Raw genomic sequence first — 72,089 nt, 5'->3', positions numbered from 1 at the left:
ACTATTCTCTCCATGATGGGTGGCTTGTTTGTCGGCGATCACTTGGCTTGGAGACATAGGGCGAAGTACGTACTCCTTTCCTTTCATCTTGAAGATGTAGTGGTTCGTTCGGCCATTGTGGATGACACCACTATCAAATTTCCATGGTCGACCAAGAAAAAGGTGGAAAACAGTCATTGGAACGACATCACACTCCAAAGTGTCTTCGTAAGATCCGATTTTGAAGGAGACTTGCACTCTATGCTCGACTTGAATAGTGCCGGAGTCGCTTAGCCATTGAACTTTCTAGGGATGTGGGTGCTTCATCTTGAGCAATTGGAGCTTGGAGCAAAGTTCTTCACTTGCTAGGTTATGAAAACTCCCTCCATCAATGATGACCTTGATGGACCTTCCATTGATGCCGGCCTTGGTATGGAATATGTGGCATCTTTGGTCTTTTCTTGGTGATGTTGAAATGTTAAGACCTTGGAGACAACAAGAGTGAGACTTGAATCTTCATCAAAAAAGACTTGTTCCTCTTCATCATTCACTTGCCGGTGCATGGTGACATGCTCAAGTGCTTCTGTTTCTCCTTCACTCATGGAGTCGTATGTACCATCGTCGTTGAGGATCATGGTTCGCTTGTTGGTACACTCAAAGGACTTGTGACCTCGGCCTCCGCATGTGAAGCATTTGAAGGAACTTGTCTTGACGGTCTCATCAGTTGGGGTAGATGATGATGAAGCTCTCGGCTTGAAGTTGCTCATTGTAGGAGGATGACTTGGAGTTGTCGAAGTTTTCTTGTAACTTGACTTGTCGACATTGCTTGTAGAAGGCTTGGTTGATGTAGAAGGTCTTGGAGTCATTGAAGCTTGGGTGTTGGAGAAGCCATATGACTTGGATGAGAACTTGGCATACTTGAAGTCATCTTGCACTTGACGTTCCGCTTTTGTAGCTTGATGCACTAGCTCGATGATGTTCGAGTATGGTTGGAAGTCGGCGATCTTCTTGATAGGGTGATTGAGTCCATTCAAGAAACGTGCCATAGTTTGCTCATCATCTTCCGTGACATTGGCTCATATCATTGCAATTTCCATTTCCTTGTAGTACTCTTCAACACTCTTGGTTCCTTGCTTGAGTAGTTGGAGTTTCTTGAAGAGGTCGCGGTTGTAGTAGGTAGGCACGAAGCGTGCTCTCATGACACCCTTCATTTGCGCCCAAGTAGTGATGGGTGGTTCACCTTTTGCCTCTCGGCTCTCAATGATGTGTTCCCACCAAATGAGGACATAGTCTTGGAACTCAAGGGATGCCATCGCGATCTTCTTCTCTTCTTCATAGTTGTGCAAATGGAAGATTTTGTCGACCTTCAATGCCCATGAAAGGTAATCTTCGGGATCATTGCTTACATTGAACTTGGGCATGGTGAACATTAGCTTGCCGTAGTGTTGCTCTTCATTGTGTTCGGGTCGGGGATGATGACGTCCTTGACGAGGAGGATCGTCTCTCACGACTTTCTCTTGCCGTGGAGGATTTCCATTGTCTTCTTGCTCTTGTTGAACTTGATATTCTTGGCGAGCTTGTGGAGGAACTTTTCGAGCTTGACGATGCATGCGAGCTTCGTATATTTGTTCTTGAACTTCTTCGCAAAGTGCTTCTTGATGCTCACAAGCTTGTCGGCCTCGGTTGGCTACATCTCAACTTGATTCTCAGAGGCCTTGTTGCGCCTCAAGTGCTTGAGCTTCTCGCAATTGTTGCTCTTGACGTTGTGCCTCAGCATCTTGTCCTTCTTGGTGTAGTCACGCTCGCTCTTCCTCTTCGTGTTGGCGTTGCCGTTGCCATTCTCGTGCTTGCACAAAGGTAGCTTGGTTTTGACGATGTCGTTGTTGTTGAGAGTTTTTTTCGTGTAGAGGGTTGCGGTTGGCTTGAGGATCTTGGCGCGCGGCACGACGAAGAGTGTTCGATGTCGGTGTACTTGAGCCGGAGATGGTGTAGTCGGAGTGTCGACTTGAGCGGCTCCGTCTTGATGAGGACGAAGTGGAAGAAGAGCGGTTGAGAAACAAAGCACGAATCTCGTCCATTCTTGCATCATTCTCTTGATTGTGGTCATCGAGCTTATTGCTCGGAGAGTCGCAAGTGGGTGGCGAGGTTGTCAATGCATTCGCTCATTGCTTGTTGCTCTTCATGCAAAGCACGTTGTGCACCAAAGAGGTGGTTCTTTGTGACCTAGGAGTTCATGTCGTCATCTTGCCCGATGAAGAGTGGGTTGGTAGAAGTACTTGGCCTATCCATCATTCCAAGGGAAATATGTGAGTGGTAGAAAGAGAAGAACGTATACCAAATGTACCTTCACTGATGTTGAAGATGGATCAAAGATCACTCCAATGTGGAACAAGGAAATAGCACAATTCGTACCAATTCTTGTCAGTTTCTCACACCTACACAAGTAAAAGCTTATGGTGGAGCTTGGTTAGGATGGTGGCACAAAATTTGATGCAATTGTTAGTGAGCTTCAATAATGTTGGAAAATATTCGCAAGTTTGCAATGCAACAAGTAGACCAAGAAAAATATGGTACACGGAAACACACACGCAAAGAGATGAATGGGGTCGTGCAACCAAGGATGAGCCAAAATGTGGAATCCACGAAAATGCTCTTGTTGCACAATGATACGTCTCCAACGTATCTATAATTTTTGATTGTTCCATGCTATTATATTATCTGTTTTGGATGTTTAATTGGCTTTACTATGCACTTTTATATTATTTTTGGGACTAACCTATTAACCGAAGGCCCAGTGCAAATTGTTGTTTTTTTGCCTATTTCAATGTTTCGCAGAAAAGGAATATCAAACGGAACGAAACCTTCGCGATGATCTTTTTTGGAACAAATGCAATCCAGGAGACTTGGAGTGGACGTCAAGAAAGCAGCGAGGAAGCCACGAGGCAGGAGGGCGCGCCCAAGGGGGCCAGGCGCTGCCCCCACCCTCGTGGGCCCCTTGCAGCTCCACCGACCTACTTATTTCTCCTATATATACTCTTATACCTTGAAACCATCGGGGAGAGCCACGAAACACCTTTTCCACCGACGCAACCTTCTGTACCCGTGAGATCCCATCTTGGGGCCTTTTCCGGCGCTCCGCCGGAGGGGGATTCGATCATGGAGGGCTTCTACATCAACACCATAGCCTATCCGATGATGTGTGAGTAGGTTACCACATACCTTCGGGTCCATAGTTATTAGCTAGATGTCTTCTTCTCTCTCTTTGGATCTCAATACAAAGTTCTCCTCGATCTTCTTGGAGATCTATTCGATGTAATTCTTTTTGCGGTGTGTTTGTTGAGATACGATGAATTGTGGATTTATGATCAAGATTATCTATGAACAATATTTGATTCTTCTCTGAATTCTTATATGCATGATTTAATATCTTTGCAAGTCTCTTTGAATTATCAGTTTGGTTTGGCCTACTAGATTGATCTTTCTTGCAATGGGAGAAGTGCTTAGCTTTGGGTTCAATCTTGTGCTGTCCTTTCCCAGTGACAATAGGGGCGGTAAGGCACGTATTGTATTGTTGCCATCGAGGGTAAAAGATGGGGTTTATATCATATTGCTTGAGTTTATCCCTCTACATCATGCCATCTTGCATAATGCGTTACTCTGTTCTTATGAACTTAATACTCTAGATGCATGCTGGATAGCGGTCGATGTGTGGAGTAATAGTAGTAGATGCAGAATCGTTTCGGTCTACTTATCACGGACGTGATGCCTATGTTTATGATCATGCCTAGATACTCTCATAACTATGCACTTTTCTATCAATTGCTCGACAGTAATTTGTTCACCCACCGTAATATTTTCTATCTTGAGAGAAGCCACTAGTGAAACCTATGGCCCCGGGTCTATTTTACATCATATTAGTCTCCCGTCAACTAGCTATCTCTGTCGCCGTTTACTTTGCAATCTTTACTTTCCAATCTATACAACAAAAATACCAAAAATATTTATCTTATTATCTTTATCAGATCTCACTTTTGCAAGTGGTCATGAAGGGATTGACAACCCCTTTATCGTGTTGGTTGCAAGGTTCTTGATTGTTTGTGCAGGTACTAGGCGACTTGCGTGTAGTCTCCTACTGGATCGATACCTTGGTTCTCAAAAACTGAGGGAAATACTTACGCTACTTTGTTGCATCACCCTTTCCTCTTCAAGGGAAAACCAACGCATGCTCAAGAGGTAGCACACAACACTAGAGAGACGCTAGCACGATTGCACAATAGGTGGATACGAAGTCCTGTGCACAACCTACTAAGCAAAAATGCAACGACTTCTATCCCAAGTATGCTCTATGTATGGTATTCCGATGATATGATCCATGATGATCTAGTATTACAATCTTAATGTTGTATGATGCTATGGTTCTTGCTTAAAAGCTCTTTGCTTATCTTTCCCTTTTGCTTAAAAGCTTATTTGGCTCTTTGTGTTTGAGCTCTTTTCTCATGCAATGCTTCACGAACCAATATAGCAATTGAGTATGCTATGACACTTTGTGACACAAGAGATGATATGCACCAATAATATGTATGTATGCCATTGGAAGTATGATCACTAATGTGCACAAGTCACGTTGTCAGAAATACTCAAAGGCTAGTCTCGATGGGTAAGTGACGCAAAAGGTAAGGCTATGATGGTTATCAATGTAATGGCAAGAATGATGTATCATGATACCAAGATGAGGTTACCGTTCTTTGGTTCCTTGTCCGTAAGCAAGAACGGATGACGGTGACCAAATGGAGAAGTGGTCGTTGTTGATGACGCGTCTGTGGCGAAGATGAGCAGCGGTGATGTTGATGTTGAACCGTACCGAAATAGTCGAAACACAATAGGACACGGAACCGCAACTCAAATTCTCAAAGCACAAAGTGGCAAAAACGTCTTGGTGTGTGAACCGAGTAAGCGATGGTGGTCGCGGAAAGTGGTGGTGGTATGGGGATGTGTATGCGGAAGTGGGGGCAGTTGCTGAAATTTTGGTGGGGGGAAATTCAGTTTCGTCAGGGTGTTACGGATGTCCGGTCACCGGTCGTCCGATAGCTGATGGACATCCGGTGCCTGGGCGAAAATCAGGCACGAGATGAACAACTAGGGTTCTTGAAGGAGAGGTCCAAATCCGTCGAATCCGGGCTATTTAGCGGATGGAAAAGGTGGAGATGAAAGGGAAAGCTAGATCCACTCAAGGCAGAGCAAATCCACGGATCAAATCCAACAAAATTTCATCACACCAACAAATCACAAAAAAAATTTGGGCTATTTTGTGGGGAATTTTCGAATTAGGGGCAAAATCAACAAAAACTAGGCTAGAAACACAACGGGGAGGCTCCGAAATCGTGATCAACGTGGCTCTAGATACCAAGATGATGTAGGGTGGAACCCTAGATGGTTGATCTTTCACGAAAGGAGCGGATCCCGCGATGAACACGAAGAACAAGAGGGGAAACACAAGGGGAAAATCACAAGGGGAACACAAGAGAACACTCAAACCAACAAGTATGATCACACATGTGCTAGATCCACGAACACAAAGGGAGATACACGATCCACGATCGACAAGGGACATTACACGGTAACCGGTTCTTCTCCAAAGGTGGTCTTGATGGGGCCACCCAAAAGGGGGTCTTGAATCCAAGGGGATCTTCTCTGGAGAGGGGCCGTAGTCTCTCTCGAGTAGTAGATCCGATGTGGATGAGCGAGGCTCTATCTCTAATATGAGCTATCACAACGCTAACCCTAGCTAGGAGGAGTAGGAGGTCTATTTATAGTCTTAGTGCAAATGGGGACGAAGTGAGGGGGTACATGGGCCTCGGGCCCAACTCCTGTGCGCACACAGGTACCGGACGTCTGATGTGTCGCGGTCGTCTAGTGGCTCAGGGAAGGCCGGAAGTCCGGTGGTCGCCAGTCTTCCGCTATTTCCATTCTGTGAGGGCGACGCCGGACGTCCGGTCACTTCGGACTTCCGCTAATTTTGGCTCGGGTGCTGTGACACTGGTCATCCGGTCTGGGTCGGAAGTCCGCTCGCTGGGGCTCGGCTGAGGCTTCAGGCTCCGGACGTCCGGTCCCGACCGGTCGTCCCGTGGCTGTAGCTTCGTTGGCCTTCCTTCTTCATGACCTTGGCGCTTGGTGTCCTCGTTGCCTTGTCCGATGGGTGTAGCTGCTCTGTGGTGCTCCTCCAAGTACATGATCATGCATAGTGTTTCCTCTTGAGGTAGTAGCCATGTCTCAAGTATAGAAAGTGTTAGTTCGGAGAGGAGTGAGTTCACCTTATCTTCGATAGCCTTTGCTCGGTCCCTTGTCATTGGTCCAAGTGGTGTCATGGGAGACGTAGGTAGGTCCATGGGGATGATCTTGGGATGCTCCACATCAACATCTCTATGTTTATCATATCTACTATATGATTCACGTTCGACCTTTTAGTCTCAGTGTTCCGAGGCCATATCTGCATATGCTAGGATCGTCAAGTTTAACCCGAGTATTTTGCATGTGCAAAACTGTCTTGCACCCGTTGTATGTGAACATAGAGCTTATCACACCCGATCATCACGTGGTGTCTCGGCACGATGAACTGTCGCAACGGTGCATACTCGGGGAGAACACTTATACCTTGAAATTTAGTGAGGGATCATCTTATCACTGGTGCGTGTCGGTCCTAAACAAACGGTTTTTAACCCTTTCCGCGATGGCATTTGGAACCGTCGTCAAGTGAGTGTGGGTGATAGAGGGGTCCTTCCTACATGACCTAGAAACCATCGGGGATAGGGAGCCTTGATGCATACAGTTGTCCCTATATAACCGTTTCCGATATCTCGAATATCCCAAACGCTTCATCCTTGCTACTCATTTGTGCTCACATTGCCATCGCAGTCGGAGTTTTGCGGTTCTGCCTAAAACTAGGCAGATTCCAGGCACGGGAGTTTTCCAGGCAGATTCTACGCACGGGAGTTTTACGATGCCTGGCACATCACAAATAGTTCATGATTATAAACCGTGTACGATAGGTAGACAATCACACACATTTAGTTTTCCCGCACCATATGTGATAGTGTCTGACATCACACACACTTTGCAAATGGCTACTGTGTGCATGCTTGCACACATTTCCTCTCTTTGAACCATCTCGGATTATGGTGTATATCGCAAACATTTGTGTTTTACCAATAGTGTGTGTCGTAATGACCTGCACAATGTAATTTCGCCCTAATTTAATTGCCGCTATTTAAAATTGTACCTAATTTAAATTTTAAGTAGGCTATAGCTTTATTCATATCCATCAGGTTCAAACAACCAATGCATTATTCGATTCACAGGTACGGTACATATATTTAAGAATTACAAAAGCACCAAATAAAGAATGATGTACCAGGGTTCTATATTTGTACTATTACAAATGGTAAAGAAAGAGGCGACAGACATTCTAGTTGCTGAACAAGGTGAAGTGGAATGGCCCTATTGTGACGTCCTGGATGCAGAAGGCATGCAGGACTCTAGTCGAACCCCTTGTGATGGCTGGCCGCCAATCATGTAGTTTGAGAGGTAATCTTGAAAAACTGCTTCAGGATCCACTACAAAAGAAAAAAGATTCGGATATTTTCATCTAACACAACTCATTACGGGCAGTAAAAAGAAGGCTACAGGGTTCTTACTTACCATCCTGCAGTTCACTGTTGTCTTGCATAAAGTGTAAACAAATAGTTTGATTGACATCTTTTGACCCATTTTAATAACAATATTTATCAGTTTCCTCACTTGATGCTGGTTCATGAATATCTCATTGCCCCATATGCAGAAAGGGTCGAAGTGTGGATCTTTGGCAATGATATATGTACCTAAAAGCACCAAGTTAATATTAGAAGCTAAACAACAATTGAAAAATGATGTAGTACAACACTCCATCCATCCCATTATATAAGATTTTATTACATTTATATCTAGACATCATCAAAACATTAAGGTAACACTCTTCCTTGTTGCTATGTAGCCTGGGATTGCATATTTAGTCATTCAGTACAATGCATGTTGCTAAACAACAATTGAAAAACGAAAAGGCATGTTAACTGCAATATCCTTAACAGCAACCAAATATCGTAATTCATAGTGGTATTATTGAAACTATTATTGATGAAATTGAACTGCACAACAAATAGTTGCACATATAGAGCATCATATTGTGAAGAAATGAAATAAACAAGTGATAAGGACATCTCTAGGCGATCCTTAAAAAGTTAGAGGACTAAAACCCTTAGTGGATATATATACTCCAGCAATTTTTGGCCATTTCTAGTTGATCCCCTAAACTTAAGGTTGTAAACTACAATTTGATCAAGTTCAAAGCAGGTTCAACCGAAAGTAGCATGCATTCAAACATAAACATAAATTTAAACTAAGCTAAACTAATTTCCGTCGAAGTAGAGGTCGAGGCAATCCTTCCTCGTCATGTACGGTGTGCCGCTAGTCGGGTCCAGGCCAGTACCATCGTCGGGGTCGTTGGGGAAGGCACTCCTCCACTCATCGACGTCGATCTCCTCGTCCTCCGGGCCAACACGACTCCCTCCGCGCCGCCGTCATCGCCGCCTTTGACCTCGTCATCAGAAGAGAGCGCCATAACCTCATCGCCCCCCGCGCTACCGTCCTCACCTCCTTCGACCTCGTCATCGGAGGAGAGCACTATAACCTTCCCACCCTCCGCGCCGGCAAAGATCGCCCGCTCCGCCTCTACGAGCTCCGGGTGCTGCCGGCGGAGCTCTTGCATGTAGGCCTCGTTGGCGGCCACGGCCTTGAGGTGCTCCCACGCCTCGTGGTCCTCCCACGCCATAGTCGAGCTCACCACTCTGGCTCCGGTGGAACGAGGTGGACCGGACGTGTGCCGAAGGGGAAATTGAGCCTAGCCGTCGCGCCGTGGTAGCGGACCTGCTAGCGGTCGTACTCCATGGCCGCGAGCTCGGCTGTGTGGAAGCTATCGAGCCACCGGCGGGTGTGGGTCTCTCGATCTGTCATCTCGGCGACCCACGTCCCCCACCGCCGCTACCGGACCCCGAGGTAGGACTTCATTGGTTGTCGGGTCCAGGGGAGGATGGGGAAGTCCTTGAACCGGCGTAGGGGCGTGGCGGCGGGCGGATCGGGGGACCGGTGATGGCGGATGGGGAGGACGATGGGGACACCTCGGCGGCCACCTCGCCGGCGTCGGGCGAAAAGACCGCGATAAACCTCTTTTTGGCCATTGGCTACTCAAGCTCCCCGACACATAGGTACAGGTTGAGGATGGAGGTGCCGGCGATGGCGGCGACCTACCAATGGTTTCGAGGGTTGTGTGTGTCTATGTGAGCGGAGGTTGTGTTTGAGGAAATACTGCGGCAACTGAAAATTTTACTAGGCGGGAGTAACAAGGCGGGGCTACTGAAAATTTGGATCAAGGGCGAGTAGATATTTTTGAGATTGCGAGGGATGCAGAGGCGGGAGTAAAATGCCGGGGCTACTGAAAATTTGGATCAAGGGACTGAAGCAGAGCAGGAGTGACAGACATCGCACACGGTCCGCACATACTAATCGTGTGCTATCAAACAGTAAAACCTTCCAGGCGGTAGATATTTTCAATATTGTGAGGGATGAAGAAGCGGGAGTTTTGGGGAGCGATCTGGTGTCTTTGAGACGCCAGCTGTGGAATGTAGCCGACGCACCTTCTCGCGTAAGCCATATGCGTACCATACACCGACGGTGCTCCAAAATATTTTGTACTTCATCTCACACGGTTGGTGATAATAAACTATGTGGGATCTACTTGATTTGAATTACAAAATGGGGTCACAGTGGCAATGGACGTTGTTTGAATTGCTAGACCTTTTATCTGCAGGGAACATGCAACTATATGTGTGTCGTAAAAGAATTGGAATTATTCAAGGTTCGTTTGGACATTTCATACATTAAACTGGTTTTCAAGCCATTTCAGGTGCACAATTCAAAATTAAACTACATGCACATGCTCTGGTGCATACAAATTGGTTGAAAAATCAAATCTGTGCCCTTCAGTGCATGCTTAGGTCCCATGCAAGAAATGGGAACGAAATTTTCGGGGTTCGTTTGGCCTTTTTTATACATTAACTGGGTTTTCTAGGCATTTTATGTGCATAATTCAAATTTGAACTACAAGCACATGCTCCAATGCACTAAAGTTGGTTGAAAAATCACATGCGTGTCCTTGGGTGAATTTCTAGGTCCCATGCAAGAGATGGGAATGAATTTCAAACACCAGGGCACTGTTGATTGCCGGCAAAACATTGAGATACCTGGTTTTTAAATTCTACTAAATCCAAAATGCGTTTGAAATACATGAAACTTGACATGCTATCATGGAGCGACATCAACATGTCATGGTGAAAATTTTGTCCCATTTGGGGCAGGTTTGGGTATAAGCTTCTCACAAACCAGAGCTTCTCACAACAAGCATGATGGTTTCGATAGGGAACGTACCACCTTTGGGGACGGGATGATATCCGTTGCCTCTTATTGCGTTCAGAAATTTTCTAGTGTCAACATAGAGCAACAGGAGTGTTGTGTTCAATCTTGGAATTTTTTGGGGTTCGTTTGGCCTTTTTTATACGTTAACTGGGTTTTCTAGGCATTTTATGTGCATAATTCAAATTTGAACTACAAGCACATGCTCCAATGCACTAAAGTTGGTTGAAAAATCACATGTGTGTCCTTGGGTGAATTTCTAGGTCACATGCAAGAGATGGGAATGAAATACAAACACTAGGGCACTGTTGATTGCCGGGAAAATAGTGAGATACCTGGTTTTTAAATTCTAGTAAATCCAAAACTCATATGAAATTCATGAAACTTGGCATGCTATCATGGAAAGGCATTAACATGCCGTGGTAAAAAAATTGTCCCATTTGGGGCAAGTTCGGGTATAAGCTTCTCACAAACCAGAGCTTCTCACAACAAGCATGATGGTTTCGATAGGGAACATCCCACCTTTGGGGACGAAATGATATCCATTGCCTCTTATTGCTTTCAAAAACTTTCTAGTGTCAACATAGAACAACTGGAGTGTTGTGTCAATTTTTGTGATTTTTCGGGGTTCGTTTGGACATTTTTATGCATTAACTGGGTTTTCTAGGCATTTTATGTGCATAATTCAAATTTGAACTACAAGCACATGCTGCAATGCACTAAGGTTGGTTGAAAATCTAATATGTGTCCTTGGGTGAATTTCTAGGTCCCATGTAAGAGATAGAAATGAAATTCAAACACCAGGGCACTGTTGATTGGCGGCAAAACGTTGAGATGCCTGCTTTTTAAATTCTAGTAAATCCAAAACTCGTCTGAAATTCATGAAACTTGGCATGCTATGATGGAGCGGCATCAAAATGTCATGTAAAAAAATTTGTCCCATTTGGGGCAGGTTCGGGTATATGCTTCTCACAAACCAGAGCTTCTGACAACAAGGATGATGGTTTCGGTAGGGAACGTCCCACCTTTGGGGACGAAACGATATCCATTGCCTCTTATTGCTTTCGAAAAATTTCTCATGTCAACATAGAACAACAGTAGTGTAGTGTCAATTTTTGGGATTTTTCGGGGTTCGTTTGGACATTTCTATGCATTAACTGAGTTTTCAATGCATTTCTATGCATAATTTGTCGGCGTTCTGGGAACGGGGGTCCCCAGACTTGCCTGCCTATGGCTTGTGGCGTGGCTCATACGGGGGCCCAGCGCGGCCCATCTTCATCAGTTCAAGCTCAAGACCCTCGCGAGGGGCCAAGCCTCGCGGGGCGGACAACAGGAAGCTTCCTCAGAGGCAGCCTCATCAGGCAGGCTCGGGAGGAGGCGGAGAGATCAAGGCAGGGGTATGTAACGCCCTCGATGCGGCTATAGCTCCCACGTGTCGAGGCACGACTTAGAGACATAACTGCATTGAAAGCAATGTCGCAAGTTAGGCAATCTTCACAACATCCCATGTAATATAAATAATAAAGGGGAGATAACATAGTTGGCTTACACTCGCCACGTCAATCAAGGTACATAAATAACATTACATCATCCAAACACTCATGGCCCGACTACGGCGCCAAAATAAAAGATAACCCAACATGCGACACGGTCCCGATCACCCCCAACTGGGCACCACTACTGATCATCAGGGAAAGACACATAGTATCATTGAGAGTCCTCGTCGAACTCCCACTTGAGCTCAAGCGCGTCACCTGGAGCGGAAACATCGGGCCCTGCATCTGGTTTGGAAGTAATCTGTGAGCCACAGGGACTCAGCAATCTCGCCCCCTCGTGATCAAGACTATTTAAGCTTAATAGGAAAGGCAAGGTATATATGTGGAGCTGCAGCAAGCGACTAGCACATATGGTGGCTAACCTGTTCGCAAAAGAGAGCAAGAAGAGGAGGCAAAGCGCGAGCGAGAAACTAGAGAGCAACCTGCGCAAACATTACTCCAACACCGTGTCCACTTCCCGGACTCCGCCGAGAAGAGGCCATCACGGTAACTCACACTGTTGATTCATTTTAATTAAGTTAAGGTTCAACTTATCTACAACCGGACATTAACAAATTCCCATCTGCCCATAACCGCGGGCACGGCTTTCGAAAGTTCAAATCCCTGCAGGGGTGTCCCAACTTAGCCCATGACAAGCTCTCACGGTCAACGAAGGAATAGACCTCCTCCCGAGATGTTCCGATCAGACTCGGTATCTCGGTTCTTCAAGACACTTCAACAGGTTAAAACAAGACCAGCAACACCGCCCGAATGTGCTGACAAATCCCGATAGGAGCTGCACATATCTCGTTCTTAGGGCACACTCAGATGATCTCTCCATACAGCTAAAACCAAACCTCTAGTTTCCCCGAGGGGGCGCTACACAGGACTCTAGTTTGGACCAACACTCAGAGGAGCACTGGCCCAGGGGGGCTAAAATAAGATGACCCTCGGGCTCCGGAAACCCAAGGGAAAAGAGGCTAGGTGGCAAATGGTAAAACCAAGGTTGGGCATTGCTTGAAAAGCTTTAATCAAGGCGAACTATCAAGGGGTTCCCATTATAACCCAACCGCGTAAGGAACGCAAAATCCGGGAACATAACACCGATATGACGGAAACTAGGGCAGCAAGAGTGGAACAAAACACCAGGCGAGAGGCTGAGCCTTCCACCCTTTACCAATTATATAGATGCATTAAGATAACATGGCAATATAATGATATCCCAACAAGTAAATAGTGTTCCAACAAGGAACGGTCTCCAATCTTCACCTGCAACTAGCAATGCTATAAGAGGGGCTGAGCAAAGCGGTAACATAGCCAATCAACAGTTTGCTAGGACATAGTGGGTTAGAGGTTTGACATGGCAATTTGGGAGGCTTGAAAGCAAGTGGTAGGCATCATAGCATTGGCATAGCAAAAGAGCGAGCATCTAGCATAGCAAAGATAGTAGTGATTTCGAGGGTATGATCATCTTGCCTGCAAAGTTGTCAGAGTTGACTGGATCCTCGAAAGCAAACTCAACGGGCTCCTCGTTAACGAACTCGTCTCCCGGCTCTACCCAAACAAGACAAACAAGCAAACGGAACACAATCAACCACGTGCAAGACTCAAACAATATGATGCAATGATGGTATGCTATGCGGGATGCGATGCGGGATGCATATGCAAGATTTGACAAGGGATGCAAGAACCTGGCCTCAACATGGAAATCCAAGTGTGCCACTGGAAAGATGAGATGAAATCTCTTGAAAACGATATAAAGCACACTGGAATCGGAGTTACGGTTTGGAAATGGCAAGCAATTCAAATATGACCACGTTCTGCGATTTACAGCAAGTAGCCATCTAAATGCAATAAGATGAACATGCTACAGCACCCAAACATGGCATAAAAATACATGGCAGGGATGCATTCATGATGATTAACAAAAGTCTAGCACTGGGCTACAACCAATTCATCCATTAACAGGTTTAAACAAGCATGGCAAAAATGCATATGGTAAACAGATTTCAGACTTAGTGAAATTAACACTTGTCTGGAATTTCAGATCAGATAGCACTCTTCGGAGCAACAAAACTATATACTACAGGACCTGAACATGACAAAGTAAAGCATGGCATGGAGCTACTCAAAGAGATTAACAAAAGTCCCTTAGTGACCTTGAGCCAAAAGGGATCAGAAAATACAATTGCAAGCATGTGAACATGGCAAAAACATAATCAGATCATAGACTTAGTGAAAACTGGAGCATGCTGAAACAGATATCAAGTAGGCATGTTTACGAGCTCGATGCACTCACTACAGAGCATGTCATGATAATCTATGCATACACCCGTCAAGAATACACAAAATACAAGCTAGACATGGAGAGAACAATAGCATAGCATGCACGGATCAAATACAACATCCTCGGCAAAATCGCTAATAAGTAGACAATCTGCCCAGATTCACGAAGTAGCAAAAGTAGAGCTCGATTGACTCAAACTAGGGTGCTCCATAATTGCAAACAAAGACATGGATGGATAGATCACTACAAGATTAACAAAACATTCTTACTGATCATCCTCAAAAGAGGCACGAATCACTAGGAAACAACATGAACATATGGCCATATGAGATAAACAGCTCAAGGACTTAGTGGAAATGGTAAGTCCCTGAAATCAGCTTTACCAAGTGCCTCACTTTGCAAGCTTGTGCTAGACACCACACACATCACAAAAATACATGGGTTGCACCTCTAGAAAGATGGAAAAACCCTTAACAAAACATATGTAGAGCTCATAGGCATATCATGCACACAATAATCATGGCAAAAATGACAAATATCTAAATGGAGTAGCAGATCTGACAATTATCTCAAGTAGCACTCTTCGAATAGCATTTCAGGCATCAAGATGAACTCAAATGAAAATAATGCAATGAGATTAAATGATGTACTCTCTGAGGCGAACATTTTGATATGTTATATGCCCAAAACGGAGCTACGGATGCAAAGTTACGACACAATGAACATGGCAATATGAACTAGGGTTTCGGGCAAAAAGTCAACCATCCCAATTTCCAGATCTGGATCTGGCACGGATTTCGAAGCAGCCCGCCGGAGTTACTGTTCACTGACGGAGATGAAGCTCGCCGGAGGTCGACGGGGAGGCGGAGGAGAGGCTCGCCGGCCCCGGGCGCGGTGGAGGTGGCCGCGGGCGACGAGGGGCGGCCGGAGGGCGGCGTCCGGTGAGGAGCGTGGCGGAGCGAGGCGGCGACGGCCGCTGGCGTTGAAGACGGCTGCGGTGGCGCGGCGGCGCCGGCCGGCGAGAGCGGACACGGTCGCGGGAAGAAGGCGCGGGTGAGGAGACCTGGCGGCGCCCGGCGGAAGGGCCGCGGGGGCCGGCCTCGGGCCTGGTGGGCCCTCGCGGTCGGTGGTGAAGTGGGCGCCGCCCAGGACACGTGGCGCGTGCGGATTGGTCGGCGACGGTGGGCGGACACGTCTGCTCCGTCCGGACGTGTCCGGCGGCGGCGGAGGAGATATTTTTTAGGGTTTCGAGGAGGGGATCCAAGATTTTCGAGGAGGGGGCTTTAAATAGAGGTGGAGGGAGCTAGGAGAGTCCAAATGAGGTCGTGATCGAACGCTCTAGATGATGGAGAGGGTTTTGGTAGGTTTTGGGCCAAAATAGAGGGGTGTTGGGATGCAACACACACGAGGCCTTTTTGGTCCCTCGGTTAACCGTTGGAGTATCAAACGAAGTCCAAATGATACGAAACTTGACAGGCGGTCTACCGGTAGTAAACCAAGGCCGCTTGGCAAGTCTTGGTCCAATCCGGAAATGTTTAATTCCCACACACGAAAGAAAGGTAGAAATGACCACCGAAGGAGAACGAAGCGCCGGAATGCAAAACGGACAACGGGGAAAATGCTCGAATGCATCAGATGCACACGTATGCAAATGCAATGCACATGATGACATGATATGAGATGCATGACAACGACAACAACACACGGAGACAAACACCCGAACCTGAGAAAATAAAATATCTTAAGGCCGGAAACGACAAGAGTTGGAATACATATTGGGAAAGTCACATCCGGGGTGTTACAACACTCCAGCACTACGAAAGGATCTCGTCCCGAGATCTAGGACTGAAAGAACGCCGGGTATTCAGAACGGAGGTGATCCTCGCGTTCCCAGGTAGCTTCACGGTCGGAATGGTGTGACCACTTGACTTTGAGGAATTTGATTGACTTGTTGCGAGTCTTGCGTTCAGTCTCTTCAAGAATAGCAACTGGGTGCTCACGATAGGAGAGATCTTCTTGGAGCTCAATGTCCTCGAAGTTGACTGTGCGGTCAGGAGTCTTGAAGCACTTTCGGAGCTGAGAGACATGGAACACATCATGAACATTTTCAAAGTTTGAAGGAAGCTCGAGTTGATAGGCGAGATCGCCTCTCTTGCTGACAATGTTGAAAGGTCCCACGTATCTAGGGGCAAGCTTCCCTTTGATACCGAAGCGATGAGTACCTTTCATAGGAGAGACGCAGAGGTAAACATGATCTCTGATCTCGAAAACCAAATCACGGTGTTTACTGTCATAGTAGCTCTTCTGGCGGGATTGGACTGCTTTGAGGTTATCTTGAATGACTTTGCACATTTCCTCTGCCTCTGTAATTAAGTCATTTCCCAAAAGCTGACGTTCACCGGTTTCAGACCAGTTGAGAGGGGTACGGCACTTCCTGCCATACAGAATTTCAAATGGGGCCTTGCCCGAACTTGCTCGAAAACTGTTGTTGTAGGAGAATTTAGCATAAGGAAGACAATCCTCCCACTTCATGCCGAAGGAGATCACACAAGCCCTGAGCATATCTTCAAGAATCTGGTTGACACGCTCGACTTGACCGCTAGTTTGAGGATGGAAAGCTGTGCTGAAGCAGATGTTGGTACCCATGGCCTTCTGAAAAGAATCCCAAAACTTGGAGGTAAAGATGCTGCCACGGTCTGAAGAGATCACTTGTGGAATACCGTGCAGAGAGACAATTCGAGAGGTATAGAGCTCCGCCAATTGAGCTGCAGTGATTGACTCTTTGATAGGTAGAAAGTGAGCCACTTTGGTGAGTTTGTCGATGACAACAAATATAGCATCATTGCCACGCTTGGACTTAGGAAACCCAGTCACAAGTCCATTTCAATGTGGCCAAACTTCCATTCTGGAATGGCAAGAGGTTGGAGGAGACCAGCTGGCCTTTGGTGTTCTGCCTTCACTCTTCTGCAGACATCACATTCATTCACGAATTGAGCAATCGCGTGCTTCATTCGAGTCCACCAATAAGCCTGCTTGAGGTCCTGATACATCTTCGTGCTCCCAGGGTGGATGGAGAGGAGATAATTGTGAGCCTCGTTCATGATCACTTTACGAAGTTCACCTTTGGGTACAACAATACGATCCTCGAAGAAGAGAGTATCCTCGTCATCAAGGCGGTAGCACTTGTACTTGGGTTGACTCCTGGCAATCCCAATCTTCACCTTTTTCACCATAGCATCAAGAAGCTGAGCTTGGCGAATCTGGTCTTCTAAGGTAGGAGAGACTTGAAGGTTGGCGAGGAAACCTTGAGGAACAACTTGCAGGTTAAGTTTGCGGAAAGCTTCACAAAGCTCGGGTTGATAAGGCTTAAGAATCAGGCTGTTGTAATAAGCTTTCCTGCTCAATGCGTCAGCAATCACATTGGCCTTGCCTGGAGTATACTCGATACTCGGATTATACTCTTGAATCATTTCGACCCATCGAGTCTGCCTGAGGTTGAGATTAGGCTGAGTGAAGATGTACTTGAGACTCTTGTGATCAGTGAAAATGTCCACTTTTCTTCCCAATAAGAGATGTCTCCAAGTCAAAAGAGCATGCACAACTGCCGCCAACTCGAGATCATGAGTGGGGTAGTTCTTCTCACTGGGCTTCAACTGGCGAGAGGTATAAGCGACAACTTTCTTCTCTTGCATCAACACTGCGCTGAGACCTTGGAGAGAGGCATCACAAAAGACCTTGTACAGCTTGGATTCATCGGGCGGAGTCAGAACTGGAGCAGTGATCAATTTCTCTTTCAAAGTGTTGAAAGCAATGTCACACTTCGGAGACCAAACGTACTTGACGTGCTTCTAGAGAAGATTTGAGAGAGGCTTCGCGATCTTATAAAAGTTTTCAACAAATCTTCGGCAGTAGCTTGCGAGACCGAGGAAGCTACGGAGTTGCTTCACATTCTGAGGAGGTTCCCAATTCACAATTGTAGACACCTTCTTAGGATTCACCGCAATGCCCTTGGCAGAGATGATATGACCAAGATAAAGAACCTCATCGAGCCAAAATTCGCACTTGGAGAACTTGGCGTGGAACTTGTGTTCCCTCAACTTATCGAGTACCAAACGAAAGTGCTTGGTATGATCTTCCTTGTTCTTCAAGAAAACCAGAATGTCGTTGAGATAGACCAAAACGAAGTCATTGGTGTAGGCGTTGAAGATGAAGTTCATCATGCGAGAGAACGTCGGAGGAGCGTTCACGAGGCCAAAAGACATGATAGTGTATTCATATGAACCATAGCTTGTCCTGAAGGCCGTCTTGGGAATATCTTGCTCACGGATTCGAATCTGATGATAACCCATACGGAGATCAAGCTTGGAGAATACTTGGGCACCATTGAGTTGTTCGAACAGCTCGTTGATGTTGGGAAGTGGGTATTTGTTCTTGATGGTCTTCTTGTTCAATGGAGGGTAATCAATACAAAGTCGGTCCGTTCCATCCTTCTTCTTCACAAAAAGAACACCACAACCCACGGAGAAGAACTAGGCCGGATGAGACCCATTATCTCTTGAATATCGAGTTGCTTCTTCAGCTCCTTCAACTCTTCAGGTCCGAGCTTGTAAGGACGCTTGCACACAGGTTCCGTGCCAGGCTCAAGATCAATAACGAATTCAACTGGCCGGTGCGGAGGCATTCCTGGAAGCTCTTCTGGAAAGACGTCTTGATATTCGCAAACGACTGGAATTTGCGAGATAGCATCCAGTTCACCCTTCTCATTGAGAGAAAATAGACAGATGGTATCATCACGAGCGGCAAAGACAATTACATCCTTAGACGAATGAGTCAATTGAATCTGCCTGGCTGCACAGTCAAGATGTGCCTTGTGCTTAGAAAGCCAATCCATTCCGAGAATAAGATCAATATCTGAATCACCCAGAACAATAGGAGAAGCTAGAAATTTGTAGTCGCCCAACGTGATAGTAATATCCGGGACGTAGAAATTAGCTGTCATTTGCTTGCCTGGTGACACGATTTGCAAGGAATTTTGCAGATACTAATAGTCGCACTCATACTTCGATGCAAAAGGTTTGGAAATGAAACAATGCGATGCACCAGTGTCAAAAAGAACTTTTGCAGGGATATCGTTAACAGGAAGGTTACCCATGATGACATCTGACGAATCCTCTGCCTGAGCTGCGTTCATCAAGTTGACCTTGGCGTGCTTGGGGTTATGCTTGACCATAGCTGTACTTGCCGATCTGACAGGAGGAGGAGGAGGAAGACGCCTCTGGTTGAGACACTTGTTGGCATAGTGACCCTTCTGTTGGCACTTGTTGCACGTGACCTCTGAAAGCGGATGGTGATACGGAGCACTCGATCTTGGAGCTTGAGACGAAGTCTTGTTCTGAAAGCCAGGGTTGGGTGGGTGGGAAGATCCACTGCCTCCTTTGCTCTTCTGCTGATACGGCTGACGGAACGGAGGAGGAGGAAGCCAATACTTCTGCTGCTTGGCCACTTGAGTAGAGGAAGAAGGAGTAGCATCTCTGACTCGCTTCTTGGAAGCATCACACCTCAGTTGAGCGGCCTCTTGCTTCAGTGCCATGTTGTAGAACTCATCGTACCTCAAGGGCTCAAAGAGAACAAGAGCTAGCTGAATTTCTTCTCTGAGACCACCCCTGAACTGGTATATCATGCTCTTCTCATCAGGGACGTCCTGCTTGGCAAAGCGGGCGAGCTTCTGAAACAACTTGTTGTAGTCATAGACAGACAAAGAGCCTAGCTTCAGGTTGCGGAATTCCTCACGCTTGCTTTCAACCACGCTTTGAGGGATATGGTGAGCTTTGAAGTCTTGACAGAATTCATCCCAAGTGATCACACGTCCACCTCTGGAATCCATGTATTGCTGGAAGCTTGATCTTTGAGTTGGAAGGAAGCGAACTTGACGAAGTCCTCAGGCCTGAAGGTACTGCACTTGAAATGCTTCCACAGATCCATGAGCCAATCGTCAGCATCGGTTGCCTCAACACAATTGCTGAAAGTCTTTGGCCCGTTAGCAAGGAACTGGTTGAGTGTAGCAAAGTGATTCTGATTGTTGCCTTGGTTCCCTTGGTTTCCTTGATTGCGCTCTTGGAGAATTTGCATGATCAACTGTGTGTTTGCATTGGTTGCGGCCATCACAACTTGCCATGCCTCCGGAGGAGGTGGAGGTGGTGGCGGATCTTGATTCTGATTCTGATTGGTGCTCTTAGCGGGAGCCATCCTGAAGAGGTTGACCACCGTTAGCACATAGACAGATAAAATGAAGCTGAATCCAACGGAATGAAAATTGCAACATATAGTCTTCACATCTGAACAAAATGAACGAATGCATTCCTCTTGAAATGGTCACATATCCATAAATTGAGAAGCCACTTAGAATTTAGGTAGAGAAATAAATCAACAAGGTACGGATCAAGAACGAATACTCGGTAAGAAATCCCAATCTCAAACCAAATCAGGTGTAGAAGAAGAACTAGAGCTACGAGAATTCCCACCTATGAAACTCCCGAACCTTTCCGGTTATGCAATCAGGTGTTGGGGATACAGGGGAAGCATAATATCTCACCCAAATCTAGCAAATCCTACATCCAGCTATATCCATCCTTCAACACATAACCGAGAAAAACTTCGGAAACCATCTACCTCAACCTTCGAAAAGCATCCTTTATACAAGTTATGGCGATACTCCCGAACTCCCACCCCAGTACTGGGTGGCGTCGAGGTTATCTCACCAACGAACTGCATAAAAGAGATTTTCGATGTCGGCGTACTAAACTCAGGTATTCCAGAACTCCAACGATAAAATTATGACGACAACACCTCAGAGCTCAACTCCCCGGGACACTTCCACAAAACCCCTGACAGGAGGCACCAAGACAATGTTCCCGTCATAAAACCATCAGAACGATTCCAAGATACCCGCGTGATCCTAAATTTTTTTTAGTGAAATTTGAGAAGAGAAGAGTCAAAACTCTACTTCAGGATGCCTTACCAGAGCGATGAGGAGACTGGGAAGTAAAAAGAATTCCTAAACTCTCCGATATATAATTCCTAAATGACTCAAAACATTTTTCTAGACACAACTCGGCCGCTAAAAACGATCAAGCAATGGGGCTCCTAAGGTCGGGGAAGGCTCTGATTACCAACTTGTAACGCCCTCGATGCGGCTATAGCTCCCACGTGTCGAGGCACGACTTAGAGACATAACCGCATTGAAAGCAATGTCGCAAGTTAGGAAATCTTCACAACATCCCATGTAATATAAATAATAAAGGGGAGATAACATAGTTGGCTTACACTCGCCACGTCAATCAAGGTACATAGATAACATTACATCATCCAAACACTCATGGCCCGACTACGGCGCCAAAATAAAAGATAACCCAACATGCGACACGGTCCCGATCACCCCCAACTGGGCACCACTACTGATCATCAGGGAAAGACACGTAGTATCGTTGAGAGTCCTCGTCGAACTCCCACTTGAGCTCAAGCGCGTCACCTGGAGCGGAAACATCGGGCCCTGCATCTGGTTTGGAAGTAATCTGTGAGCCACAGGGACTCAGCAATCTCGCCCCCTCGCGATTAAGACTATTTAAGCTTAATAGGAAAGGCAAGGTATATATGTGGAGCTGCAGCAAGCGACTAGCATATATGGTGGCTAACCTGTTCGCAAAAGAGAGCGAGAAGAGGAGGCAAAGCGCGAGCAAGAAACTAGAGAGCAACCTGCGCAAACATTACTCCAACACCGTGTCCACTTCCCGGACTCCGCCGAGAAGAGGCCATCACGGTAACTCACACTGTTGATTCATTTTAATTAAGTTAAGGTTCAAGTTATCTACAACCGGACATTAACAAATTCCCATCTGCCCATAACCGCGGCCACGGCTTTCGAAAGTTCAAATCCCTGCAGGGGTGTCCCAACTTAGCCCATGACAAGCTCTCACGGTCAACGAAGGAATAGACCTCCTCCCGAGATGTTCCGATCAGACTCGGTATCTCGGTTCTTCAAGACACTTCGACAGGTTAAAACAAGACCAGCAACACCGCCCGAATGTGCCGACAAATCCCGATAGGAGCTGCACATATCTCGTTCTCAGGGCACACTCAGATGAGCTCTCCATACAACTAAAACCAAACCTCTAGTTTCCCCGAGGGGGCGCTACACAGGACTCTAGTTTGGACCAACACTCAGAGGAGCACTGGCCCAGGGGGGCTAAAATAAGATGACCCTCGGGCTCCAGAAACCCAAGGGAAAAAGAGGCTAGGTGGCAAATGGTAAAACCAAGGTTGGGCATTGCTGGAAAAGCTTTAATCAAGGCGAACTATCAAGGGGTTCCCATTATAACCCAACCGCGTAAGGAACGCAAAATCCGGGAACATAACACCGATATGACGGAAACTAGGGTGGCAAGAGTGGAACAAAACACTAGGCGAGAGGCCGAGCCTTCCACCCTTTACCAAGTATATAGATGCATTAAGATAACATGTCAATATAATGATATCCCAACAAGTAAATAATGTTCCAACAAGGAACGGTCTCCAATCTTCACCTGCAACTAGCAACGCTATAAGAGGGGCTGAGCAAAGTGGTAACATAGCAAATCAACGGTTTGCTAGGACATGGTGGGTTAGAGGTTTGACATGGCAATTTGGGAGGCTTGAAAGCAAGTGGTAGGCATCGTAGCATTGGCATAGCAAAAGAGCGAGCATCTAGCATAGCAAAGATAGTAGTGATTTCGAGGGTATGATCATCTTGCCTGCAAAGTTGTCAGAGTTGACTAGATCCTCGAAAGCTAACTCAACGGGCTCCTCGTTAGCGAACTCGTCTCCCGGCTCTACCCAAACAAGACAAACAAGCAAACAGAACACAATCAACCACGTGCAAGACTCAAACAATATGATGAAATGATGGTATGCTATGCGGCATGCGATGCGGGATGCATATGCAAGATTTGACAAGGGATGCAAGAACCTGGCCTCAACTTGGAAATCCAAGTGTGCCACTGGAAATATGAGATGAAATCTCTTGAAAACGATATAAAGCACACCGGAATCGGAGTTACGGTTTGGAAATGGCAAGCAATTCAAATATGACCACGTTCTGCGATTTACAGCAAGTAGCCATCTAACTGCAATAAGATGAACATGCTACAGCACCCAAACATGGCATAAAAATACATGGAAGAGATGCATTCATGATTCTTAACAAAAGTCTAGCACTAGGCTACGGCCAATTCATCCATTAACAGGTTTAAACAAGCATGGCAAAAATGCATATGGTAAACAGATTTCAGACTTAGTGAAATTAACACTTGTCTGGAATTTCAGATCAGATAGCACTCTTCGCAGCAACAAAACTATATACTACAGGACCTGAACATGACAAAGTAAAGCATGGCATGGAGCTACTCAAAGATATTAACAAAAGTCCCTTAGTGACCTTGAGCCAAAAGGGATCAGAAAATACAATTGCAAGCATGTGAACATGGCAAAAACATAATCAGATCACAGACTTAGTGAAAACTGGAGCATGCTGAAACCGATATCAAGTAGGCATGTTTACGAGCTCGATGCACTCACTACAGAGCATGTCATGATAATCTAAGCATACACCCATCAAGAATACACAAAATACAAGTTAGACATGGCAAGAACAATAGCATAGCATGCACGGATCAACTACAACATCCTCGGCAAAATCGCTAACAAGTAGACAATCTGCCCAGATTCACGAAGTAGCAAAAGTAGAGCTCGATTGACTCAAACTAGGGTGCTCCATAATTTCAAACAAAGACATGGATGGATAGAGCACTAAAAGATTAACAAAACATTCTTACTAATCATCCTCAAAAGAGGCACGGATCACTAGGAAACAACATGAACATATGGCCATATGAGATAAACAGCTCAAGGACTTAGTGGAAATGCTAAGTCCCTGAAATCAGCTTTACCAAGTGCCTCACTTTGCAAGCTTGTACTAGACACCACACACATCACAAAAATACATGGGTTGCACCTCTGGAAATATAGCAAAACCCTTAACAAAACATATGTAGAGCTCATGGGCATATCATGGACATAATAATCATGGCAAAAATGACAAATATCTAAATGGAGCAGCAGATCTGACAATTATCTCAAGTAGCACTCTTCGAACAGCATTTTGGGCATCAAGATGAACTCAAGTGAAAATGATGCAGTGAGATGAAATGATGTACTCTCTGAGCCGAACATTTTGATATGCTATATGCCCAAAACGGAGCTACAGATGCAAAGTTACGACACGATGAACATGGCAATATGAACTAGGGTTTCGGGCAAAAAGTCAACCGTCCCAATTTTTCCAGATCTGGATCTGGCATGGATTTTGAAGCAGCCCGCCGGAGTTACTGTTCACCGACGGAGATGAAGCTTGCTGGAGGTTGATGGGGAGGCGGAGGAGAGGCTCGCCGGCCCCGGGCGCGGTGGAGGTGGCCGCGGGCGACGAGGGGCGGCCGGAGGGCGGCGTACGGTGAGGAGCGTGGCGGAGCGGGGCGGCGGCGGCCGCCGGCGTTGAAGACGGCTGCGGTGGCACGGCGGCGCCAGCCGGCAAGAGCGGGCACGGCCGCGGGAAGAAGGCGCGGGCGAGGAGACCTGGCGGCGCACGGCGGATGGGCCGCGGGGGCCGGCCTCGGGCCTGGCGGGCCCTCGCGGTCGGCGCCGAAGTGGGCGCCGCCCAGGACACGTGGCGCGCGCGGATTGGTCGGCGGCGGCGGGCGGACACTTCCGCTCCGTCCGGACGTGTCCGGCGGCGGCGGCGGAGATATTTTTTAGGGTTTCGAGGAGGGGATCCGAGATTTTCAAGGAGGGGCCTTTAAATAGAGGTGGAGGGAGCTAGGAGAGTCCAAATGAGGTGCGGTTTTCGGCCACGCGATCGTGATCGAACACTCTAGATGATGGAGAGGGTTTTGGTGGGTTTTGGGCCAAAATGGAGGGGTGTTGGGCTATAACACACACGAGGCCTTTTCGGTCCCTCGGTTAACCATTGGAGTATCAAACGAAGTGCAAATGATACGAAACTTTACATGCGGTCTACCGGTAGTAAACCAAGGCCGCTTGGCAAGTCTCGGTCATCCAGAAATTTTTAATCCCCACACATGAAAGAAAGGTAGAAATGACCACCGGAGGAGAACGAAGCGCCGGAATGCAAAACGGACAACGGGGAAATGCTCGAATGCATGAGATGCACACGTATGCAAATGCAATGCACATGATGACATGATATGAGATGCATGACAACGACAACAACACACGGAGACAAACACCCGAACCCGAGAAAATAAAATAACTTAAGGCCGGAAACGGCAAGATTTGGAATACATATTGGGAAAGTCACATCCGGGGTGTTACAGGGTACCTCGCGAGGAACCCGTGACGCAAGCCATGACGATCGAGACCAGGCGAGCGCCAGGCGGGTGCCAGCCTGTGTAGTGTCCTTGTTTCCCCTTTGGTGCAAAGGGGGCAAGCACAGGCCAAGGCATCAGGCAAAGGTTACCATTCCGGTGCAACAAGACCAAGACCAGCCGGACGGCAGGACGGAGGTCACCGTGGAGCCCAAGACGGTGTCATAGCCAGTGCTTTTGGCAGCCGAAGACCACCTTTGGTCAGGATAACTTGTACTAGATGTTCCCCTTCGAAATGGCCAATTGTTGGCGCCCTTCCCGCTCATTATTTGGGGAGAGGCCCAGGGCCTCTATAAATAGAGCTAGCCACCACAGAAGGAGGGGACGACTGGAAATCTGGTAGAACCATAGCAGAGAGAGAGAGAGAGGCGACCGAACTCACCCTAGAAGTTCATCGCACCAGCTCAAGAACACCTCTCGCGAGGCTGTTCTTCCCTTGTACTGTCCATCATTAGCCCAGAGGCAATCCACCACACAACACACTGGAGTAGGGTATTACACCGCAACGGTGGCCCGAACCAGTATAAACATTGTGTCCCTTGTGTTGTTCATCATTTTCATCTTAGTTCGCACGAGAGGATCGGGCGTAGATCGGTAGGGGAGAGATCTCCGCACGCACCCCAGTGTTCGAACCTCAAGGGTCTGCCGGAACCCGAAACCCGACATTTGGTGCGCCAGGTAGGGGTGCGCCGGAGTCCTCCTTCCTCCGTGTCGCGTTCCGCCGCTTCTCCACCCAGATGTCAAGCAACCTGGCTGCCAACGCCAACCGCTGGGCGGCCTGGCCCGCCCATGTCGTGTCGCCGTCTCAGGGCGACCTCAACCTTGCGCCTCAGGTAGCTCGCGCTCCGCAGGGTGCTGCGGGGCGCGGGCGACGTGGCCAGACGCCGCCTGCCCTCACGCCACGGCAGGTGCGGGCCGCAGCAAGGGCCTCGAACCATGCCGCTGCCACGGTGCCATACACCCGACGGGAGCAGGCGAACTCTAGGGCCGCGCTCACGGTGGCCCGAGAGCTACTACAGTGCCGCTTGCTGGAAGGCGGCCGCGACGTGTTGTTGGAGTGAGTGGCCGAGCTCCTGGACGCCGCCGCCTCAGGAGCGCCCCCTTTCTGCATCCAGCTGCCACCCCAAATCAAGGACAGGTCACACGATGGCATTATGCGCGCCCACGCGATTTCAGGCAGGCCCCAGGGCCGGGCCGGCGCCAACACCTCCGTCGGCACAGGGCGGCAGATCGCGCTAGCCCTTCCCCAGGCCAATAAAGGGATGCGCGCCGCGGCCTTTGGCCTCGACGGACCACCGCGTCATCACATACAAGGCGACGCCCCAAGCCAGACTGCGTGGCATGCGGGGCGCTACAGCGAGGTCCACGAGGTGGTCACCCCGGAGGCCTATGTACCCAGCATGGTGGATCAAGGGCGCGAGCTGGAAGAAGGTCACGGCTCGTTCCCCGGGCCCGGCTGGGACGAGGAGGCGCTGGAAGCCGAGCTCTTTTAGGAACCCCAAGAGAGCGTCGACAATCGCGCCGACAGCAGCAACTATCGGGTACCACTCATCCCTCAGGAGCAAGCTTATGCTAGCCATGGGTCGCAGGAGGTATAGGTCGCCGCAGCAGATGGCTGCCCCAACGCTGCAGCCTCTTATCCCTCGGGAGGAGGCTGCAGGGGGCTGCAGGAAAGGGGCCGAGATCCAGGCTCACCCTCGCGGCGGTCGGGTCAAGATGTTCTCAGGAGGTAGGCCCTCTGCCGGGGAGGTGCCCCATGGCCTACCCCCGGCGGAGGACCCGTGGTCATCGGGGGAACCGCTGGCGACCGCTCTACCCCATTGGCATCGTCCTTGGTTTCCGGTCGCCGTCAATGGCAGCAGAGTGAGGCGCAAGGCGGGGCCCTCGTCTGGTGATATGAAGCAAGGCTAGTACCTGTGAAGCTCGCCGCCCCGTGACACTCTCACGTAATAATGAGTCGGGCTGTACACGCCCCGGAGTCTCAGGAGCGCCGGCCTCAGGCCCTGGTTTTCCCGCCCACGCCTAGTGGTAGCACTTAGCTCCACGCTGGTGAGAAGACGCCGAAGACTAGACTAGATGCCGGACGCGGCTTTTTTGCTTTTCTTCTGCCTTTTTGCTTTTTTGCTTCTTCCTTGTCGGCAAGTTTCTTTGGTTTGGATTTAAGTTGGATTTGAGTTCGAAGCTTGCGTGCGTTCGGGGAGGGGGTGTTTAGTCTCGTTCGAGCAATCTCTCGCGTTCTGGTTTCGGATTTACGCCCCCAAGCTAGCGTCAGCTGCCCCCTCTCACGAGCCCCTCATGAGCCGGGTCGGGCCAGGCATGCCTACAGCCAGGACCACTGTCTCCGCACCCTCTCCGGAGGTCCTCATCACAGGATCAGTAGGTTAATCGAGGGACGCCGAAGGCGTAGCATCCCCCCGCAGGCCCGCTCAGGGCACGCCAGGGCCGGAAGGTAAACGAATCAACCGAACCATCACCGGGCTAGCGACTAAACTCATGCATAACGTTGTGCTCACCAGAGTACAGATTACAAATCTTTACATGAGGGGCCTCCCCTCCCAAAATGCTCTTATATTCTTCAGGGCCAAGCCCGAGTCTTCTTCATGCAGGATAAATTGCGGAGACATGTGGTCACTCGGACATATCACTCACCACGTCTTCTGGGGCGCCCTCGGAAGCGTCACTGGCGTCATCGACATTGTCACCACCGCCGCCAGCATCCCCATCATCGCCAGGATCGTCCACAACGTCGCCTTCATTGGCGCCCACGACCACGCCGTCGTCATCAGACACGAAGGCCCTGATGAGGGCGTCCACGTTGTCCTCCACCCACCGCGCCAGGTCACCTCGGACGGCAATGGGCACGGGTGCGATGGCAGCGTCGAAGTCGAAGTGGGGGTCCCGGTCCTGCAGATAGCTGAAGACACGGGAGAAGGCACGTCCAAACAAGGCTCGGCTCCTCTCTTTGACAAGCCAGCGGGACCTCTCATACCGGTTCTCCAGAAGCGTCACCACATCAGTGAAAAATTGGAGGTTGCCGGTGTACTTGACCTCGTGCGGCTCCCTAGCATCAGCCTCGCAGACATAGCCCAAAGCTGTGTTGGCCCTCTCTCGGAGCGCTTGAAGCATGTGGGCATGCACATGCTCCAGAACCCGCTGCCAGCGGAGCTCGTCCTCACTTGGCTGCGCGACGGCCTTGGCGTCATCGACCCTCTATTGAAGAAGAAGCCGCTCGGCCCGGGAAGAGGACAGCTCCGCCCGCGCCACGCCGAGGGCGGCCGTGGAGGAGTCCGCACGCCGCGTTGCCTCAGTCAGTTTGGCCCTGAGGGCTGTGGTCCTGCCCTCGGCCTCAGCCTTGATCAGCCCCAACATTGTCCTGTGTTCGCGCTCGAGGGCCGAGCAAGCTTCCGCCACGCGGCAATCGACTTCTTCCTGGGCTCGGGCTTCGCGCGCGGCAACGTCATCCTCCGCCTGGGCCACCAGGCGCTCCCTCGTCTCCAACCGCTCAAGGTCAAGGTTGCGCTCAGCGGCCTCCAGCGTCAACGCCTCCTCGCGCTTTAGAAGCTCCAGCCGGTCGACAAAGGCCACCCCCATCGACTCAAGGGCCGCCTGGTGCAATTCCACTTGCTGCTCCAGGGAGTTGCTCCAGGCTTGGAGCTCTCGTGCGCACTCCTCCGCATCCTTGCGCCACCGGTCTGCCTCCCGAGCCTCCTCAACGGCCAGGGAGCAGGCCTCCCGCGAAGCTGCCAGCGACGCCTCAGCCTTCGCATTGTCAAGATCACGTTGATGACACGCAAGGGCTATGGCAACCTTTAGTTTGTAGTTCTCCTCAGCAAGGCACAAACCTTCGGCCTCGAGGCGCGCATCCTCGTCAGCAAGCTCTGCCCCGATCCAGCTCACCGCATCCACCGCCCCTGGAGGAACTCTTTACAAAGGGCACGACGTTCCCGAGCACGCCTGAGCACCTCTTCCACATCACCCTCTTCCGCTGGAGCATGTAGAGAGCCCCGGGGTGGTAAGCCCCCTCCAGGCGAGGGGCAGGGGGCTGCCGCCCCAGCCGTCGCCGGATGGACCGCCCTGAGAGTCCGGCCCGGCGTTGATCCACCCACGGAGGAGGAGCCAAGGACAGACCTCAGCCATTCACCTTCTATGACCAGAGAAGGGGCACGGGGCAAGCCTGACGCGCCCCAAGAAGACTCGCGAAGAAAGGGCATCGGGCGAGCAAGCTCGAGGCGCCCTGTGGAGCAGATCACTCCACCAACCGGTCCAGCGGCGAGGGTGCCACCTGAGCTCGACGGACCCGGAGCCAGCAAAGGGGGCGAAGCTGCGGGGGCTGGCTCCTGGGTCGACTCGATGGACTCAGCAAGGTAGGACCTGAAGGACCACGATCAGCCACAAGGATAACAGAGCAAGTGAGTAGGGAAAGAAGAAAGCTTACTCGTCCATGGCAAAGTGCTTCCTGCGCTTCAACAAGCGGCAAGGGCGGTCGCTGCCGCCTGAGGCCTCCTTCCTCTTGCGAAGGGCCTGGAAGTCTACACGAAACCAACCCAAGCGCCTGGGGCAGGGGTCGGCCTGGGGCGCAGAAGAAGCCTTAGGATTGTCGGTGTCGGAGGAGTCAGCTTTGGGGGCACCGTTAGGCGTCGCCTCGCGAAGAACGGCTGGGGGCTCGGGAGCCCCGGCCTCAGGAGCCGAAGGCCAAAACCCTGCATCAACCGCCGCCCCAGGGCGGGCCTCGGGAGACGCCACCTTCGAGGCTTCACGTGGCGCCACCACCTTGACATCAGCCACCTCAGCTCTCGTCAGCTCTCTTCCTGCTCTGTCGCCTGGGGAGGGACCGCTGTGTGCGGCGGGGGGAGCAACCACGACAACTGGGTTCTCGCGTGGCCCCGTGAGGCCAGCCGGACGCAGCCCCCACTCGTCGAAGCTGGGCATCTGCTTCACGAAATCGGTCCTGCCGGAACAAAGGTACAGAAGGACGCCACCGCTCCGTAGGCTGCCTGGGGAAGGATCACTAGTCAAGACCCGAAGCACCGTCCGCAGCACTTCGGGCGCCAAATCCTCCTCCTGAAGCCGCATGCGGTCTCTGCGCCCCGCAAAGTCCCACATCTGGCGATAGTGGCACTAGAGAGGAGCAATGTTACACAGAAGGAACTCCCTCACCACCTTGGGCGCTGTCACATTGTGCGCCCTCAAACTTTCGAAGCGGTGCCAGACGAAAGCGAGCCATGGGCTCGCGAGCGATTCATGACCCCAGCCTGGGTTGGGAACATCAGGCAAGGTCGGGTGCGAGAGCAAGGGGCTGGGCACCCCGACGTCCACGTACAGCCACCGCTCTCTGAACCTGGCCTGAGAAGGCGGAAGGCCGAAGTCAATCCCTGAAGCAGCCGTCTCGGGCACGGTGAAGAAGCTTACACACCCCGAGCACTGAGTGGGATCGCTCAGGCGCAAAGAGAAGAAGTGGCGCAGCAGGGCCACAGAAGGAGGGATGCCTATCATCGCCTCGCACTTGAAAGCAAAGACGGCCAAGAGGGTAATGGACTCCAGCCCAAGGTGCATCATGTGGATCTGATAATGGGAGAGCACAACATTGAAGAAAGCAGAAAAGGGGGGAACCAGACCCGGCCATAGGGCGTCGGCGAAGAATCGGACCTCCGTGACGGTCCTAGCAAGAAAGGCGCGGGATGCGTGCCAAACTGCGGTCCGGCCGCACTCGTTGAAGATGGAAGCGAGGGCGGAGTGGACCTTGTCCAAGGCTTCCGGGTTGAGTATGATTGACCGATCGACGGCGGGGGCCGCCGCTGGAAGTGCGCAGGACGAAGGCGCGGGCTTCTTCCCCCTTCCCTTCTTTGTCGGCGCCATGGCGTTGGGGAAGGGGAAGAGCTCAAGCCCGATTGGCGGAAGAGGTTGGAGCTCGGACAAGAGGAAAGGTAGGAGGCGAGCGGGCAGCCAAAGGAGGAACAACTGTGTGCGTGTGCAACTACGGGTCCGCCTAGTCGGGCGCATAGCAAGGCGTCGTGGGAAGTGCAGACGCCCACGCCCAATCAACCGCCACACGGCGCCCGAGGCCACAGGCTGTTAGGGCCCGCGGCGCTTCGCGCTTGCCCCTTTTCTTCTCTGCTAAGCCTAGCCCGGGCGCGCCTTGGGCCCGGGGGCTACTGTCGGCGTTCTGGGAATGGGGGTCCCCAGACTTGCCTGCCTACGGCCTGCGGCGTGGCTCATACGGGGGCCCAGCGCGGCCCATCTTCATCAGCTCAAGCTCAAGACCCTCGCGAGGGGCCAAGCCTCGCGGGGCGAACGACAGGAAGCTTCCTCAGAGGCAGCCTCATCAGGCAGGCTCGCGAGGAGGCGGAGACATCAAGGCAGGGGTACCTCGTGAGGAACCCGTGACCCAAGCCATGACGATCGAGACCAGGCGGGCGCCAGCCTACGCAGTGTCCTTGTTTCCCCTTTGGTGCAAAGGGGGCAAGCACAGGTCAAGGCATCAGGCAAAGGTTGCCATTCCGGTGCGACGAGACCAAGACCAGCCGGACGGCAGGACGGAGGTCACCGTGGAGCCCAAGACGGCGTCATCGCCAGTGCTTTTGGCAGCCGAAGACCACCTTTGGTCAGGATAACTTGTACTAGATGTTCCCCTTTGAAATGGCCAATTGTTGGTGCCCTTCCCGCTCATTATTTGGGGAGAGGCCCAGGGCCTCTATAAATAGAGCTAGCCACCACAGAAGGAGGGGACGGCTGGAAATCTGGTAGAACCATAGCAGAGAGAGAGAGAGAGGCGACCGAACTCACCCTAGCAGTTCATCGCACCAGCTCAAGAACACCTCTCGCAAGGCTGTTCTTCCCTTGTACTGTCCAGCATCATCCCTAGAGGCAATCCACCACACCACACACTGGAGTAGGGTATTACACTGCAATGGTGGCCCGAACCAGTATAAACATCGTGTCCCTTGTGTTGTTCATCATTTTCATCTTAGTTCGCACGAGAGGATCGGACGTAGATCAGTGGGGGAGAGATCTCCGCGCGCACCCCAGTGTTCGAACCTCAAGGGTCTGCCGGAACCCGAAACCCGACATCATTCAAATTTGAACTACATGCACATGCTCCAGTGCATATAAATTGGTTGAAATCAAATTTGTGTCCTTGGATGCATGCTTTGGTCCCATGCAAGAAATGGGAATGAATTTCAAACACCAGGGCACCGTTGATTGCCGGCAAAACATTAAGATGCCTCGTTTTTAAATTCTAGTAAATCTAAAACTCGTTTGAAATTCATGAAACTTGGCATGCTTTCGTGGAGCGGCATCAACATGTCGTGGTAAAAAATTTGTCCCGTTTGGAGCAGGTTTGGGTATATGCTTCTCACAAACCAGAGCTTCTCACAACAAGCATCATGGTTTCGGTAGGGAACGTCCCACCTTTGGGGACGAAATGATATCCACTGTCTCTTAGTGCTTCCAAAAAATTTCTTGTGTCAACATAGAACAACAGGAGTGTTGTGTCAATTTTTGTGATTTTTCAGGGTTCTTTTGGACATTTTTATGCATTAACTGAGTTTTCAATGCATTTATGTGCATAATTCAAATTTGAACTACATGCACATGCTCCAGTGCATATAAATTGGTTGAAAAAACAAGTATGTGTCCTTGGGTGCATGCTTAGGTCCCATGCAAGAAATGGGAATGAATTTCAAACACCAGGGCACCGTTGATTGCCAGCAAAACATTGAGATGCATGGTTTTAAATTCTAGTAAATCCAAAACTCATCTGAAACTCATGAAACTTGGCATACTATCATGGAATGGCACCCGACATGATGTGGTATTTTCCATGTCCATTTTGAGAGAAGGGGCACTCAAATAATGACAGGCAACAAAGGAATTTTGAAAAAATAGCTGCCACTTTAATATCTCAAAGGTTTGTATAATTCAAACCGTGTGCGTTCTGTTAACCATTCACGTGATGCCACATGTCTTGGTTTTAATGGTTGTAGGAGGTGTCATGCGGACAGCTGCTTGACCTTGACTGAACGGGATGTGTGCGAGCGCAGTCCGGTGCGTGGGCTGACCGACAGGTGTGCAAGCTGTCCTCCAATGTGCAGGCTCACCGGGAAGCGTGCGAGTTGTACGCTACACAGGCTCACTGGGAAGCGAGCCCTTTGACTTCCATGGCTGCCCGCCTTCCTCTCCATTAATGGCACCCGACCCGCTATTTAATATGGGCGGCCTTACTGTTCACCTTCCATTCCCCTCCCCCCCCCACGCAGACCTCCGCCAACTCCATGGCGCAAAATGATCGTCTGCCACTAGTCTTCAAGTTTGGTTAAGTCGACTCCGAGCCGGAGGAGATAGAAAATAAGAGTGAATGGGGCCTCATGGACATGGCCCAGAACGAGCTGGCTGCGGCGGTTGCTGCTTCCGCTCCCGTCCTAGCTCCCATCCCCGCGCCCGCACCAGTGACCATCCCCGTAGCATTAACGGGCGCCAGCGAGGTCTCTGCGGACCCGCGCGAGCTCGTGTACATGCCAGCGCCAGCGCCCGTGCCCGTGCCGACCCCTCCACCCATCGTGGTGCCGGCTCCCGTGTGTTTGGCTGCACCCACCGCGCCCGTGCGCGCCCCTCCACCCACCGCGGCGCCGGACCCCGTGTGTTTGGCTGCACCCGCTATGCCCGTGCCCGTGCGCGCAACCCCCTCAGCGGCATGGGACGCTACCATCGACCGCTACCTCTCAGTGGCGCCAGTTGTCATCCTCCCGCGCCCCACCGGTCGATCGCGTGACAACATGATGTTTGATTTACAAGTGAAGAACATTTTGTGCTGCCTTGAAGACTTCAACAACGGCGTCCCGGAGGACGACAACGACAATGATGGCGCGGCACGCCGCCTCTAACGCCACCAGAAATAGCTTTTTTGGGGGTTTAATACTGTATCTTGAATTCTTGATCATATGAATATAAATTGGGATTTTTATTTTTGTGCCCCTGGTTCCTTAGCTCTACTCATTCATCCCCACTCTGTTAACTTTTGCTCACTTTTCCATACTCCCTTGCCCGAAACCCTCAGAATAGGTTATAACAGACGTTGTCGTCGGGTCAATGCCTTTGACCGTTAGCTGGCGAGTGGGGCTGCGTATACATGGGCGCATGAAAGACCGCGGTCGTGGGGTAGCACGTGTCCATGGACATGCCCGAAACGTACCATCATATAAAGAGGGCAACCACCTCCATCGCCCCTACCATTTCCCCCCAAATCCCCTCCCTGCCGCATCGTCTTCCTCTCCCCCACCGGCGTCGTCTCACTCTCCTCCATTGCCTCCACCGAACCGTCTCGCTCTCCCCCACCGCATCCTTTTCCTCACCTTCATCTCCTCCATCAGTCAGATGGACGACGCTCGTGGCGATGCCGGTGTAGCGGCCGGAGATGTGGTGGAGCTGCAAGGTCAGGGCGCGGTGACCGCGGATGTCGGCGGCGTTCACGGTGGTGCGGGGAAACTCGCAACCGCTGCGGATGTGGCGGGCTCCTCCTCATCGCTGCAGAAGGTGACGGCATCGAGCAGCACAGTCCAGCCCGATGACCCCGTTGTGCCGCCTGCCATGGAGGAGCAGGTATTTGCACTTGCTTAGCTTGTAGAGTTAATTGCTCCCTAGTTGCATTGGTTACATTGTGATTCATACGGTAGTTCAGATGGTTAGAGTAGTTGGTTTGATGGATGGGCCAGGGTGTTTTGTATGGGTTGGGGGGATGGGGGTTTTTGGACAAGAGTTTGTTGGATAAATTCGTTGCAAAATGCTAGCTAATGTTGTGAACTATGATTTTAGGCGCTGCAATGATTGGGGTTTTTAGATTTGTTTTTAGATTTGGATAAATTTGTTGCAAAAATGCTAGGTGTTGTGAACAGATTGGTTTTTTTAATGCTATGATGCTTATTAGATTTGTTTTAGTGCTCACAGATTGGGGTTTTTAATGCTCTCAGATTTGTTGCCTTAGATTGGGTCCCTATTGGATTTGTTTTTTAATGCTACTCAGATTGGGGTTTTGAATGTCATATGCCCAAATGGAATCCAATGATTAAGAAGTTATTTGATTCATTAGTATATAAATGTTTCCACAATATGTAGTTATATTAGCCATGTTCTTCAATGTGTGTGCATGACCAATGATCAGTGTGTTATTTGAATGCCATATTGGGGTTTTTGATCAATTTGTGTACAAATCTAATACATTGATATACTAGTGATGGATGTGGTTTTTGAATGCATAGAGCTAAGGGGCACAGAAATAAAAAAAAACCCGACTTCTAAAACATTTCTGATATTGGGAGTGTATTAGCCCTATGATCAATGTGTCATGTGTGCATATCTAAATTTTCAATTGGCTACTAGAGATGGATGTAATTGTATATTCAGGAGGATGATGGTTGGGGGAGAAAGAGGAAGCTGGACGACTAAGACCCGTACGAGGGGGCGTTTAGTGACGATTCTGAATATGAGGTAAGCCTATCCCTTGTTCATTTAGTTGCTTTGACATGGTGTATATGAATCTATAATGTATTAAAGCAATTCATTCATGTGTGTAGTATGATTCTGGAGATGATGTGTACAGGGGCAACGTCGCGTCCTTCACAGTCAAGGAGGTGGAGAAGATCAAGGCCAAGGGAGTTGCTTCCTTCTACAACCGCAAGTTTAATAAGTGGCATTGCCCCTACTGCACCACCGGGCCAAATCCAAGGGATGGCCGCTTCGATCACCTTTTGTCTCATGCAGAGGATGTGGCGGTTCGCAGGAAGGACTACATGATCAGGGGGCAGCATGCCGCCCTCGCGAAGGCCCAGACTCCGGCGTGATGTGATTGATGATGTGATGTTGTGAACTGAATCATTAAGTTTATCTGTTGGGTTACTTTTGGTTTGTTGAACTGAATCTCGTTGGTTATGGTTTGTTGAACTGAATCTCTCGTTGGTTATGATAGTAATCTTGTTGCTATCTATATTTTTCTGTCCTTAAATTTTCCTGTGGTATATTTGTCTGTCCTAAATCTATGGTTAGTTATGTTTAGATGTTGTGAACTATGATCTTAGGTGTTGCAATGTTCACACATGTTGTGTAGGAAATCAAATGCATACTCCAAATGAGATCATGTAAACCTTGGCAAACCTGGACAGTACAAATTCAAGAAAATGCAAAACAAGTAAAACCTTGGCAAACTATCTATGTTTGTGTAGGAGATCATGTGTGCAAAATTTGATGTGATTTAGAGGAGGTCAAATAAATTTGAATTTGAGAAAATGTGCTCCAAATGAGCTCCTAGGCTAGGGTAAACATCCCATTTGTAATCAAGTTTTTTTGAACCTACTCTAAATGAGCCAAATGTTTTTTTATTAACACATATTCACTTTCCATAGTGTAGATTTGAAGTCTCACTATTTTTTGAATTAATATTCATATTTTTAAATTTTCTTTTGAAAACATATGCTTTAATATAAAAACTATTAAAACCACGTTTTGAAATATGAAAATGGAAAACTAACTTCAGATCCTTCTTATTCATTTTAAAATAAAGCTTTGGTGATTTTTTTGAGTTTTTTTTAAAATTCAAAAACAGAAGGTAAGACCACGTCCTCTCCTTGAACTCTATGAAATCATGTACATGATAGCTCATATGTGTGAAGGTTTTCTCATGAAAATGACCATAGACCAAGTTTATGATTTTTGGTTGGTAACATGTCACATAAGACAACATTGTGCGCAGGTTTTATATTTTTTTTGATTTTTTTAAAACTAATGGTGCTCATTTGGCCTCCATCTTGCCAGCTAGGGTTTTTTCATGAAAATGACCACATACCAAGTTTAGTATTTTTCCTCATTAGTTTGTCTTATAAAACGACGAACGACGAAGGTTTCATATTTTTTTGATTTTTTAAATTACTTATGCTTAGTCAAAGCCTTCGAAACCCCGTTGACCAGCTCAAAACCCCTCTAAACCCCACGGGGTTTCGCCTAACCCTAGCTCCCAACGTCAGTCGTCCGATCATACCCTCGCGCCAAGCGACAGCCCTCAGATCTGGTCTTCTAGAAGGAATTAGGTGGGTTGGCTACGTGCAGGCTCCGCGCTGTTGAATCACAAGGACGGCTCCGCATCGTTGGATCGTGGGGCGATCTGTGAGAGGCGATCCTATTGGTTCTATATTTGCATCATTTGCTCTGTTTTTTGCGAACGTGATGGCTCTGTATTTTTGCATCGTTTGCTCTGTTTTTTGTGAACGTGCGGGCTTTGTATTTTTGCATCATTTGAAATCAATTGACATTGTGTAGCAAATGACCAAATTTTTAAGGGCCAAATTTATTTTTATCATGCAAAATTGCCACAAACTATTCAAAAATTGTCTCTTTTTGTTCATATAATATATATGACCATGGATTCCCACGCGTGCAAATAGCTTATTTTTCTTCTTCTTTTTCAAACCACTGTTTCCCACGCGTGTACACTCCCGATGCTGCGGTGGGTTTGAGAACGGGTTACTTCACATTTGACCCCGTTATTTCCACGGCCAAATAACGCGTAGCACTACGGCTATTTAAGCCACCCTCTGCCTATGCCAACCCTCATCAATCTCCCATCCTCTCTGCCATCTGCCCTTCTTGCTCTTCGACCACTTCTCCTTCTTCTAGCACATTCTCAGCCATGCAGTACACCGGACCAACCTACCACTTCCCACCCACCGTGCCGGAGAGGCTCTACCCTCCTGGCGTGTATGTTGAGCGCACACTACGTGTGTGAGCAATATCGAGGTGGAGGACTGCAAGGAACTTCACCGAGTTCTTCCTCGCGTCTGGCTACCACCACCTCCCGCGGGGATCTCCAAGGATGTTCTGTGTTAAGGAGGTCATCCAAAACGGAGTGGTGGTTGCTCTCTATGCCCACTTCACCAACACATTCGACGCCTTCTACCTCCTCGGCCAGGTGTTTTGGTGTGGCTGCGAGTTCATCGCTTTCACCACACACAACATGTTCACAGAATACACCAACATCTTCCCCACTGCGTCCCGCATGCACACTCTTCCGTACCCCATCGACAACACCCCAGAGGAGCAGTGAAGGGCGCCCGGAGGAGGAACGAGGTGGAGAAGGCGGCATCTAGGATTCTAAACCCTCTATTGCTACCTCTTGAGCACTGCGTTGGATTTCCCCGAAGAGGAGAGGATGATGCAGCAAAGTAGCGTAAGTATTTCCCACAGCTTTTGAGAACCAAGGTATCAATCCAGTAGGAGGCTACACGCGAGTCCCTCGTACCTACACAAAAGCAATAGCTCAACGCAACCAACGCGCTTAGGGGTTGTCCATCCCTTCACGGTCACTTACGAAGTGAGATCTGATAGAGATGATAAATAATATTTTTGGTATTTTTGGTATAGAGATGCAAAGTGAAAAGTAAAAGGCGAAGTAAAAAGCAAAGCAATAATAAAGTGATGGAGATTGATATGATAAGAAAGAGACCCGAGGGCCATAGGTTTCACTAGTGGCTTCTCTCAAGAGCATAAGTATTCTATGGTGGGTGAACAAATTACTGTTGAGCAATTGACAGAATTGAGCATAGTTATGAGAATATCTAGGTATGATCATGTATATAGGCATCACGTCCGAGACAAGTAGACCGACTCCTGCCTGCATCTACTACTATTACTCCACTCATCGACCGCTATCCAGCATGCATCTAGAGTATTAAGTTAGAAACAGAGTAATGCCTTAAGCAAGATGACATGATGTAGAGGGATAGTTTCATGCAATATGATAAAAAACCCATCTTGTTATCCTCGATGGCAACAATACAATATGTGCATTGCTGCCCCTTCTATCACTGGGAAAGGACACCACAAGATTGAACCCAAAGCTAAGCACTTCTCCCATGGCAAGAACAACCAATCTAGTAGGCCAAACCAAACTGATAATTCGAAGAGACTTGCAAAGATAACCAATCATACATAAAAGAATTCAGAGAAGATTCAAATATTATTCATAGATAGACTTGATCACAAACCCACAATTCATCGGTCTCAACAAACACACCGCAAAAAGAAGATTACATCGAATAGATATCCACAAGAGAGGGGGAGAACATTGTATTGAGATCCAAAAAGAGAGAAGAAGCCATCTAGCTACTAACTATGGACCCGTAGGTCTGAAGTAAACTACTCAAACTTCATCGGAGGGGCTTTGATGATGATGTAGAAGCCCTTCATGATCGATTCACCTTCCGGCGGAGCTGTGGAACAGGCCCCAAGATGGGATCTCATGGATATAAAAAGTTGCGGCGGTGGAATTAGGTTTTTGGCTCCGTCCCCGATCATTTGGGGGTACGTAGGTATATATAGGAGGAAGGAGTACGTCGGTGGAGCTTCGTGGGGCCCATGAGGCAGGGGGCGCGCCCTAGGGGGGCGTGCCCTCCACCCTCGTGACCGCCTCGTGGCTTTCTTGCCTGAGGGTCCAAGTCTCCTGGATCTTATCTAATGAGAAAATCACGTTCCCGAAGGTTTCATTCCGTTTGGACTCCGTTTGATATTCTGTTTCTTCAGAACACTGAAATAGGCAAAAAAACAACAATTCTAGGCTGGGCCTCCGGTTAATAGGTTAGTCCCAAAAATAATATAAAAGTGGAAAATAAATCCCAATATAGTCCAAAATAGTAGATAATATAGCATGGAGCAATCAAAAATTATAGATACATTGGAGACGTATCAGGCATCCCCAAGCTTAATTCCTGCTCGCCCTCGAGTAGGTAAATGATAAAAACAGAATTTTTGATGCGGAGTGCTAGTTGGCATAATTTTAATGTAATTCTTCTTAATTGTGGTATGAATATTCAGATCTGAAAGATTCAAGACAAAAGTTCATATTGACATAAAAATGATAATACTTCAAGCATACTAACTAAGCAATTATGTATTCTCAAAATAACATGGCCAAAGAAAGTTCATCCCTACAAAATCATATAGTTTAGTCATGTTTCATTTTCATCACACAAGAATGCTCTCATCATGCACAACCCCGATGACGAGCCAAGCAATTGTTTCATACTTTAGTAATCTCAAACCTATAAACTTTCACGCAATATATGAGCGCAAGCCATGGACATAGCACTATGGGTGGAATAGAATATAATGAGGGGGTTATGTGGAGAAGACAAAAAAGGAGAAAGTCTCACATCAACGAGGCTAATCAATGGGCTATGGAGATGCCCACCGATTGATGTTAATGCAAGGAGTAGGGATTGCCATGCAACGGATGCACTAGAGCTATAAATGTATGAAAGCTCAACAAAAGAAACTAGTGGGTGTGCATCAACTTGCTTGCTCACGAAGACCTAGGGCACTTGAGGAGGCACATTGTTGGAATATACAAGCCAAGTTCTATAATGAAAAATTCCCACTGGTATATGAAAGTAATAACATGAGAGACTCTCTACTATGAAGATCATGGTCCTACTTTGAAGCACAAGTGTAGTAAAAGGATAGTAACATTGTCCCTTCTCTCTTTTTCTCTCATTTTTTGGGCCTTTTATTTTTTATGGCCTTTCTTTTGGGGGGGGCTTCTATTTTTTTATGGCATCTCTCTCTCTTTTTATTTATTCCTCACTTGGGACAATGCTCTAATAATGATGATCATCACACTTCTATTTATTTACAACTCAATGATTACAACTCGATACTAGAACAAAGATGACTCTATATGAATGCCTCCGGCGGTGTACCGGGATATGCAATGAATCAAGAGTGACATGTATGAAATAATTATGAACGGTGGCTTTGCCACAAATACTATGTCAACTACATGATCATGCTAAGCAATATGACAATGATGAATGTGTCATGATGAACGAAATGATGCAAAGTTGCATGGCAATATATCTCGGAATGGCTATGGAAATGCCATAATAGGTAGGTATGGTTGCTGTTTTGAGGAAGATATAAGGAGGTTTATGTGTGAAAGAGCGTATCATATCACGGAGTTTGGATGCACCGGCTAAGTTTGCGCCAACTCTCAATGTGAGAAAGGGCAATGCACGGTACCGAAGAGGCTAGCAAGGATGGAAGGGTGAGTGTGCGTATAATCCATGGACTCAACATTAGTCATAAAGAACTCACATACTTATTGCAAAAATCTACAAGTCATCAAAAACCTTGGCACTACGTGCATGCTCCTAGGGGGATAGATTGGTAGTAAAAGACCATCTCTCGTCCCCGACCGCCACTCATAAGGAAGACAATCAAATAACACCTCATGTTTCAAATTTGTTGCATAACGTTTACCATACGTGCATGCTACGGGACTTGCAAACTTCAACACAAGTATTTGTCAATTTCACAACTACTCAACTAGCATGACTTTGCTATTATTACCTCCATATCTCAAAACAATCATCAAGCATCAAACTTTTCTTAGTATTCAACACACTCATAAGAAAGTTTTATTATTAATCTTGCATACCAAGCATATTAGGATTTTAAGAAAATTACCATGCTATTAAGACTCTCAAAAAATTTAAGTGAAGCATGAGAGATCAATAGTTTCTATAAAACAAATCCACCACCATGCTCTAAAAGATATAAGTGAAGCACTAGAGCAAAACTATAAAGCTCAAAAGATATAAGTGAAGCACATAGAGTATTCTATCAAATTCCAAATTATGTATGGCTCTCTCAAAAGGTGTGTACAGCAAGGATGATTGTGGTAGACTAACAAGCAAAGACTCAAATCATAAAATATGCTCCAAGCAAAACACATATCATGTGGTGAATAAAAATATAGCTCCAAGTAAAGTTACCGATAGAAGTAGATGAAAGAGGGGATGCCTTCCGGGGCATCCCCAAGCTTTGGCTTTTAGGTGTCCTTAAATTATCTTGGAGGTGCCATGGGCATCCCAAATCTTAGGCTCTTGACACTCCTTGTTCCATAATCGATCAAATTTTACCCAAAACTTGAAAATTTCACAACACAAAACTTAAAGTACAAAATCTCGTGAGCTCCGTTAGCGAAAGAAAACAAAAGACCACTTCAAGGTACTGTAATGAACTCATTCTTTATTTATATTGGTGTTAAGCCTACTGTATTCCAACTTCTCTATGGTTTATAAACTATTTTACTAGCCATAGATTCATCAAAATAAGCAAACATCACACGAAAAGCAGAATCTGTCAAAAACAGAACAGTCTGTAGTAATCTGTAGCTAGCGCAAGATATGGAACCCCAAAAATTCTAAAATAAATTTCTGGACGTGAGGAATTTATCGATTAATCATCTTCAAAAATAATTAACTAAATATCACTTTCTAAATAAAAAAGACAGCAGTTCTCGTGAGCGCTAAAGTTTCTGTTTTTTACAGCAAGTTCAACAAGACTTTCCCCAAGTCTTCCCAACGGTTCTACTTGGCACAAACACTAATTAAACACAAAAAACACAACCAAAACATAGTCCAGATAAATTATTTATTACTAAGCAGGAGTAAAAAGCAAGGAACAAAAAAAAATTGGGTTGCCTCCCAACAAGCGCTATCGTTTAACGCCCCTAGCTAGGCATAACAAGCAAGAATAGATCTAGGTATTGCCATCTTTGGTAGGCAATCCATAAGTGGCTCTCATGATAGATTCATATGGCAATTTTATTTTATTTCTAAGGAAGTGTTCCATGCCCTTTTTTAATGGAAATTGAAATCTAATATTCCCTTCCTTCATATCAATAATTGCACCAACCGTTCTAAGGAAAGGTCTACCGAGAATAATAGGGCAAGAAGGATTACAATCTATATCAAGAACGATAAAATCTAAGGGCACATAATTCCTATTTGCAACAATAAGAACATCATTAATTCTTCCCATAGGTTTCTTAATAGTGGAATTCACAAGATGCAAGTTTAGAGAGCAATCATCAAAATCACGGAAATCTAGCAAATCACACAAAGTTCTGGGAATAGTAGAGACACTAGAACCCAAATCACACAAAGCATAAAACTCATAATCTTTAATTTTAATTTTAATAGTAGGTTCCTACTCATCATAAATTTTTCTAGGGATAGAAACTTTCAACTCAAGTTTTTCTTCATAAGATTGCATTAAGGCATCAACGATATGTTTGGTAAAGGCTTTATTTTGACTATAAGCACGAGGAGAATTTAGCACGGATTGCAACAAGGAAATACAATAAATGAAAGAGCAATTTTCATAATTAAATTCCTTGAAATCCAATATAGTGGGTTTAGCAACATCTGGGGTTTTATTTCTTTTAATCCCACTTTTATCAATTTCATCATCAAGATCTAAATACTCCGAATTTTTAGAACGCCTTCTAGGTAAAGGTGGATCATATTCAGTTTCATCAAGATTTATATTGCAAAACAAAGATTTAATAGGAGACACAACAATAACTTTTAGATCTTCATCTTGATTTTCATAGGAATTGGAAGAACATGCTTTAATAAAGGCATCATTCATAGCACGCGTCCTAGCGGTTCTTTCCTTGCATTCATCAATGGAAATTCTCATGGCTTTGAGAGACTCATTGATATCATGCTTAGGAGGAATAGATCTAAGCTTTAAAGAATCAACCTCAAGAGAAATTCTATCAACGTTCCCAGCTAAATCATCAATTTTAAGCAATTTCTCTTCAAGCAAAGTATTAAAATTCTTTTGTGAATTCATAAACTCTTTGACACTACTCTCAAATTCAGAGGGCATCTTATTAAAATTTCCATAAGAGTTATTTTAGGAATTTCCATAATTATTAGAAGGATTACTAGGACTAGCCGTCAACCCGTGCGTCCGCACGGGCTAGTTTTATAACACACTAAATATATAAGTATTGCAACTATATCCTATGTTGAACATAGGTTTTCAAAAATTATATTGAAAATTGCAAACATTGTTCATGGTCAACGATAAGACGAAATAGGTTTAGGTTCTCCGTTCTAAAACACAATTTTGTTTTAGTTTGGATATGGATGTAGTGCTGAAGGTACAACTTGGGCCACTATTTTTATGTATATATTAGTAATACTTTATAAACTAAATGTTGTTTGAAGTTCTATTTTGACCTAGCAAATCAAAACAACATTTGCTAATTATTAGTGAGAGATAACTAAAGTTTAAATACACACTTTAGTTAGTTGCAGCTAACCGGTATAAGGTTGATGTAAAAAATTTCTAATGATCTGTACGCGAATAGACACAACTAACACAATATACATTAGTATGAATTTTGTCCATCACTTATTTCTTCAATAATATTTTATATCAAAGAATAGTTTTTTTTTTGGGAAAGGAAAATTCATTCATCAAGTAATGTTGTTACAATCAGCGGCAATGATGCTCGCAATCTCGTCAGGGGGGTTTCGCAGCCAACAAGCACTTCGCTGTTGAATTCGTCCCATTTGCGCGAGAGTGTGGCTAGCAGAGTTCATGTTACGCTTGATCTTAACTAGTTGAATCCTCCTTTCTTGAGAGAGCAACAATCTAATCTCAATTATTCTGTGGCTATGCGCTGAACGATCTTGTTCTGTAGAAGAAATCAAATGCACAGCCTCTGCACAGTCGGTCTCCACTATGAGGTCCACCTCAGTTCAGCTTAGGGCCAATATAATACCTTCATGGATTGCCGCCACTTCTGCTTCCAGCGCATCAGCGCAGTTCACAAGTCCTCTAATAGCAGCAAGCATCACAGTCCCATTACGATCCCGAAGAAGCATGCCCGCCCCTGCTGTACCGTCAGTGGCCATGAATGACCCATCCACATTGAGCTTTGCCTAGCTGGCTACCGGCTCCTGCCACCGTTCCACAGGCAGCGTAGGCTTCATCTTGCACACAGGTTCACCAAGATAATCGACAACAAATTTACCTTTGATTTCATCAGCCTCGGGGTACTGTTGCAGCATCAGAAGCAAGGTTAAATAGCTTGCAAGAAACCTACGTGAGACCTCAATCGGGATTGCCGGCTTGTGGTGAGTTATTTCATTATGCACATGCCACGCCCTCCACATAGTCATCAAAACCATGGTACGTTGAATTTCAGTTAACATCTCAAGGAGGCGAAAAATCCACTCCAGCTCCCTGTCCTGAAGGTCATCACTATTTGGGATGTCCCAAACCTCCCTCATGGCGTTCCATAGGCCTGCGGCATGTGGGCAGCTAATTAGCGCATGATGAGCATCCTCCACATCACTCCCACATATAGTACAGGCCTGAACCTCCTGCATGTGCCTGGACTTCATTGTTGCTTCAGTGGCCAGGGGCTTCATGTGCAGCTTTCCACGCACAGATGCGCACTTTGGGTGGCACTTGGCTCTTCCATATGAGATCCTAGGCTGGTCGTCGGCCATCTGGACGAGAGCTAGTCGCTCCTGGATCATTAGCAGTCATTTTTTCCTGTAAACCAAGAAAATAAGCACTTTTGACCGAGAACATTCCCCGTTTATCTGGAAACCAAGCCAGGACGTCAGATTCTAGCCGCCGAGAGGGCTTAATTTTCAATATCTCATCAATGTCGACTTGATAAAAATGTTGTTGTAACAACCCCATATTCCAAGAGCCATCTGTGTTCAGTAGATCTGTAACCCACTTGAGGCGGCATCGACGTTTAGGGGTAATGGGTCGGCACGAGGGGCCTCGAGGGATCTAGGGGTCTCTCCAGATCCGGACTGTTGCACCATCACCTATGCGCCAAATGATCCCCTTCTTCAGCAGTTCAAGGCCAAACTCAATTTCCTTCCAAGTTGAGGACCCATTTCCAGTAAAGACCATGTCCACCAGCAGACCATTTGGAAAATATTTTGCTCTGAGGATTTGGGCGCATAAACTTTCAGGATTTTCTATTAACCTCCATGCTTTCTTTGCTAATAGAGCTTGGTTAAAAAGTTGTAAATCTCGGAAACCCATACCACCACAAGCTTTTGGCCGGATCATACAGTCCCATGAGATCCAGTGTGTACGCCTCTCATTTTTGCTATCACCCCACCAGAATTCTCTGATCATTTTCATGAGTTCTTCACATAGCCCCACAGGGAGTTTAAATACTCCCATCACATAGGTCGGTAGAGCTTGAGCGACCGCCTTGATGAGTATTTCTTTTCCACCATTGGAAAATTCTTCCCACTGCACCATTCTTTTTAGGAGCTTAGCCTGGATGGTTTGGAACTTCCCTCGTGACATTCGTCCCTCAGGGGTTGGGAGACCCAAATATTTAGTCTCAAACTCTACTTGTGTAACCTGCAGCACAGCTTTGACCTCCTCTTGGATAGCACTAGGGTAGATCTTCCCAAACATCAGCGAACATTTATCAACATTTACCAATTGGCCTGTACCTTGAGTATAGGTATTGATCACATGTTGAATCCGCAAGGCTTGCTCAGACTCAGCCTTGAAGAAGAGTAACGTATCATCGGTGAATAACATGTGAGAGATACTCGGGGCTCGACGACAAATTTTCAAGGGCACAATCCGGTTATCATTAATCTCTTTTTGTAGGAAAGCTGAGAGGCCATCTGCGACAAACAAGAATAGGAATGGCGACAAAGGATCGCCCTGGCGGAGACCACGGGAAGGGGTAAACGAATCCAGCAAAGTTCCATTGAATTTTACAGAGTAGCTCACTGTGGTCACACATGACATGATCCAACCGATCCACCGGTGAGAGAAACCTAAGCCTTTCATCGCCTTCTCAAGGAACCCCCAGTCCACTCGATCATATGCCTTTGACAGATCAATTTTGTAAGCGCAAAAATCCTTCCCCGGGTTTGTGTTTTGCTCAATGAAATGAAAGCACTCAAAGGCCACAAGTGCATTATCGGTGATAAGCCTTCCGGGGACAAACGCACTCTGGTTCACTGAGATAATATCACCGAGTATAGGCCTCAATCTGTTAGCTAGACATTTTGCAATAACCTTGTATAGCACCGTACACAGACTAATAGGCCGGAACTCCCTCAAATTCGATGGATGATCCACCTTTGGAATAAGAACAATAGCAGTATGGTTTATGTTAGCGGGCATGTTACCTGTTTCAAAGAACATTTTGACCGCTGCAATAGTTTCATCCTTTAGGATCCCCCAGTTTCTTTGGTAAAATCTGGCCGGGAACCCATCAGTACCGGGGGCCTTTAGGGGACCAATCTCAAAGAGAGCATCTGATATTTCCTTGTCAAAAAACTCCTTACCCAATGCACCATTCATATCCTCGGAAACCTTCTTTTCAAACAAATTAACAATGTCATTCGGATTCAAGTTTGGATCCCGAGAAAACAGCACCTGAAAAAACTGGGTGGCCATATCCTCCATCTCAGCGTCTGAAGATGCCCAGCTTCCGTCAGACCTTAGCAACTTCACAATCTTATTCTTCTTCGCGCGCCACACTACTTTCCTGTGAAAAAAAATCGTATTTCGGTCCCCTTCTTTTAGCCAGTTAACTCTAGAACGCTGCAACCATAGCATCTCCTCTTTATATAGGAGCTCATTCATTTTATCTGAAGCTTTCCTAACCTCTTTGTTGTCAGCACCCCTCTGCAGCAGATCATTGAGTTCAGCCCGCACTGACTCCAATTCTCGAAGTATATTCCCAAACTTACGTTTACTCCAGACTTGCAACGACTTCATCACCTCCCTTAGACATCCTTGGATAGCGCACAAGTCGCTCTTATCTCCAGCACCATCCCATGCTTGTTCTATAATTGCCGGTAGATCAGACGCTCTTTCCCAGAAAATTTCATACTGTATGCACCTTCTTTTGTTTTGGACTAGCTGTTCAGCCTGGAGGCAGAATAGAAGTACACAATGATCTGAGCAGGAAGAAACAATATGTTCTACTGAAGCATCTGCAAACATATCTCGCCAATTATTATCTGCCATGGCACGATTAAGCCTCACCTTCACATTCTTTCTGCCTCCCCTTTTGTTATCATAGGTGAAAGGGACACCTTTAAAGCCCAAGTCTGTAAGATCACAATCATCAAGGACATCTCTAAAGGCCTCCATTTGCCATTCTGCACGTCAGGTGAAAGAGAAGTGTTCAAACTGCCAACGGGCTTCATTGAAGTCACCCAATATTGTCCATGGAAGATCTGACTTTGCCTTAAACTGTCGAAGATTGTCCCACATTAAGTGTCTATTTTACACTTTGGGCTCACCATACACACAAGTTAATATCCATGTCGCAGTACCCGGGGCAGCACCAACATATGCATCAATGTATCTTGCATTACTCTCTTTTATCTCGACAAAAAAGTGCTCATCCCAAAACAGGGCCAGTCCTCCGCTGAACCCTTCACTGCTAACTCCAGCAAAGCCTCTCAAGCCTAGACGATTGCACAGTTGCCGGACTTTCTCTTTGTTTTGTCTAGTCTCACATAAGAATATAAAGTGAGGATGATGTACTTGATTAAGGGACACAAGGTCATGAATTGTACGAGATCCGCCAATCCCCCGACAGTTCCACGACAAGCAATTTATTGCCCCTGCTGTTGTTCTCGCGAACGAAGGTGATGGGGATATAGTCCTAGGATTTCTGACAAAACCACCTGGGTCAAACTGTGTTCCTGCTGCGGGCGAAATACTGCACTCCTCCCCCGAAACTGCTTCACCTGCGTAGCTGCCTGCAGCAATTTTGGGGTTTGTGCTCCTGCTAGATCCCCTCCCCTGTGCATAGCTTCTCACATTCGCAGACCTGGCTGACGGAGCCGCGAAGGCGGAGGCGGACGAGGCCGCAGTGGCGGACGGAGCCGCAGTGGTGGACAAGGCCGCAGGGGCGGATGGAGCCGCAACGTGTTCGCCCCGGAGATGGATTCCCCGTGCGAAGCTAGCGACATCCTCACCGGCGATGGGTGTACGCGGCGGCGGCGGCGGCTGGGTGTCGCCCCGTTTCCGACAGCAAGTTCAACAAGACTTTCCCCAAGTCTTCCCAACGGTTCTACTTGGCACAAACACCAATTAAACACAAAAAACACAACCAAAACATAGTCTAGATAAATTATTTATTACTAAACAGGGGCAAAAAGCAAGGAACAAAAATAAAATTGGGTTGCCTCCCAACAAGCGCTATCGTTTAACGCCCCTAGCTAGGCATAACAAGCAAGAATAGATCTAGGTATTGCCATCTTTGGTAGGCAATCCATAAGTGGCTCTCATGATAGATTCATATGTCAATTTTATTTTCTTTCTAGGGAAGTGTTCCATGCCCTTTTTTAATGCAAATTGAAATCTAATATTCCCTTCCTTCATATCAATAATTGCACCAACCGTTCTAAGGAAAGGTCTAACGAGAATAATAGGGCAAGAAGGATTACAATCTATATCAAGAACGATAAAATCTAAGGGCACATAATTCCTATTTGCAACAATAAGAACATCGTTAATTCTTCCCATAGGTTTCTTAATAGTGGAATCCGCAAGATGCAAGTTTAGAGAGCAATCATCAAAATCACGGAAATCTAGCAAATCACACAAAGTTTTGGGAATAGTAGAGACACTAGCACCCAAATCACACAAAGCATAAAACTCATAATCTTTAATTTTAATTTTAATAGTAGGTTCCTACTCATCATAAATTTTTCTAGGGATAGAAACTTTCAACTCAAGTTTTTCTTCATAAGATTGCATCAAGGCATCAACGATATGTTCGGTAAAGGCTTTATTTTGACTATAAGCATAAGGAGAATTTAGCACGGATTGCAACAAGGAAATACAGTCAATCAAAGAGAAATTTTCATAATGAAATTCCTTGAAATCCAATATAGTGGGTTTAGCAACATCTGGGGTTTTATTTCTTTTAATCCCACTTTTATCAATTTCATCATCAAGATCTAAATACTCTGAATTTTTAGAATGCCTTCTAGGTAAAGGTGGATCATATTCAGTTTCATCAAGATTTATATTGCAAAACAAAGATTTAATAGGAGACACAACAATAACTTTTAGATCTTCATCTTGATTTTCATAGCAATTGGAAGAACACGCTTTAATAAAGGCATCTTTCATAGCACGCTTCCTAGCGGTTCTTTCCTTGCACTCATCAATGAAAATTCTCATGCTTTGAGAGACTCATTGATATCATGCCTAGGAGGAATAGATCTAAGCTTTAAAGAATCAACCTCAAGAGAAATTCTATCAACGTTCCCAGCCAAATCATCAACTTTAAGCAATTTTCTTCAAGCAAAGTATTAAAATTCTTTTGTGAATTCATAAACTCTTTAACACTACTCTCAAATTCAGAGGGCATCTTATTAAAATTTCCATAAGATTTGTTTTAGGAATTTCCATAATTATTAGAAGGATTACTAGGACTAGCCGTCAACCCGTGCGTTCGCACAGGCTAGTTTTATAACACACTAAATATATAAGTATTGCAACTATATCCTATGTTGAACATTTGTTTTCAAAAATTATATTGAAAATTTCAAACATTGTTCATGGTCAATGATAAGACGAAATAGGTTTAGGTTCTCTGTTCTAAAACACAACTTTGTTTTAGTTTCGATATGGATGTAGTGCTGAAGGTACAACTTGGGCCACTATTTTTAAGTATATATTAGTAATACTTTATAAACTAAATGTTGTTTGAAGTTCTATTTTGACCTACCAAATCAAAACAACATTTGCTAATTATTAGTGAGATATAACTAAAGTTTAAATACACACTTTAGTCGGTTGCAGCTAACCGGTATAAGGTTGATGTAAATTTTTTCTAATGATCTGTACGCGAATAGACACAGCTAACACAATATATATTAGTATGAATTTTTTTCCATGACTTATTTCTTCAATAATATTTTATATCAAAGAATAGTTTTTTATTATAATTTAATTCCACAAAAATGAAATAAGTGAATGGATGTTGACGAAGCTTTGTAGTTGCAGTACTCAGTATCAAGTAAAGCTGGACATCCTTGGTCACATCAACAGTAGTACACCTCAGAATCTATCACTCGTTAATTATAAGCACTGCAAAGTATAATAGTAAGACCGCTTCAAAAAAAGTATAATAATAAGACCGGTTCAAAAAAGGGTATGTTAGTAAGACATATGACAGATAGTTGAGACGTACAATTATACTGTAGGTTGTTCTACATGTATACTATTTTTTATAACATGTAACTCAGGTGAGATAGACTAAGATGGCCACTCCCAATCATGTGTAAGCTGCAGCCCTTGACAATTTCTTCCGACCAAGTAACTTGATCTGTTGTGGCTTTGGTTCTCGGGCAGCAAGTAGATTTTTTCCTTGCGACGAATGAACTAGTTTGTAAAAAAATAGAACTCCGTTACTAAATATTAGCTTAATGCAGAAGAATATAAATTATGGTACTCTTATTGAAATCACCCTACTAATGTGGTAGCACATGAAGTACCTATCACATATTTATCAGCATCATGGTTATAAAAGCTTTTTTGCAAAACGATAAAGTAGTAAGCTAGAGGCGTGAATTGTTAGTTCCACATAGGAAATAGAAACATACTCCTCTTTCTCAAACAAACTTCCCGTCCGTGTACATAACAGTAGCATGTAGTGGGAACTGCTATTGCATGGTTAGAAGGCGTTGTACTAAGCATGTTGCATACCACAAGCTAAGTTTGTGGTTAGTCGATCCATCAGTTAGCTGTATGAAAAGTAGGGAAAGAAAAGGCATACATAATGATGGTTTCTAGTAGAAATTGTACTGCAAATATTGTAACCTAAGCACGATGAACTTTACAAAAAAACCTTACATTGCTCGGAACATATCTATAGTAACAGGAAAAAACGCCACAAGCACCACATGGTTTCTACATTCTGCCATAATCAATTTATAAGATAGCAAAGCAACCGTCACTGAAAATGAGATTAAGATGTATGCACCTAGATGACGGCCCTGTGTGTCGTCTTATACCTGATGTGAACTGCAGTTACCATAATTTTGCTAGCCAGCTCATAAATGTTGAAGAAAAATCTTTGCAGTAAGAAAACTTCAAAATGTACTTCCATGGTATGACAAATGATAGCACTCATTTCTTTACAATGAATGACTTTCCTACACAAATTGTACTCCTTGAATAAGAAAATTAAGGCAAGATCCATGTTATGTTAATTACCACATGTGTCACCCTCTATATATGGTACTTTAGCTATTCCTCTGAATTTGCTAAAAATTCTCTCACCCTCAAGATCTTTTATTAAAAAATCAAAATTTCTTGTGATTTAAAGTTCGTTTTGCATAAGTGTTAAAATACAGTGATTTTCCTGCAAACTAATGAAATCAATAGTCTGTTTTCCTTTTATTAACAACAACTGTTTGCTCATATGGAGCAAAGGCATTACTGAACTAATTTTATTTTTGTACTTGACTATAGACTAACAAATGTAAAGAGGATGGCATACAATAGGCAGTATTTTTTGTGCAGAAAAATACATGGTATTTAAGCTAACCTTCATTGAACCTGATCAATCATATTTTGTCTAATATAGTTTCTTTTACATGTACACATGAAATCAACAGTTGGAAAGTAGGGAGTTTTATTTTTCTCAAATGAGAACATATTAGGTCTTCCCTGCATTTCCCCATAGTACTATTTTTAGGCTCTCCTGGTCATTTAAATCTATATCAAATATCAGAATAGCTTGAGCCATTCGTACACCATGGCTTTGCCTGCTTAGCAATATGAACTAATGATTACCTACCTAAAACAAAATATGATGGCTAAGCCAATAAGGTTCTCCTCATAGCTTAACATCTTTAGTTAAAATCTGAACTTTTTGGATTATCATGTAAAGTGTGGGTATCTCTGTTCTCAAGTACCGACTAATCATACGAATCAATGTTCACATACCTCTAAAAGAAAATGAACAAACTGTATGTTGTCTTATAATCCCTCGGCATTATGGTTCGAAGAACACATAGAGAGCTCCAGCTCAAAGTTCACCTCCCCAATCCCCATTCATCTCTGGACCTCAACTGCTAGAAAAAGGAAAAAATTGTACATATGCATAGATTTTCTCAGTTCTATCCAATTTCAATAAAATGCTTCGGGAAGTTTGCATGAACCACATGCAACTAAACAACACAAAATAGGGCATCTTCATCCAATGGAGGGAACCAAATCGATTACCTCCAGATAATTTGTCAAGGTGGATGTCGTGACTGTGAAGAAGTAATGTAGATGTACTCTTAATCTTCACTGAAGCACTATTTAGAACCATCTGAACAAATATCAATGTTGCAAAATTGATATAAACATACACCATGCATATCTGTACACATACACACATGCTATCTGCAAGCAAATTTTTGCATCATCTTGCAGATTCACCCATACGCACAGTAGCATAAAAATCAAGTAATAGGATTGTAGGTAACAGAAAGTACTTTAGATGTACTTTCACTCTTCACTGAAGTTTTTAGGTTTGGCCAGCTCGAGCCATATAACTGAAGCAACACAGAGGAATTTGCTCGATGTTAGGCTTCTCAGATTCAATTTGAATAGAGGAGAAGCTTTACTAATGAGTCATAACAATAACATTACTTTTAGAGGTATGGCATACACGAACTTTGTGGACCTAGAGTCAAGAATATGCAGAGTTCGCGGCAAGGTCAATGATGTAATAGTCTTAATATATAACCGGGGTAGTTCGAATCCACATTACTTTCTACTTGTCTCTATACATTTTCTTTTCAGATTATAACATAGTTTTATTCTTGATAATTTATACACAAATAAGCTAACTAAATTTTCACATATAATCTAGGGCAATGTAACCTTTTTTGAGCAAGACCAAATACTTCTACATTGATTAGAGGAAAAAGGCCCCACCGTCTATTAAAGCCCTAAAGTCTTTTGAAAATTAGGTATGGCTCTGCAACTAATCTGGGTTCACAAATCGGTTCTATCAAACTGACTTGGTATGTCCTGATATCCCTAGAAACTGTTCCAAAATAATAATAAATTATAAATACAATATAAGTATATAAAACGTATGGATTAGTAGCAGGTTGACATATATGCTTTCGAAGAGGTTGGAAATGGCATGTGCAAAGAATACACTGAACGCTTTACTAAATAGTTGTACAACACACATTACATGCATGCATAGCCACCATAATTAAAAGCAGCATTCTGGTCTAGACTTCGAAGATGTGCAAGCATAGAAAGAAAAAATAGATATGTATGTTATACATTTGAACAAATATCATACTGGATCATGGTGGCATGTGAGTTACCTGTATGGATATTGATTAAGCACAAAAATCAACAAAGCAAGAGTCATCCGCTAATAAACAGCTAGCTATGTATCTTTTCCTTTGGGGGGGGGAATTCTTTGCCTGACGCATCAACGAGAAACTGCTTCACTTGGGACAACATGGGAGCACATCCAATTGGTATCAACATCCACGATCCCAATGATGTGAAGTGTAACTATAGCATTTGGAAGAAAAATCTCCTTCTCTTTATATTGGCTGCAAGTCCTACAACCACATTAGATAAATCAATTGAGAAGAAAGATCAATTTCTAGTAATAAGACTTGAGCCGATGTAAAGAATTAATTTGCATGGCCCCTCTTTTTGTTATAAAACATGAATTAGATGAACGTATTCGATTGGTAAAGAGGAGAAATTAGTGGAGAACCACTAAAAGTGGCTGGGCACTGGGAGGGCTAAGAAGATAGAGGGATCAGGGCCAATGATGGGGCACATGTTGAATTTTGCCTTATATTTTATATTCAGGCGGATGCATCTCGATCTGATTTCCCCGGAATTACTTTTAGTCGCCCTTCGTGGCCACCTACAAATACACACTGCAATGCATCTCGAACATCATCTAGGCATGTATGTGATGTGCTTTCTACAGCAGGGTCATACTATTAAAATCATCAAGAACCTTGTACCAAGTAAAGAGTAATCATCAAATGCGAAGTAAATAGTACCACTGAGAATCATCCCTAGCTTTTCTTCCCAACTTGCAGCTTTCATCTCCCCTGCTTGGGTATCTAGCCAGACCCAAAATAGTACAACTTGGAATTCAGTGAGATGCATTGCATCCTTCAACCAAGGATCAACCGTTGTCGTCCCATATACATACTGGAAACGGCCACCAATCCACCTTCTTCCTGATAATCAGAACATAGTGGAGATATATATCAGAACAAAGAGGAACAAAGTGGAGATATAAAGGGTGATACACATGAAGGCTGACTTATCTGATTGGGGATTCACGACGATGGTCGGAGGAACTCGATATGGTTAAGATTTGGCAACGGAGAATGCTGGCCAAGTGGCCAGTGTGACCTGAAGTCGAGGTGCAGCTGTAGGAGTCGAAGTCGAGGCCGGCCAGTGGGAGAGGAGAGCCCCTCCGCTTGTCAGAGAAGCCACGCTGCTATGGTTGGCTGGTCGGAGGAGCGGCGGCATGCCTCGCCTCCGCCCGCCGGTGTGAGCCGGTGCCCTATGCGAGGAACTCCGAGTTGGAGAGGATCTTTGGGAGAGCTGAGACCTCAGAGGTGCGAATAGCCGGCGAGTACGTGACGGTGGTGAGATACGGCCTTTCGGGAAGGTGGAGAGCACCGGGGAGCCGGCGGCCGGGACTCCGTTGTGGGTTGGCGGCGGAGGCGTACGATGGCTGCTGCTAGGGTAATTTTTTAGGGTCGCTGCAAGTAGATGGGATAAAGAATGGGCCTGAGAGAAGAGGAAGATTAGTGGATGGTAAATAGAACAAATCGTTTTTTTCCACTTGCCCGTGGCATAGTGCGCAATTTGTGTCAAACTATGAGGCCAAATTTCACATGTCCCTTTTTTTGGCTTTGTGTTGTACTCGGATTAATCCACACCGTAATAACTCGGTCCCACCAAATGTATGGTTCTTAATTACTAATTAATGTGATAATTTCTAGGGAGTCTGTAATTAGTATAGAAAGGTATAGATAAGGCCTAGGATTAAAATTCCCTCTATACGCATTGTTACCAAATTATTCCTACCAACAAAATTCACATCCATAGATTCATTATTATTCTCAATCAAAGTAGACAACCGCATATCATTAGGATCAGAAGAAACACTCTTAGTAGCAAATAATTTCATAAGTTCATCCATCTTTCCACTCAAAACATTAATTTCTTCTATCACATGCACTTTTTTATTAGTGGATCTTTAAGTGTGTCATTGAGAATAGTTAACCATAATATTATATAGGAGTTTAGTAGCATCTCCTAAAGTGATTTCCATAAAAGTGCCTCTTGCGGCCGAATCTAAAAGATTTCTAAAAGCAAAATTCAATCCAGCATAAAAAAATTGTATAATCATCCACAAATTCAAACCATGAGTAGGGTAATTACGTATCATTAATTTCATTCTCTCACAAGCTTGTGCAACATGTTCATGATCAAGTTGCTTAAAATTCATAATATCGTTTCTAAGAGAGATGATCTTAGCGGGAGGAAAATACTTAGAGATAAAAGCATCTTCGCACTTGTTCCATGAATCGATACTATTTTTAGGCAAAGATGAAAACCAAGCTTTAGCGCGATCTCTAAGCGAAAAAGGAAATAGCTTCAATTTAACAATATTATTATCCACATCTTTCTTCTTTTGCATGTCACACAAATCAACGAAGCTATTAAGATGGGCAACGGCATCTTCACTAGGAAGGCCAGAAAACGGATCTTTCATGACAAGATTCAGCAAAGCAGCATTAATTTCACAAGATTCAGCATCGGTAAGAGGAGCAATCTGAGTGCTAAGTAAATCATTATTGTTGGTATTGGTGAAGTCACACAATTTGGTATTATCTTGAGCCATCGCGACAAACAAGCAATCCAACACACGAGCAATCAAAAAGCAAACGGGCAAAAAGAGGCAAATAGAGAAAGAGAGGGAGGATAGAGAGAGAGAGGGCGAATAAAACGGCAAGGGTGAAGTGGGGGAGAGGAAAACGAGAGGCAAATGGCAAATAATGTAATGCGGGAGACAGGGATTGTGATGGGTACTTGGTATGTTGACTTTTGCGCAGACTCCCCGGCAACGGCGCCAGAAATTCTTCTTGCTACCTCTTGAGCACTACGTTGGATTTCCCCGGAGAGGAGAGGATGATGCAGCAAAGTAGCGTAAGTATTTCCCTCGGCTTTTGAGAACCAAGGTATCAATCCAGTAGGAGGCTACGCGTGAGTCCCTCGTACCTGCACAAAAACAATAGCTCAACGCAACCAACGCACTTAGGGGTTGTCCATCCCTTCACGGTCACTTACGAAAGTGAGATCTGATAGAGATGATAAATAATATTTTTGGTATTTTTGGTATAGAGATGCAAAGTGAAAAGTAAAAGGCGAAGTAAAAAAGAAAAGCAATAATAAAGTGATGGAGATTGATATGATAAGAAAGAGACCCGGGGGCCATAGGTTTCACTAGTGGCTTCTCTCAAGAGCATAAGTATTCTATGGTGGGTGAACAAATTACTGTTGAGTAATTGACAGAATAGAGTATAGTTATGAGAATATCTAGGTATGATCATGTATATAGGCATCACATCCGAGACAAGTAGACCGACTCCTGCCTGCATCTACTACTATTACTCCACTCATCGACCGCTATCCAGCATGCATCTAGAGTATTAAGTTAGAAACAGAGTAACGCCTTAAGCAAGATGACATGATGTAGAGGGATAGACTCATGCAATATGATAAAAAAACTCATCTTGTTATCCTCGATGGCAACAATACAATACGTGCCTTGCTGCCCCTTCTGTCACTGGGAAAGGACACCGCAAGATTGAACCCAAAGCTAAGCACTTCTCCCATGGCAAGAACAACCAATCTAGTATGCCAAACCAAACTGATAATTCAAAGAGACTTGCAAAGATAACCAATCATACATAAAAGAATTCAAAGAAGATTCAAATATTATTCATAGATAGACTTGATCATAAACCTACAATTCATCGGTCTCAACAAACACACCACAAAAAGAAGATTACATCGAATAGATCTCCACAAGAGAGGGGGAGAACATTGTATTGAGATCCAAAAAGAGAGAAGAAGCCATCTAGCTACTAACTATGGACCCATAGGTCTGAAGTAAACTACTCACACTTCATCGGAGGGGCTTTGATGATGATGTAGAAGCCCTCCGTGATCAATTCCCCTTCCGGTGGAGCTCCGGAACAGGCCCCAAGATGGGATCTCGTGGATACAAAAAGTTGCGGCGGTGGAATTAGGTTTTTGGCTCCGTCCATGATAGTTTGGGGGTACCTAGGTATATATAGGAGGAAGGAGTACGTCGGTGGAGCTTCGAGGGGCCCACGAGGCAGGGGGTGCGCCCTAGGGGGGCGCCCTCCACCCTCGTGACCGCCTCGTGGCTTTCTTGACAGAGGGTCCAAGTCTCCTGGAACTTATCTGATGATAAAATCACTTTCTCGAAGGTTTCATTCCATTTGGACTCCGTTTGATATTATGTTTCTCCGAAACACTGAAATAGGCAAAAAAACAACAATTCTGGGTTGGGCCTCTGGTTAATAGGTTAGTCTCAAAAATAATATAGAAGTGGAAAATAAAGCCCAATCTAGTCCAGAACAATAGATAATATAGCATGGAGCAATCAAAAATTATAGATACGTTGGAGACGTATCATCTATCTATTTTTCTTTTTTTGAGTCTATGTTATGTTAAGTTGTAATCCCATTGAACTATGTGAGAGATGATATGGGCTTGTTGGCCCTTTTATCAAGTTCTATTATTAAGTTTTCTATATATTCTATTATGAAGTTCTTCCTAGTTTCAACTATGTGTTCGTGCTATGGGCTTGTTGGCCCTATCTACATGTATGTTGATTGTTTTCTTAGAGAGATCGCTTTGTTAGTAACCACCTAGTGCATGCAGCCACAACAGACCCTTCTTTTCTTACACAAGCTACAAATATGTAGCCACCTAGCTAGTGCATGCAGCCACAACATATTTTTTTCAATTTATTTATCATAGCAAAATGGGTGCAGATGCGAGTGGATCGAAAAGGCTGCAATTGATCGTAAAAACGATGCTCTAAATCGAGGAGACAAGTGTGCGAGAAGAGAGGAACCAGCGACAGCGACCGTCCTTGCATCCGTGGTGGCTGGAGTGTACGAAAGCGGCTCGGTCAGTGCATCGTGGCGGCACGAATCAGCCCATGCAGGCTCGGTCGGCGCATCGATGCATGCAGGCAGGCTTGTTGGGTGCATGCATAGCAAGCTTTCATCGTGGCGGCACGCTGATAAGTCTCCAACGTATCTATAATTTTTTATTGTTCCATGCTATATTATATCCTGTTTTAGACATTATTGGGCTTTATTATACACTTTTATATTATTTTTGGGACTAACCTATTAATCGGAGGCCCAGCCCAGAATTGCTGTTTTTTTGCCTATTTTAGGGTTTCGCAGAAAACGAATATCAAACAGAGTCCAAACGGAATGAAACCTTCGGGAACGTGATTCTCGGAACGAACATGATCCAGAGGACTTGGACCCTACGTCAAGCAATAAACGAGGAAGGCACGAGGTAGGGGGGCACGCCTACCCCCCCCAGGCGCGCCCTCCACCCTCGTGGGGCCCACGTTGCTCCACCGACATACTCCTTCCTCCTATATATACCTACGTACCCCCAAACTACTAGATACGGAGCCAAAACCCTAATTCCATCGCCATAACTTTCTGTATCCACGAGATCCCATCTTGGGGCCTTTTCCGGAGCTCAGCCAGAGGGGATATCGATCACGGAGGGCTTCTACATCAACACCATAGCCCCTCCGATGAAGTGTGAGTAGTTTACTTCAGACATACGGGTCTATAGTTATTAGCTAGATGGCTTCTTCTCTCTTTTTGGATCTCAATACAAAGTTCTCCCCCTCTCTTGTGGAGACCTATTCGATGTAATCTTCTTTTGCAGTGTGTTTGTTGAGACCGATGAATTGTGGGTTTATGATCAAGTTTATCTATGAACAATATTTGAATCTTCTCTGAATTCTTTTATGTATGATTGGTTATCTTTGCAAGTCTCTTTGAATTATCAGTTTGGTTTGGCCTACTAGATTGATCTTTCTTGCAATGCGAGAAGTGCTTGGCTTTGGGTTTAATCTTGCGGTGTCCTTTCCCAGTGACTGTAGGGGCAGCAAGGCACATATTGTATTATTGCCATCGAGGATAACAAGATGGGGTTTATATCATATTGCATGAGTTTATCCCTCTACATCATGTCATCTTGCTTTAAAGCGTTACTCTATTCTCTTGAACTTAATACTCTAGATGCATGCTGGATAGTGGTCGATGTGTGGAGTAATAGTAGTAGATGCAGGCAGGAGTCAGTCTACTTGTCTCAGACGTGATGCCTATATACATGATCATACCTAGATATTCTCATAACTATGCTCAATTCTGTCAATTGCTCAACAGTAATTTGTTCACCCACCGTAAATACTTATGCTCTCGAGAGAAGCCTCTTGTGAAACCTATGGCCCCCGGGTCAATCTTCCATCATATTAATCTTTCAATACTTAGTTATTTCCTTTGCCATTTATTTTACTTGCATTTTTATTTCTCTTTATCATAAAAATACCAAAAATATTATCTTATCATATCTATCAGATCTCACTCTCATAGGTGACCGTGAAGGGATTGACAACCCCTTTATCGCGTTGGTTGCAAGGAGTTTATTTGTTTGTGTAGGTTTGAGGGACTCGTGCGTGGCCTCCTACTGGATTGATACCTTGGTTCTCAAAAACCGAGGGAAATACTTACATTGCTCTACTGCATTACCCTTTCCTCTTCAAGGGAAAACCAACGCAGTGCTCAAGAGGTAGCAAGAAGGATTTCTGGCGCCGTTGCCGGGGAGTCTACGCAAAGGTCAACATACCAAGTACCCATCGCAAACCCTTATCTCCCGCATTACATTATTTGCCATTTGCCTCTCATTTTCCTCTCCCTGCACTTCACCCTTGCCATTTTATTCGCCCTCTCTCTCTCTATCCTCCCTCTTTTTCTATTTGCCTCTTTTTGCTCGTTTGTTGTTTGCTTGTGTGTCGGTTTGCTTGCTTGTCGTTATGGCTGGTCCCCTATCTTCCCCTTTGTCTCCCGAGTTTGAGGTTCTTCACTTCAAACAAAGACAAGGATAAAACTTAAAATATGCTTGGTTTAGAATGATGGGGTTTTATCGTAATTGCACCCTAGAGGTGAATTAGAATTCTGCTTCACAACTTTTATGTTGGATTGAATTTATCTCATAGACAACTCTTGGATTGCGTTGCCAAAGGCAATTTTATTGAAATTGATCCCAGTATTGCGCATGAAATTATAGAGGGTATAGTGGGAACACTACCCCAACAAAAGGGGCATCATCAGACCCAAGAATAAATGCAAGTTTTGAAGAAAATTTGCAAAGTAACCAAGATCTTACAAAAATCTCTTGAACCTCTTAAGAGTGTGAGCCGGAATCTCCACCGCATGAATATGTTGATTACCCTTTGCAATAAGCGTTTGGATTATTTAGATCTCAAAATTTCCGAATGTGAGGGAAAACGTAAGGAACCTCCCGGATTCGAGCGTAACTCTGCAAAAAAAAGAAAGACCCAAGATGATATTACTTAGATCTATCCTTGCTTTTATGCCTAGCTAGGGGCGTTAAACGATAGCGCTTGTTGGGAGGCAACCCAATTTTATTTTCTATTCCTTGCTGTTTGTTCCTGTTTAGTAATAAATAATTTATCTAGCCTTTGTTTTGGTTGTGTTTTTGTGTTTAATTATTGTTTGTGCCAAGTAGAACCGTTGGGAAGACTTGGGGAAAGTCTTTTTAATCTTGCTGTAAAAAAAAGAAACTTTAGTGCTCACGAGAACTGCTGCCATTTTTATTTGGAAAGTTATATTTAGTTAATTCTTTTTGAAGATGATTAATAGATAAATTACTCACTTCCAGAAATTTATTTTAGAATTTTCGGGGTTCCATATCTTGCGTTAGCTACAGATTACTACGGACTGTTCTGTTTTTGACAGATTCTATTTTTCGTGTGTTGTTTGCTTATTTTGATGAATCTATGGCTAGTAAAATAGTTTATAAACCATAGAGAAGTTGGAATAAAGTAGGTTTAACACCAATATAAATAAATAATGAGTTCATTACAATACCTTGAAGTGGTGTTTTGTTTTCTTTCGCTAACGGAGCTCACGAGATTTTCTACTTTAAGTTTTGTGTTGTGAAGTTTTCAAGTTTTGGGTAAAGATTCGATGGATTATGGAACAAGGAGTGGCAAGAGCCTAAGCTTGGGGATGCCCATGGCACCCCCAATATAATCTAAGGACACCTCAAAGCCAAAGCTTGGGGATGCCCCGGAAGGCATCCCCTCTTTCGTCTACTTCTATCGGTAATTTTACTTGGAGCTATATTTTTATTTACCACATGATATGTGTTTTGCTTGGAGCGTCTTGTATTATTTGAGTCTTTATTTGTTAGTTTTACACAATCATCCTAGATGCACACACCTTTTTGAGAGAGACACTCATGATTCGGAAATTTTTAGAATACTTTATGTGCTTCCCTTATATCTTTTGAGTTGTATAGTTTTTGCTCTAGTGCTTCATTTATATTTTTTAGAGCACGTTGGTAGATTGTTTTATGGAAACCATTGTTCTCTCATGATTCACTTAGATTATTTTTAGAGTCCTACAAAACAGCATGGTAATTCACTTTAATTATTTTAGGCATTCAAGATTAATAATAAAATTTTCTTATGAGAGTGTTGAATACTATGAGAAGTTTGAAACTTGATAATTGTTTTGAGATATGGAGATGGTGATATTAGAGTCGTGCTAGTTGAGTAGTTGTGAATTTGAGAAATTCTTGTGTTGAAGTTTGTGATTCCCATAGCATGCACGTATGGTGAACCGTTATGTTAAGAAGTCGGAGCATGATGTATTTATTGATGGTCCTCGTTATGAGTGGCGGTCGGGGACGAGCGATGGTCGTTTCCTACCAATCTATCCCCCTAGGAGCATGCACGTAGTACTTTGCTTCAATAACTAATAGATTTTTGCAATAAGTATGTGAGTTCCTTATGACTAATGTTGAGTCCATGGATTATACGTACTCTCACCCTTCCACCATTGCTAGCCTCTCTAATACCGCGCACCTTTCGCCGGTATCATAAACCCACCATATACCTTCCTCAAAATAGCCACCATACCTACCTATCATGGCATTTCCATAGCCAATCCGAGATATATTGCCATGCAACTTTCCACCGTTCCGTTTACTATGACACGTTCCATCATTGTCATATTGCTTTGCATGATCATGTAGTTGACATTTTAGTTGTGGCAAAGCCACCGTTCATAATTCTTTCATATAAGTCACTCATGCATCATTGCTATCCCGGAACACCGTCGGAGGCATTCATATAGAGTCGTACTTTGTTCTAGTATCAAGTTGTAATCATTGAGTTGTAAATAAATAGAAGTGTGATGATCATCATTCATAGAGTATTGTCCCAACAAAAAAGGCCAAATAAAAAAAAGGCCCAAAAAAGAGAAAATAAATAAAAAGGGGCAATACTACTATCCTTTTTTCCATACTTGTGCTTCAAAGTAGCACCATGATCTTCATGATAGAGAGTCTCCTATGTTATCACTTTCATATACTAGTAGGAACTTTTCATTATAGAACTTGGCTTGTATATTCCAACGATGGGCTTCCTCAAAATGCCCTAGGTCTTCGTGAGCAAGCAAGTTGGATGCACACCCACTTAGTTTCTTTTTGTTGAGCTTTCATATACTTATAGCTCTAGTGCATCTATTGCATGGCAATCCCTACTCACTCACATCGATATCTATTGATGGGCATCTCCATAGCCCGTTCATATGCCTAGTTGATGTGAGACTATCTTCTCCCTTTTTGTCTTCTCCACAACCACCATTCTATTCCACCTATAGTGCTATGTCCATGGCTCACGCTCATGTATTGCATGAAGATTGAAAAAGTTTGAGAACATTAAAAGTATGAAACAATTGCTTGGCTTGTCATCGGGGTTGTGCATGATTTGAATACTTTGTGTGGTGAAGATGGACCATAGAGAGACTATATGATTTTGTAGGGATAACTTTCTTTGGCCATGTTATTTTGCAGAGACATAATTGCTTAGTTAGTATGCTTGAAGTATTATTATTTCTATGTCAATATTAAACTTTTGTCTTGAATCTTTCGGATCTGAATATTCATACCACAATTAAGAGAATTACATTGAAATTATGCCAAGTAGCATTCCACATCAAAAATTCTATTTTTATCATTTACCTACTCGAGGACGAGCAGGAATTAAGCTTGGGGATGCTTGATACGTCTCCAACGTATCTATAATTTTTTATTGTTCCATGCTATGTTATATCCTGTTTTAGACATTATTGGGCTTTATTATACACTTTTATAATATTTTTGGGACTAACCTATTAACCGGAGGCCCAGCCCAGAATTGCTGTTTTTTTGCCTATTTTAGGGTTTCGCAGAAAAAGAATATCAGACGGAGTCCAAACGGAATGAAACCTTCGGGAACATGATTTTCAGAACGAACATGATCCAGAGGACTTGGACCCTACGTCAAGCAATCAACGAGGAAGGCACAATGTAGGGGGCGCGCCTACCCCCCCCCCCCAAGCGCGCCCTCCACCCTCATGGGGCCCACGTTGCTCCACCGATGTACTCCTTCCTCCTATATATACCTACGTACCCCCAAACTACCAAATATGGAGCCAAAACCCTAATTCCACCTCCGTAACTTTCTGTATCCACGAGATCCCATCTTGGGGCCTTTTCCGGAGCTCTGCCGGAGGAGGTATCGATCACGAAGGGCTTCTACATCAACACCATAGCCCCTCCGATGAAGTGTGAGTAGTTTACTTCAGACCTACGGGTCTATAGTTATTAGCTAGATGGCTTCTACTCTCTTTTTGGATCACAATACAAAGTTCTCCCCCTCTCTTGTGGAGATCTATTCGATGTAATCTTCTTTTGCGGTGTGTTTGTTGAGACCGATGAATTGTGGGTTTATGATCAAGTTTATCTATGAACAATATTTGAATCTTCTCTGAGTTCTTTTATGTATGATTGGTTATCTTCGCAAGTCTCTTCGAATTATCAGTTTGGTTTGGCCCACTAGATTGATCTTTCTTGCAATGGCAGAAGTGCTTAGCTTTGGGTTCAATCTTGCGGTGTCCTTTCCCAGTGACAATAGGGGCAGCAAGGCACGTATTGTATTGTTGCCGTCGAGGATAACAAGATGGGGTTTATATCATATTGCATGAGTTTATCCCTCTACATCATGTCATCTTGCTTAAAGCATTACTCTGTTCTCTTGAACTTAATACTCTAGATGCGTGCTGGATAGCGGTCGATGTGTGGAGTAATAGTAGTAGATGCAGGCAGGAGTCGGTCTACTTGTCTCGGACGTGATGCCCATATACATGATCATACCTAGATATTCTCATAACTATGCTCAATTCTGTCAACTGCTCAACAGTAATTTGTTCACCCACCGTAAATACTTATGCTCTCGAGAGAAGCCTCTAGTGAAACCTATGGCCACCGGGTCTATCTTCCATCATATTAATCTTCCAATACTTAGTTATTTCCTTTTCCATTTATTTTACTTGCATTTTTATTTCTCTTTATCATAAACATACCGAAAAATTATTTTATCATCTCTATCAGATCTCACTCTCGTAGGTGACCGTGAAGGGATTGACAACCCCTTTTATCGCGTTGGTTGTGAGGAGTTTATTTGTTTGTGTAGGTGCGAGGGACTCGTGCGTGGCCTCCTACTGGATTGATACCTTGGTTCTCAAAAACGGAGGGAAATACTTACGCTGCTCTACTGCATCACCCTTTCCTCTTCAAGGGAAAACCAACGCAGTGCTCAAGAGGTAGCACGCGCGCAGGCGTTTAATGCAAGGGACGGCCCAACGGTCGAACAGCTACACCCCCAACACGGCCCCACTCATCAGAGTTAACGGTCAAAGTACTTACCCGATGGCGACGTCCGTTGTGACCTCGTCTGAGGGTTTCGAGCAAGGGAGTGGGGAAAACTGAGCAAAAGTTAAGAGCGTGGGGATGGATGAGTAGAGCTAAGGAACCAGGTGCACAGATGTAAAAATCCCATATAAATTTGTAGTGTGACTGAATGAAAGATATGATTTAAAAGAACTTGCATTTTTCTCTCTTAATGTACAGACTTATCAAATGATTTTATTCTAAAAAACGTCAATGGTTTTTAAATATAAAATACCCATCGCAAACATTTTAGTTAGAACACCCGTATGCAAACTGACAGCTTCCCTAGGAAGCCAAGGGAAAATGTGCCGAGTAGGATTTCTGCATCCCTTCAATGCAAACGGTTGTTTTGCATGAACCGTGTGCAACCATGTACAAACAATTGGGTAAGATTTGCATATCTGTCATTTTGGGTATGTTGCCATTTGTCAAACTAGAAAGATTGACATTTGTTTATCTAGTAACATTGCCATTTGTCAACCTTGTAACACTGCGATTTGTCAAAATATGCAGCTAGAAATCACTAGCACTATCTAATTTTTGCAACTAAAATCACTAGCACTATTCATATGGACACCACTAGCAGGCGTGAGTTCATGGATGCATATGTAAATGTGCCATTGATTACATACAACAAATCATCAACCCACAACGACAACAAGGATACACGTTGGATTATAGATCATTTCCAACAAAACATTCGAGTAAAGTTTTTCTCACACAACAAATAACAAAGCGATGAAATGAAATTCAGCTCAACCACTCGTCGGCGTTGGAAACACTTGCTTTGAACAGAAGTGATTCTCTAGGAAGGGCCAACTACTGTCAATCTCGAGACCAATGCAGGACTGATCATCGAGGCTGAAGCAGCCTATGTCAGGAACCATATTGGGACGGTAGGGAAGCATAGTAATGTCCGAGGTATAGATACACTTGCTTCTCATAAATGGTAGTAACGTTGTGTCAACAGCAGCTGGATCGCCTTCCACCATCATTGGATAGTTTTGTCCAAGGAAGAGCGAGTTTCTTCCAAGAATTTCAGTACTGAACCAGGGAGAAGGTGTTGGCGCTAGTACACTAGTATCCATCCCAAATACCCTACAACGGATGTTGGAATAGGTCCGAAGAGTGCGACCATACGAGACAACACCTGCTTCCTTAGTAACATCAGCAGTGCCCTGTATACAGACAAGAAGAGGTGATCCATCGGAATAAGTTGCCAGGCGCCACTAAGTATATGGCCTGCTCGTGAATAAAATTTTCAAGTATAGGTGGTGGAATGTTCATAGGACCTTGGAAACACAAGAAGGTTAATTAGTAAAGGGAAACTAGCTAACCCGCATGCATGTGGATGAAACAATTATAATTACGATGGAAGACAAACGTACCGAAATCATACGGACTCCATGCAAAACCAGTGCCATGAGTGGTGGTAGCAAACACAAGACCCTTGTAAGTGCATCTAGTGCCCCTTAGTGATTTTGGTGTATTGAAGACTTATAGGTTAAGGGACTAATGCGTTTGTGAGTATACACAGGTCTATAAGTATATGAGGAGTTTGATATTTACAGAGAAAGTCGACCCCTAAAAATGAAGTTCTTCGACTAAAGACTTTGAATCTCTAAAGACTTTGAAAGTGAAGAAATTGGTATGACCGTGAAGACTTGGTATTCATTCGAGGAACATGAAGCATGAAGACTTTTGTTTTTGTAGTTTCATTTTCTCTTTTTGAGTCATAGGAAACACCGTACTGTTAAAGGGGGTCGAGGAAATACTAAGGAAAAATTTCCAAGTGATGCTCAACTCAAAATCCTACACCTACCAATCCCTCCGAGTGAAGCCATTGGAAATCTCATACAGTTCAGTCAAATTTCTTCAGTGACAGAGATGAAGTTCTTTTGGTCTCTGAGGAATTTGTTCTGACTGAGGAGTTAGGAATTCGCCAGTGCGGATTGCCTACACAGTGAGGAACATGATAGCCCTGAGGATTTTGCTACTCAAAATTCCGACCGTTGTTGCGCTATGTGCCAGCTGTCCCAAAATATCTACCCACGTAACGGTCATATCATTGAAGGGCATTTTTGTCTTATCATGTCAGGCTGCTCCCTAGGCTATAAATAGCCGCCCCTACAACAACTAGCTGGTTGGCTGCTCCGAGAGAAACTGACACTTGTCATTTGAGAGCAACCCATCCTCCGAGGACTTTGAGCGAAAATCATCAAGTGAGGAAAAACCCAAACCCAAACACCTACAAACCCCAAGTGATTGAGCATCACTGAAGAGATTGATCCTGCGTGGATTCGACGCTTGTTACCTTTGAAGACTATGCTTCTTCCAGACGGTTAGGCGTCATGGTCTAGAGCATCCAAGAGGAATTGTGGATCGCCGAGTGACCAAGTTTGTGAAGGTTCGGAAGTCACCTGAAGACTTACCACGAGTGATTGGACGAGGTCTGTGTGACCTTAGTTCAACGAGAATACGGTGAGGACTTGGTGTCCTGAGCTACGTGTTCAGGACTGGGTGTCCGGGACTGTGTGTCCTTGAGTTTAAATACTCAGCCGCTCCAACCAGACGTACAACTGAGACAGCAGTTGGAACTGGTCTACCAAATCATTGTCTTCACCAAGCTTACTAGTTCTATTTCCTCAACTCTTTCATTTCCTCATAACTGTGTTGTGTGCTTGTTCATATCTGTGTTTGATGACTTTGACTGAAGACTTTCTCAATTTCCTCAGTTCAATTTCTTCAGTCTGTTTGTCTTCATCCTGTGTTATCATGTGCTTACGCTACCTGTACTCTGTGCCTATCTTCATTTCATCATGATGACCATGCTTGTATTCTGTTATGTTTACTTTTGAGTACTTATTCCGCTGCTAGTAGTTCTTCACTAAGGAATTTCCTCACCGGCAAATTCCTCAGTGAAGAATTTCATAAAAATCGCCTATTCACCCCCCTCTAGTCGATATAACACACTTTCAATTGGTATCAGAGCAAGGTACTCCCTTGTTCTGTGTGATTTTGGTTTAACCGCCTAGAGTTTTAGTTATGTCGACTGCAGGTATGAAGAAAGTGACATGCCCCATCTTTGACGGTCATGAATATCCCAAGAGGAAGGCCATGATGAAGAAGCGCCTTATGGCGATGAACAGCGAGCTGTGGACCGTCACTGAGATTGGCCTGACCGATCTGTGCAAGATGGCGGAAGCTAATGACATTCGCAAGTACACTCTTCTCAACCTCACAGTGAAGGATGTCATCTGCTCCTGTCTGTCTCAAAATCAGTTCAGGAATATCATGCATCTCGATCATGCGAAGCTCATTTGGGACCGTCTCTCTGAGGTCTATGAAGGTCATCGAACCCGTCATGATCCTTGGTTTCAGGACTTCAAGGAATCTCTCGAAGCGATGACATTCGAACCAGAATCATCATCTTCTGCATCATGCCTTATGGCAAAAGATGCTGAGGTAAATGAATGCTACCTATCCAAGTCTAGTGATGATGAATCTGGTGATGAATTTGGACCCAGCTATGTCAAACTTGCTTCCCTTGCCACTAAACAACAAAGAGCTTTGGAAAAAGTTCAATATATGCTAAATAAGAGTGATGATATGTTGGGTGAAGAAATGGATCAGTCGAAAGCTTTGGCTGAGAGTCTTCAAAGACTTCAGTCTAAGTTTGACACCCTTCAAGGTCATCATAACACTCTATTATCTGGTCATGAGAAGCTTTATTATGAATTTATTCAAAGAAAGCAAGACCTTGAGAGGCTAAGAGTGAGTTATGAAGATCTTCAGAAGGAGCGTGATTCATTACTTGCTCAACAAATCAGCACTTCTCAGGAAGAATTTGTTCCTCCATGTTTGAAATGCATTGAACGTGAATCTGCTAATTCTTCACCTGAATGTTCAAATGCTGCTAATGTTTCAAATTCTTCACATGCCTTTGCTATCACTAAATCCTCATCTGAGGACATTGCTAGTATCACTGACGATGCAGGGCTGAAGGAATTGTACATGACAGGCATGTACAAAAGCCTCAAAGGGCATCAGACTCTTTGTGATGTGCTTAAAAAGCAGATCCTCAACAGGAACCCTAGGAAAGAGGGTATTGCCTTTGAGAGGAAACTCAATGCTAATGGTACATATTGAAAGCCTGAGTAGTACCCCAAAACTACATGGGTTGCTGCAAAGGGACCTCCAGTTGATCCATCTAACTTATCTGGATTTGCATGTGAATCTCCTCATTCTGATAATGAGTCATTTGACTCCAACTATAAATTGTTCAAAAATCAGAATGGTGAAGTATTTGCTAGATATGTTGGTACTAACTGCAAGAACGGTACCCCTATGAAGAAAATCTAGGTTCCCAAAAGATGCCTTGAAAATCTTCAGGTGAATGTCATCATGACGCCACCTGTGAAGAATAGGAACCCAGATCAAATTCTTCATATGGACCAAATTCTTCATATGGATCCAAGTCCTTATACGGACCAAACTCCTCACATGGATCATATTCCTCAAAAGGATCAAAGTCCTCATATGAACATCATCGTGCTAACCCGTCTGTTTCGCAGGGAAGATATAAGGATTATGGATATGTGCATTATTCTTCAAATCATTATGTCCATAAGTCCTCGAAGAATTTCTCTACTTACTCTTATGCTTACTCTAACCCCTCTTATGTGAAACGAAATGGACTGGCTTCTATGCCATCCTTCTCGTATGGATCTCGCAGAATGATGAACTCTTTGCCACCCCTTCAGATGTGGGTGGTGAAGAAAAGGAACTAATCTCTTCTGCAGGGTCAGGTCTCCAGACGTACGTAATCGTCTCAAGAATTTGCTGGAGACCTGAGTATGCCTGATAGGACGCAGGCTAATCATGAAGAAATGAACTTTCATTTCTCACGTCCTCATACTGTTTTATCTATTCTTTTGCTTGATGAAATTTATCTGATGAATTGATGTCATATTCTTCACTGATGAAGTATATGCGTTCGTAAGATGCACTAATTCATCTGCAGGATGATCAACCCAAAGCCACTGAGTGGGTCCTCGATAGTGGATGTACAAATCACATGACTAGTGACAAGAATCTATTGATGGATGCTCCATTATCTCCGTCGCATCTGAAGCATATCATCTTTGCTGACAAAGGCAAAAGTCAGGTATTGGGTCTAGGTAAGGTTGCGATCACAAAGGATCGACACATGGACAAAGTCATGCTTGTTGAGTTCTTAGGATACAACCTTATGTCTGTCTCAATGCTTTGTGATCTTGATATGGT

This window comes from Triticum urartu, chromosome 1A, assembly GCF_056163025.1.
Source record: "Triticum urartu cultivar PI428250 chromosome 1A, HENAU_Tu73, whole genome shotgun sequence".
In the NCBI taxonomy this organism is placed as follows: domain Eukaryota; kingdom Viridiplantae; phylum Streptophyta; class Magnoliopsida; order Poales; family Poaceae; genus Triticum; species Triticum urartu.
Note: the sequence above shows the minus strand (reverse complement) of the source record.